The 71,779-nt window shown below is 37.2% G+C and overlaps 4 protein-coding genes and 1 pseudogene across 8 annotated transcripts in view; 3 read left to right on the plus strand and 2 right to left on the minus strand.

Moving 5' to 3' along the window:
* The first annotated feature begins 9,462 nt into the window (after positions 1–9,462).
* LOC114295068 (alpha/beta-Hydrolases superfamily protein) lies at positions 9,463–38,838 on the plus strand. 2 transcript variants are annotated; one of them, XM_082874743.1, is made up of 14 exons: positions 9,463–9,988; positions 10,133–10,222; positions 12,218–12,279; positions 12,490–12,590; positions 13,237–13,326; positions 19,249–19,371; positions 31,449–31,526; positions 35,373–35,458; positions 35,644–35,692; positions 36,050–36,106; positions 36,192–36,322; positions 36,425–36,508; positions 37,466–37,535; positions 38,024–38,838. In XM_082874743.1, the coding sequence occupies exons 1-14, from the start codon at positions 9,735–9,737 to the stop codon at positions 38,486–38,488; spliced, it is 1,740 nt and encodes a 579-aa protein (XP_082730869.1). In that variant the 5' UTR covers positions 9,463–9,734; the 3' UTR covers positions 38,489–38,838. The 2 variants fall into 2 exon arrangements, with proteins under 2 accessions (XP_082730869.1, XP_082730870.1); XM_082874744.1 differs by having other exon boundaries at positions 9,465–9,988; positions 38,072–38,838.
* A 1,985-nt stretch (positions 38,839–40,823) lies between these two features.
* Positions 40,824–44,515, plus strand: LOC114295067 (uncharacterized). Its single transcript, XM_028239250.2, has 4 exons — positions 40,824–41,079; positions 42,496–42,601; positions 43,903–44,051; positions 44,150–44,515. The coding sequence occupies exons 1-4, from the start codon at positions 40,939–40,941 to the stop codon at positions 44,243–44,245; spliced, it is 492 nt and encodes a 163-aa protein (XP_028095051.2). The 5' UTR covers positions 40,824–40,938; the 3' UTR covers positions 44,246–44,515.
* Positions 44,516–45,463: 948 nt separating this feature from the next.
* On the plus strand, positions 45,464–50,078 carry LOC114295066 (forkhead-associated (FHA) domain-containing protein). The gene is made up of 6 exons (XM_028239249.2): positions 45,464–46,036; positions 46,154–46,365; positions 46,478–48,604; positions 48,702–48,834; positions 48,926–49,317; positions 49,599–50,078. The coding sequence occupies exons 1-6, from the start codon at positions 45,727–45,729 to the stop codon at positions 49,839–49,841; spliced, it is 3,417 nt and encodes a 1,138-aa protein (XP_028095050.2). The 5' UTR covers positions 45,464–45,726; the 3' UTR covers positions 49,842–50,078.
* A 1,060-nt stretch (positions 50,079–51,138) lies between these two features.
* On the minus strand, positions 51,139–54,353 carry LOC114295065 (protein SENSITIVE TO PROTON RHIZOTOXICITY 1 pseudogene; annotated as a pseudogene). Of its 2 annotated transcripts, none has more exons than XR_014333044.1 (2): positions 54,214–54,353; positions 51,139–52,878 (listed from the first exon to the last, which is right to left on the minus strand). The product of XR_014333044.1 is annotated as a protein SENSITIVE TO PROTON RHIZOTOXICITY 1 pseudogene, transcript variant X1 (transcript). The 2 variants fall into 2 exon arrangements; XR_014333045.1 differs by having other exon boundaries at positions 53,892–54,298.
* Positions 54,354–60,385: 6,032 nt separating this feature from the next.
* The window catches only part of LOC114295043 (Tetratricopeptide repeat (TPR)-like superfamily protein), a 14,701-nt gene continuing 3,307 nt past the window's right edge, over positions 60,386–71,779 (minus strand). The window contains exons 3-5 of one of the 2 annotated variants that reach the window (XM_028239225.2): positions 68,428–68,720; positions 67,199–67,345; positions 60,386–60,984 (exon numbers count right to left, since the gene is read on the minus strand). In XM_028239225.2, the coding sequence (XP_028095026.2) occupies positions 60,703–60,984; positions 67,199–67,345; positions 68,428–68,720 (722 nt within the window). In that variant the 3' untranslated portion in view covers positions 60,386–60,702. The remainder of the gene's footprint in view (positions 60,985–67,198; positions 67,346–68,427; positions 68,721–71,779) is intronic. The other variant, XM_028239226.2, reaches the window with a different exon arrangement.

Consider the following 71,779-nt stretch of genomic DNA (forward strand, 5'->3'; position numbering starts at 1 on the left):
ATTAGCACATTTACAAATGTGCCGAAGTTAACTCATTCGCGTCCTAATGTGGTGGACAACAGTAACCCACTCAACATAAGCATGAAGTCATGTAAATACATACGAATTTTATTTCCGAATAATGACCGTCATGCGGTGTTGCCAGAGTTCCAATTAAAAACATCAATGATCAAGTGCCTTTCTAATAGGACTCCTAGAAACCCGTAGGCTCGATCAACATCCGAGAAATTAGATTTCATACCCATATAATCACATAAACATGTTATCACATAACATTGTAAACATATAAACATCTCTGTCAAATGAGATAAACTCATTGTGGTACTAACCACTTCCCACGTACCCAAAGTATTCAAACCTGGTACGCTTTGATACCAAGTTGTAACGCCTCAAAATAAATAAGATAAACCCGTCTCGTGAGAGGAAATAAAGTTGAAACATGATACTTTCATTTATCAGAGATGATATACAAAAGTGGCACATGCATTATACATTCATAAATGATTCATCCTGAATCTACTGTATGTGTTACAAGTAATAATAAGAAGTGAAAGCTAAACAGATATCCAAATGCCCTAAAGGCTTACATCTTCCCAAGACCGTACTTGGTTACAACAAAATGAGTTAAAAGCTCAATATAATTAAAGCCCTGGGCTTGTACACAAGTTAAATACAAAATAAATAAAATGAGCCTTCAGACCCATATTCATCCCAAGCTACATCCTTGGCGGAGGCATATCACCAGCACTTGAAAATGGTTTTTCCCAGTAAGATGAGCTAAAGCTCAGTAGAAACAATCTAACACAATGTATGAATCTTGACAAAGATGTAAATATGATGTTCATATACAATGCTTATGATAAATCCATTCATAATTTATAAGATCATAATGTGTTAAGTTTTATATCCCATTCCAATGTTCATATCTATTTCATTCAACCAACCAATATTGAGAATACAACTCATTGGTCTCAAATCAATACAATTATCATACAAACACATTCATTTTCCATTTTATGAAAATTTTGTCCACGGAATCAGCACTCATGTATACAAGCGATTTTCAGGAATTTCACCCTAGGCACACAAGCTAACTTAATTCATTGAAGTCCATCCCATTTCTTCTCCCAAACATAGAGTACATCCTCTTTCTCCTTCCAAATATCATACATATACAATATATTAAAACACAGTCATGTTCAATGAAAACCAATAAAAGATTAGTTTCAATTCACTTAATCCTCATGCAATTTCTACAACAATCATAGCTATCTTACACCAATAGCCCAAAATAGATATTTCTAAATAGATATTTCTAAATAGATATGTCTAAACAGATATACAATCACCAAAACAGATAAATTATCCAAATTTCGATAAGTGAAAGATAATACATATCCAACTCCACCATCTATATAAACATTCATCTAATTTCATATTTCTAATACCAATTTTGTCATTTATACAAAATAATTACTTTAAACATTTTAGGGCAAAACTCCATTCTCTCCCAAATCTAACCCATAAGTCAAAATCAACAAATTTAACACAATACATTCTCATATCCATACCCATAACCATTTTCAATACCTTTATTTAAAAATCCCTCTTTTAATTTTAAACCAAAACGCTAAGTTTGTCTAAACTCTCCAAATCTCACCATTTGTTTACACAACAACCAATAACTAAGTTAAAAATCATAGGAGAGTGTAGAAAATCCCTACCTCAAGTTTAAAAGACCAAGGAAGAAATGGAGAAACTCCAAAGACGCCGAAACCAAGGTTGATTCGGATCAAAACGTAGCTCTTGAAGTGCTTTACCGTTTTAACAAAGGCACAAGGGTGGAGAAATCACTAGATCTAGATGAAAAAGTAGAGAGAATGTAGGTTTTAGAGAGAAAAGGTCTCAACATTAGGATTTGGCGAGAATTAGATCTGAAAAAGTAATGTAAAAAGTCATTATCACGAACTGATATACGCACAGTCTGCTCGAGTGCAAGAGTTGACGCTCGAGCGTCAGACACAAAAAGTGGTTCCGCTTGAGCGTAAGAAACGACGCTCGAGCGTAGAATGTACACTTCCAGTAGTTTCATAGACAACAGACCAACGCTCGAGCTCAAGAAGGGTCACTCGAGCTAAGCCCGCTCGAGTGTAGAAAACGCCGTTCGAGCATAGAATACACTCTCCCAGTAGTGTTGCAGGCGTACAAAAACACTGAGAGTTTACAAAGCCCACTCGAGTGCAAGAAGTACCGCTCGAGTGGAGGAGCACAAACCTGGGCAACAAAAGTTTGGAAACTAAGCAACCAACTTATTCCCAACATAACCACAACAACCCATTGGCCAAACTCAAGTAAGAATAAGGAGAGAGAGACATGAATAACATTCAGAAATCATAAAACCCGAATCCAGAAAATCAAATGGGTCCGGTCAAAACCGGAATCGCTATAAGTTAACGTCAACCAACTCAGTGATAACTTTCCATTAAAAATATTAATGACATTATTAATTGTGCTAAATTGACACAAAATTATAAATTCAAATTCAAAATTAAGCCAATTGAAAGTATAAAGACCAAAATAATATAATGGGCTATATGGACCATTATGGGGCCACCTAAATATTTAAAAACAATGGATTATAAAGTTTTTGGCTATTATTTACAGTTGCCTTGAGTTGTAAGTTATAATGGTTGTTTCTAGTAATAATGAATTTAGAGACGTTTGTTTATAACAAATAATGGTATTAGTTATGAATTATTTGAATGACTCATAATTAAATGAAGTGAATGGCTTCACTCCAGTCCAATCACGGATTGGAGGGTACTGTTGGGTCCGTGTGGGGCCACCACGAGTCCCACTTCAATAATCTAAACCGTTCAATGTGTAGAACTTGTCAAGTACTATATGCCTATAAAAAATCATGTTGATCGAACATCGATAGCTATGTGATAAATTTAGTTTTGTATCAAAAAAAAAAATGGACGGTGAAAGATAAACAGCTTACAAAAATCTGATTTGATCACATAGCTATTGATATCCGATCAACGTGATTTTTTATAGACATATATTACTCAACGAGTTCTACACATTGAACAGTTCGGATTATCGAAACAGAACCCTTGGTGGGCCGCCACAGGCCTAACAGTACCCTCCAATCCATGGAGAGAAGCCATTTCCTTAAATGAAATGTGTATGGGAGAGAAATATTCGTCGTCCTCTGTACACTTTGCTACCAAGCTCGCTTCGCTGCAAATGGTGTCTCGCTTACTGCAAACAGAACAACAATAAGCTACCTAGCAAGTGGTTTGCTAGAAGACCCTTCCGACAGTTAAATTAGTTTACTTGAGGAAGAAAGAGTACAGAGCACTAGAGAGAGAGAATTGCTAAAGTTTGCCTACCTTTTTCTGGTGGTCGACGTGCACTTTTATCTAGGCTGGCCATACAACCCAAGATTGTGCACACACTACTTCTATTGTCCTTTCTAGACGGGTGGTTGTACTGCCATCTCTTTTCCTTATGCATGTATGCGTCAATACTACCAAACAACATTAGCCAAACTGCCAAATGGTATTGATGCGTCCCTGGAATAGATTTCCCTCATTTTCCTATTGGACCACATGGAACGCCACAACCGAGCAATCACTTGTGTCATACTTCAAAGTGATAGTTTAAAACAACCTTACTCCAAGCTAATTCAGGCTGGTTTCTTGGTTGGCCTCTAGGCTCAGTCAATTCCACAAGGGCACTCAACTCCTAGACCAGTCGATGCTCCACATAACACTACTACCAGCTCAACTCTAGACCATTCCTTACCCTCAATTTGTTCGGTCCTCGTTTACAGCCCAAACTCCGCTTAGCTCGGCCCATTGTAAGGATGCATGTCCAGCCCTACTCCAGTATCACAACAGCTCGGCTCATACCTGCGGCCCAAGCCTGACATTATGGCCTGTGTTGTGATACTGCATGTCCATGGCGCCGAGGCTCGCATAGGTCTAACTCAGCCCAACACTATGGCCTGTGTTGGCCTAGCCCGGCCAAACATTATGGCCTGTGTTGATTTAGCTCGGCCCACTGTCGACATACTCCCCTCTCAAAATGAAATGATAAATGGAGACGCTTATACTGTTTCTCATTTATTAATTAACATATAATATGAAAAACAATATCTATATAATTATTTTTCTTATTTTTTCTTTGGATAAATAACAAATCTATCTTAAGTTTTGTTTAAAACACATATTACTTTATGTGATTCTAAAAATTATAAATATTTCATTGTCATAATTTGTTATATATTTAGCAAAGTTGACTAGAAAAAAAATTCCTTACTATTCTTCTATACAATAATGAAATTACTAGAATTATTAATTGAATATTAATGACATCATGAAAAATTATTAATTAAGTTAATGGTTGATTAATAAAAATAATTATTTGTTATGTGATTATAAATTTTAAGGGATGTGATGTAATTTCTAAAACTACAAAAGGTAATTAACATTTTAAATAAATCTCAAGTGATATATTTATAATTCACCATTTTCGTTTTGTATGTGTATCTTGATATTGATTGAGAGTTTATGTAAAATAAATTGATTAAAATATAAAATTTTAAGGACTAAATAAAAAAAAATAGATAATTTAACGATGAATTGACAAAGGATGAATTCGAGAAAAATACAACTAATGCTACACTTTTGATATAATTACATTGGTCTCCATTTTAGTAAAGTTAAAATACTAAAACTAATGCAGATAATAAATAGATATTGAAATAAAAAATATATATTTTAGTTTTTTTTTAAAAAAAAGACGGCAATATTATTTTTGGGTAAATTACAAATACATCTCTTGAGATTTGATTAAAATACGAATCGCCCTATAATTTTGGAAATTACATTCCACTCCTTGGGGTTTTTAATTTCATAATAAATAGCCCATTTTATTAATAAATCATTAAGTCAATTAACAGTTTTTAATGATGTTAGAAATATATTTCAATGTAATTTCATTATTGTAGAGGAGAGCAATTATGAATTTTATTTTTTTAGTTAATTTTATTAAGTAAAAAATGCTAACCAAAAGGTATTTGTAATTTTTCAAACCACAGAAGGCAATATGTACTTTAAGCAAACCTCAGGGGGTATATTTGTAATTTACCCTTTAAGCAACGTCACATACTGCTCACTCACTACCTCTCATACTCTTATCTATCTCTCTCTCTCTCTCTCTCTCTCTCTCTCTCTCTCTCTCTCTCTCTCTCTCTCTCCCTCTTCTCTTTCTCAAACACTCTCAGATCCTCTATATCCGATCATTATCCATCTTAGGACATCCATCTCAGATCGGTAGTTGTAGCTCTTTCTCTCTATATATATACATATATATATATATATGTATATATTATATTTTATTTTTGTGGAAATCATGTTCTGTTTGTTGATTTTTCCAACCCCAGATTTGTTACGTTTGATGAATAAATCTGTTTGATGTCTTTGATGATCTATTTGATGATTTTTCCATCTTGTGCTTTTATGTCTTTGATGATGATTAACATTTTTGATCTGTTTGATTGCTCTGTTTTTTAAGCCATATTATTATTTGATGACTCTTGTATTTTGTTTTTGTGAGAATCATGTTCTGTTCCAACCCCAGATTTGTCATATTTGATGAATGTTCTGTTCTATTTTGTTTTTAAGCTATATTATTATTTTGTCACATTTGATGAATGTTCTGTTTTATTTTGTCACATTAATACAATCCAACACTCCGCTTTGTGTAATGTATATCCAGTTTTAGGAGAACTCTGCTATGGTTATGTTTTTTAGAAATTAAAATGTTCTATATTTTTTTGTTATTTAAATATGTGAATCTGTGGTCCTAAACCGATCCAATATGTGTTTAAATGGATTAGTTCGGATTGGTTCCACAATTTAAACAGATTAGATTGGTTCCAATTTTTTAAGAACCGTAGATAACGGATTGGTCCTGAATTTATCCCAATCCGAACCATGCTCACCCCTATTATTGCTTACTTTCGCCTCTAGCGCCACTTCCCCTCTAGCTCCTGTTACGTTGTCCCCTCCACAGCTCCCGTCACACTGCCTTCTTTTCTTACTCTTCTTCTCTATCTCTTCTTTCTCTCTCTTTCTATTATTCTCCTTCTTTCTCCTAGCTTCCGTCTTGTGTCTCACTCATTCTTTAACTCAAGTCACTCATCTCGCTGCTACCACTGCACCTTGCTAAACCCTTTACCTTCTCTACTAGGGTTGGGCATAGGGTCATCTGATTCGTCCAAACCGCCCTACCCGATCCGAACCGCGCATGTATGGGCGGTTTCGCAAACACATTAGGGTAGGGTGCGGTTTGGATTTTATCTAATTTTCGGGTTGCAGGCGGGTTGCGGGTTTGACCCGCACCCGCCCAACCCGCCCACATAAAACTCCTTTTTTTATTATTATTTTTTAAATCTGACCGTTCAAAAAAACCCCTTTTTTTCTCCTTCAAATCTGATCGTTCAAAAAAAAAAAAAAAAACCCTTAATCAAACTCACTCACTCTATCTTCTCTGAAAGTTGGATTGGATAATTCGTGATGAAGTTTGATATTTTAGAAATGTTTTTATTTTATTTCATGGATTTGAATTGAATGAAGTTTGGCAACAATTTTTTTTTTTTAATTGCATTTTGGTTTTGGATGAATGTAAGTTAATGATTATTTTTATTTTTATTTTTATTTTTTTGGCATTTTGGATGAATGTAAGTTAATGAAGAATTTTTTATTTTTATTTTTTTTGTATTTGGATTAGGAATGATGAATGTAGGATTTTTTAATTTGGGTTAGGAATGATGAATGTAGGATGAATGCAAGTTAATGATGAATGTAGATTTTGAATGATTTGTTTAGGTTATGAATTGAGTTGAATGCAAGTTAATGATGAAGGTAGATTTTGAATGATTTGTTTAGGTTACGAATTGATTTTGTTGTGTTTTTTATTTTATAAGTTTTTTATAAGTTTTAATTCATTAATTATTAATGTTAAAACATTTTAGAAAATGGGATGAAAAATGTCTAAAAGAAATATTGATAAAAAATGGGGAAAAAAAAGGGTTTAACAAAAAAAATTTGAAAAAAAGTTCAATCTGCAAACCGCCCGCAACCGCGAACCCTATCCGCACAAATCGCAAACCGCATTGCGGGTGGTTACAAGTTGACTTTTCCTCAAACCGCATACATGCGGGCGGGTCCAAACCAAACCGCAAACCTTTCCAAATCGAACCGCAGACACCCCTATTCTCTACCAATGCTGAAAAATCCTAGACTTCTAAATCCATTTGTTTAAGAAGAGAGAGGCTAAGGCAGAGGCGACTCCAAGAGGTGATGGAATCCCATGACCCTATCAAGCTATCGAAAATCTGTGAAAAAAAAATATTTATAATGTAGGTGTTTGAGAAGTGAATTTTTTTATAAGTTTTTTTAGTTATAGGATATTATTGGAGAAATTTTTTTTGTGTTTGAGAAGATAGTTGAGTTTTTTTGTGGTTGAATGTAATATTTGTGAGAGAAAAAGTGAAATGATTATGAGGTTTGATGTGATATTTTATTTGGATTTGTTTTTCTTAATTTTGTAACCAATTTATCTTTTAGTTTAAAAAAATCAAAAAAAACCCAAAAAATTTCCTACCCAAACACCCCGATGTTAATATTTTATTTGACATAGTTTAATCCTATTAAAAAACTAAGAAACCCCACCAAATAAGGACCACAACCATTAGAAACCTACGATTTAGAACTTTAAATCACTCTATAGATAACAGTTTTTAAAAATATTTTCTAATTATTTTATTTTTTGTGTTTAGTGAAGTTTTTAAATTTTTTTAACAAATTATTTTACTTTTTAGTTCACTTAATTTGGATACATTTAAAAAATAAAATATTTATGAAAAATTATTTAAAAAATTCACTAAATATAAAAAAATATAAATTTTCTTATACTTTTTATAAATATTTTACTTTTTAGTACAAGGTACATGTAAATAAATGACTAAAATATGGAGAGAAAAAAATTTAAAGACAACAAAACACAAAAAATTTAAAAACTCCCTAAAACTAAAGAGAGTGAATGTTGTTTAACTTATTTATTTATTTTATAAAATTTGTAGAACTTAAATTTGTGAAGTAATCTTATCTATAAAAATTTCTGAGTCTGCATTGGGTTGAGGAGTGGGCAACAACCGGTGGTGGCGGTTGTGAGAGTTAAGATTTGTTAAAGAAGATGAGGGAAATATGGTATTACATAAAATTTAACCGTGTATATTGAGAAAAAATCAACTCATTCAATTTTTGTGTGGCATTATAGCCTAAATGTCAGAAAATATAAAAAAAAGGGTTAAAAAGTCAAAAAATATTAAAAAGTCAAAAATTCTTTTCCATTCATTCTATTTTTTGTACATTTTTTTAAAAAAAAATAAAAATTCATCTCAAATATATTAAATTTTTTTTTTTTAATTTCATATAAAAAGTGACAAACAAAAGCCTTTTTCTAAGTGACCCCTGAATAAATAGTGAGTAGATGATGTATATTGATATAAATAAATAATGGTAAGGAAATAGAATTTCCAGACGAAAAAAAAACAGGAAGATTAAAAAATGACATTCTGTTTGATTTTCATTTTCAGAATTTATTATTTAGCAAATTTAATTTTTTTCATTTTTCATAATTTTTTAGTTTTCACTAATTTTTTTAATATTTTTATCAATTTTTTTAATATTTGGACAAATCTAACATAAATACACTTAAAAAGTATAATATTTGTGAATTTTTTTTAAAAAAAAATTCACTAAATACTAAAAATACAAAAAAAATGAAAATTTAATATTTTTTTTAATATTTTTATGTATTTATTAATCTTTTAAAATATTTTTTCACAATATTTTACTATATAATTTATGTGCATCTTAAAAAAGTAAAAAATTATTTAAAATTTTAAAAATATTCATTAAAAACAAAAGAAATAAAAAAACAAAAAAAAAAATCAATTTTTAGAAAATTGAAACCAATCAATGTGTTTGGTTTCAATTTTCTGAATTCAGTTTTCAAAAAATTAAGTTTTTTATTTTTCGTATTTTTTTTATTTTTAGTGAATATTTTTGAAAATTTAATAATAATTTTTTATTTTTTTATATACACATTATTTAAATTTATCTAACTAGTAAAATATTTGTGAAGAAAAATTAATAAATATATAAAAATATGAATAACGTACTGAATTTTCGTATATATATATTGGTATTTAGTAAATTTTTTAAATATTTTTTTCATAAATATTATACTTTTTATGTATATTTATGTTAAATTTGTCTAAAAATTAAAAAAATAATTAAAAAATTAAAAAAATTCAATAAAAAAAATACGAAAAAAAAAAAATTCTACAAAGTCAATTCTGAAAATTGAAACCAACTGATAATTTTTTTTTTTTTTTGGTAGCGTTGGTAGCTACGCCTACGCGCACTGTGGAGCGCGCGAGCCTGGTTTCACTGAGAATTGAATTCGCGGTTGACGTGGAGCTGTGTCCGGCTCACACACATACACACACACTCCCATTCTCTTCGCAGCTTTTTTCTCATCTACCTCCTCTTCCCTCATGCACCATTTCTTCACAATTCGCTCACCTAAAAACCAACCCACGACAATTTTCAGTTCAGTTTTGTTCTCTCCGGATTTTGTCTTCCCTTTCCATGGATTCCCTCGAATCATCAACGCCCGCATCGGAAAATCCCTACACTCTGCTCTTCAAGGCCACCACGATGATACCCATTTCGCATTACGCATTGGGTCTTTTGATTGTCGGTGTTGTTTTTTTGTACAATTTCTTGGAGTTCCATTTCTTTGAAGATCTTGTATTCCGAGGAAGTCCGGTGACTCTGACGTACAATTCTTGCTCCGAGATTTATCAAGGCGTTGCCTCCAAGTGTCGAATTCTTCACGGAAGGTATCTAATTGTTAAAATTGTTTTTGTTTTTGGTTTTCTGTGATTTGGGTAGTAATGGGATGGTGCCCAATTTCAATTTTCATGGTTGTGAATTTGATGATTTGGGTTGTCATGAATTGGTGTGTTGGTACTTGAAATGGGAAGGTATTTGACGACGCCGTGGCTCTCGAGTCCTCATATTCAGACTACTTTCTTGAATTTCTTTGGAAGGCCTCCTGCTTTTTGCTACAGAAGGTGAGGAGTTGTTTTTCTGGTCTAAATTTTGTGTTTTTTTTTTAACAAGTTTAATCACATTGTAATAGTTGTTTATTGAATCACTTTTGAAAACAGCTTTGCCCAATTTGAAATTTTTACATAAGGAGTTTTTAGTATTGGTCTGGTTATGCTGAAAGGGGAGAATTGAAGAGGGGAATAATAAAGGAAGAAAGTCAATGGAGGAAATTATATGAAAGTAAACATATCAATGCGTTGCTGGTAATAGTGCGAGAATACACATATCAAGGAGTTGCTGGTAACATATCAAGGAGTTAGAATACACATTTATTTATGTTAAATAGTGCGAGAAATTACAACAGTACTCTTATTTTAGGAATGACATAAACTATAACAAAGGAGAAGATATTATGTTATGACCAAAAGCCTTACATTCATCTCACTTTTGAGGTTTCCATGCAACTTTCACTCAGATCTCATAAGGATTGCCATAGCTTGAATTCAATGGAAAAGACTTTGGCATGTTCAAATTATATTGGGTTACAACACAAACCTTTGCGAAGGTAAATCGATTATCAGATCGAGTATACGCATCAAGGTACAAAGGTGTACTAGTAACACTAGGTATGTACACAGTTCAAACTTTCGAGAGTAACATCATCAAGAATTATCTTCCATAATTTCGTAGCTTTTTGGTTAAGATGATGGAAATATAATCTCTTATCAATGAGGAAACCAACTAATGCATGTTCTCATTTCATAAATCAATTTTTGAAATCTCGATAGGCACTTTAAGTTTTCTATCTCACTCTAAATTTCTTTAGTTTCCCAATAACGTTCTCACCCTCTGATTGTTTCCTATAGAGAAAAAGTTAGAGTGAAACCATCTCACCTCACAAAAACAGACACCGAGTACAAGAAGGATACCCTAGAACTCAAACCCAAAACCATCAAATCCAAAATGTACCTTTTCCATTAGTTTTGGGGACTGCCATGCACGTCGATATGTATGGTTTCAGAAGGAAAAGAAGATGCTCATTCATGGAAGACACATTGAAGCTTTTGTTAGGATTTTCTTTTATCCTTTTCACTGATATGGAGCATCAATAGTCAATCACTAATATGGTCAACTATGAAGTACGGACACTTCAAAATAGGCGTCGTAGCGCTGTTGGACACGGGGACACGCCTGAGACACTTACGAGACACGTCAAATGATGTGTCCCTTTAATTTTATTATTTTTTTGCAGGAACATGCCGGGGACACGGGGATACGTGGGGGGAACACGGCTGGAACATGCCAAATGGCATGTGCCTTTAATTTTATTTTCTTTTTTTGCTAGGACACTCCGGGGACACTTTGGAGACACGCCGGGGACACGCGTGTACAAATATGGATAATCCATTAATTTGTTCAAATATAATGGTTTATATATATATATATATTATTTATCAAAAAAAAAATATATGTATATATATTTATATATTGAATTAATATTAGTTTTTATTAATTTTGATTATTTGTTAACATAATATTAAGCTACATAGCAAATATATATAAAAATAAATTTAAAAAAATAATAATAATTGCCGTATCCTGTGCCGTGTCCGTGTTCTCATTTTTTTTGAAATCACCGTGTCCCATGTCCGTGTCCGCGTCCGTGCTTCATAGATGGTCAGGATTGCAAGGTCATTATCTGGTGTGTGATAACATTGTGAATTACATTTCTCTCATGTTTAATTTGTTTTATTTTATAATCAATATTCATTTATCAACTTTCTTGTTTACATACTGCTTTCTCATTTCAGTTGTAAAAAAATGATATTCTTGTAAATTTAGTGGGCTACTTCTATCTGGCATCAACATGGATGTTCTGTGCCATTGTGTTTAATTTTTATTTTTCGGTTTCCAAATCTTTAGAACAACTTAGTGTTAAAAAGTATAAATATCACCTTTAGTCTTTGAAATATAATCTAGGCTTGTCTTCTAACAAGTACTTGTGTTTGTTCTCTCAGACAGATATTTCATACATCAGATGGCGGAACAATTGCTTTGGATTGGCTAATGAGTTCCGATGGTAATGCAAAAATATAACCTTAGTGTGTTTGTTGCATGAGAAGCTTATGTTCCAATGTGCCTGGCTGTATATGCATATGTAATTGATTAGCTGCCTGCATGAGCATGTTGATTAACAATATTTTTCAATATGATAGTGATGTATGACTAGTGACTAACAAATGTAGTCAACCTTAATGTTCTCTGACTTATGTACCCATTTATTACACAGTTTCAGGAGATGCTATATACAGGAATAGTTCTATTTCTAAAGATGACACAACCCCTATTATGGTAGTGATACCTGGTTTAACAAGTGATTCTACTTCCCCCGTAAGTACTTCTATAACCGTTAACCTATTCCTATACATGTCTTGAAGTCTCCTGATGTTGCTATGGTGTTTTGGGGAATTTAATTTTCAGTATGTTATTTTCTTATGGCTGTGCTTTTGTTAACTTGGTCTTTATTATGGGTTGGTTTCTAGTGTATGAACAATAATGAGAATACGAAGTAGCTGAAGCAAAAGAAAGATGAGAAAAAAAGGCACTAGAATATTAGTGAGAGAGTTAGGGTTCTCTCCCCTGAATCTCTTATTTATACTTGCTCCATCAATATTATGAAAATATGCTCCATACACACAAAACATATAAATAAAAGAGTGAATATCCTCACTCAAGCTGGTATGAAGATATCACACCACACGTGCCTACCCTGGTTAGGATATTATGAAACACTTGATACTGCTTTGGTAAGATGTGAAAAAATTGATCTACAGTCTTAACATAGGATAGTTGAAACTCAAAATTCAAATCGATAATTCAAGAGGGATTTGGAAGTCAATAAATTGGGTAAAAAGGAAGAGAAGTTTACATTGCTCTACTTGTTGATTACATGTTAGATCAATAATATTGCCTCACTTAATTAGAACCAGTCAGAATCCAACTTTGTTGACCTTTTGTCATTTTTGCAATATTGCAGTACATAAAGCATATTGCGTTCAATACAGCGAAACGTGGATGGAACGTTGTCGTTGGCAACCACAGAGGATTGGGTGGCATTTCTGTCACTGTAAGTCTTTTGTTAGTTGAAGGTTTTTTCGTACACTCTCCAGTTTGAGATAATCAAATGTTGCAGTTTCGTTTTCTTTTAACATGCTGGAGAGTCATTCTTCACTCATTCTTCATAAAACTTTGATTGTAATTATTTTCATCTTGCTCCTGCAGAAAAGTAAATTATTGTAAGCTCTTTGCAATGATATTTTTGCTGTACTTTTTAAGTTCATATCTATGGGCTTTTTCTTTTAGCACTGTGGTGAGATGGGAAACTAATTTTACTTGAGGTGAAATTAGAAGAAATGATTAGCCCTGGTGTCCCAGTTTTCGTTTTTTCTAACTTCACCCTATTTTGTTATTATTTCTTCTGTGTGTGTATGTGTGTGTGCATGGATTTCTTGGTTAAGTGATCGTTCCTTTGCCCCACATTCATTGGTTGTATGTAAAGACAAGGTATTGGATGCATCTTAGCAATGACTGCATATACGAATTACTTCATGTGGTTGCCTATTGAAATAGAGGCTTTGGAATATATAAATATGCAGACTCTGCGGAGTCTTTTGTCTCTTTGATTTGTTCAGTAGATTTAAATTGATATGGTTTATACTGTCCCCAACAGCTCATTCTAAAACAGCTTGATGGAAAACAACTAAAAACATTACATACACTTTTTGCTGGAAATTTGTATTAATGTATATAATATGATAGTGGTGTTGGTGAAGGATAGTGGCATGTATAGAATATGATAGTGGTGTTGGTGGTAGATAGTGGCATGTATATAATATGATAGTGGTGTTGGTGAAGGATAGTGGCATGTATAGAATATGATAGTGGTGTTGGTGGTAGATAGTGGCATGTATATAATATGATAGTGGTAGATAGTGGTAATATATAATATGTAAGTGGCATATAATGGGTTATAATGATGTTTGTAATATCTCCTATATAAGGAGTGTCATTTGGTCTTGTAAGATAAGAAGTTTTGAATATAACAGAAATATATTCCTTCTTCCTCATATTTTCGGAGTTCTTCTCCCTCATATTTTCTAAGTTGGTATCAGAGCAACAAAAAACACAGCAGCCCTAAAACCGTCATAGCCATGTCGGAAGTCACGTCCGAAACCACTTCAACCCCTGCCGCTGCCATTCCGGTGAAAACGTCCAACTCTCACTCTGTCCAAATCACCACCATCCGCCTAAATGGTGATAATTTTCTCCGCTGGTCACAATCTGTCCGGATGTATATCCGTGGGCAAGGAAAGATCGGTTACATCACTGGTGAGAAGAAGGCTCCTGCTGTTAATGATCCGCTGTTCGACAGTTGGGACGCTGAAAACTCCATGGTTATGACATGGTTGGTCAATTCCATGGAGGAGGATATAAGCTCTAATTACATGTGCTATACTACTGCACAAGAATTGTGGGATAATGTTAGTCAGATGTATTCTGACCTAGGAAATCAATCTCAAGTTTTCGAATTAACTTTGAAGTTGGGAGAGATTCGTCAAGGAGATGATTCCGTCACCAAATATTTCAATTCGTTGAAAAGGTTGTGGCAGGATCTTGACATCTTCAACACATACGAATGGAAATCGGTTGACGACTGCAACCACCACAAGAAAACTGTGGAAGACAGCCGTATTTACAAGTTTCTTGCCGGCCTCAACATTGAGTTCGATGAAGTGCGAGGAAGAATTATTGGCAGACCTCCTCTCCCATCCATTGGCGAAGTATTTGCCGAAATCAGAAGGGAAGAGAGCCGAAGGAGCGTCATGCTTAAGAAAAAAGGTACTGGTGAATCAATTGAAATTTCTGCTTTAATTAGCGATGCTGCGGCCAACAAGGCTGCAAATTACCAGCGCAGGTTTGATGATAAGCCACGGGTCTGGTGTGATTTTTGCAACAAGCCTCGCCATACACGCGAAACGTGTTGGAAGATCCATGGCAAACCTGTCAACTGGAAAAGCAGCAAACAAGGAGAGAAAAATCGTGGCTTTCCTACCGCTAATGAAGTCGATTCAGGTCCCTTCAACAAAGAGCAGATTGATCAACTCTTAAAGCTGATAAAATCCAACTCCTCATCCGGTACTCCTAGTGTTTTGTTGGCACAAACAGGTAGAAATCCTAAAGCCTTCTCTTGCCTAAACTTCTCTCCGTGGATCATAGATTCCGGTGCCTCCGATCACATGACTAGTTTTTCCCATTTGTTTAGTACCTATTTCCCTTGTTCTGGTCATGACAAAATCAGAATAGCCGATGGTAGTTTTTCACCTATTGCAGGAAAAGGATTTATTAAACTAACTGAGAAAATTAATCTCAATGCTGTTCTTCACGTCCCCAACTTAGCCTGTAACCTTTTGTCTGTCAGTAAACTATCTAAGGATTCTAATTGTCGTGTTACATTTTTTGAATCCCATTGTGAATTTCAGGACCAGAACTCGGGGATGATGATTGGGCGTGCTAGGATGCTTGAAGGTCTTTACTACTTTGATGAAGTACCTGTTAGTAATAAAAAAGCTCAGAGCTTTAATAGTACTAGTTCAATCTCTGTTCAAGAAAAAATAATGCTATGGCACTATAGGCTAGGACATCCTAGTTTTCTTTATCTGAAACATTTATTTTCAGAATTATTTAAAGGGATTGATTGTTCTTCTTTTCATTGTGAAAGTTGCATTTTTGCAAAATTTCATCGCTCTACTTATTTGCCAAAACCTTACCAGGCTTCCAAACCTTTTTATTTGATTCATAGTGATGTTTGGGGCCCTTCTAAAATCACTACTCTTTCTGGTAAAAAATGGTTTGTTACATTTATTGATGACCATACCCGCTTATGTTGGATTTATTTGATGAATAAAAAATCTGACGTGAAAAATTTATTCACAAATTTTTACAATATGATTGAAAACCAATTTCAAACCAAAATTGGTATTTTACATTCTGATAATGGAACAGAATATTTCAATGAGCAGTTGGGTGAGTTTTTGAAAAAAAAGGGGATTTTTCATCAATCTACATGTCGGGATACCCCTCAACAAAATGGCATTGCAGAACGAAAAAATAAACATCTACTTGAAGTAGCACGTGCTATAATGTTTTACATGCATGTTCCTAAATATTTATGGGGTGAAGCAATTTTAACAACCTCTTATTTGATAAACAGGATGCCTACAAAGGTGTTAACATACAAAACACCTTTTGATTGTCTCAAAACTTTTTTTCCTGACACGAGGTTGTTTTCTGATTTACCCGCCAAAATTTTTGGATGTACTGCCTATGTTCATGTTCCCAGTCAATTTCGTTCAAAACTTGACCCCCGTGCTATAAAATGTGTTTTTTTGGGTTATTCCTCAAACAAAAAGGGGTATAAGTGTTTCGATCCTCAAACCAAGAAATTTCATGTGAGTATAGATGTGTCATTTGTGGAAACAAAATCCTATTTCCCCAACACTTCTCTTCAGGGGGAGACAAGTGGAGTAGAAGATCGTTTTTGGGATATTTCTATCCCGCTCCCCAATGTCATTTATCCTACACAAAAACCACATCTGTCTGATAATGATCACTTAGGAGAACCAAGTTCTATGGTGCCTAGTCAAGAAGATTCTTGTTTAGGGGGAGAAGTACTACAAAATGATCTAAATCCTGAGTTTCAGGTTTATACTAGGAAGCGATTTCATCTGAGGAATAATGACCCGAATGTCCATCCTAATGACCCGAATGTCCACCCGAGTTCTGGCATCGAAATTTTAGGTAATCCTATTCTTTCTATTTCCGACCTTGATGTTCCTATAGCAATTAGGAAAGGTGTCCGAAATTGCATTAAACATCCTATTGCAAATTACCTCTCTTATCAAAGACTGTCTAAAAACCATAGAGCTTTTACATCTAGGATTTCACACTTGTTTGTTCCAAGGAATATACAGGAAGCATTGGATGATCCGAATTGGAAATTAGCAGTCATGGAGGAGATGAATGCTTTAAGGAGAAGTGGTACTTGGGAGATAGTTGATCTACCCAAAGACAAGAAAACAGTTGGGTGTAAATGGGTGTTTACGATAAAATGTAACGCAGATGGAAGCATTGAGAGATACAAGGCGAGACTGGTGGCTAAAGGCTTCACTCAAACTTATGGGATCGACTATCAGGAGACGTTTGCTCCTGTTGCTAAAATAAATTCCATCAGAGTACTGTTATCTCTTGCAGTAAATTCAGATTGGCCTCTACATCAACTTGACATTAAAAATGCATTTCTCAATGGTGATCTTGAAGAGGAGGTGTTCATGAGCCTACCGCCGGGATTTGAGCAGAGACTTGGAAGCGACAGAGTATGCAGATTGAACAAGTCATTATACGGACTCAAACAATCACCAAGAGCGTGGTTTGAACGCTTTGGGAAGGCAGTTATCAGTTGTGGCTTCTCGCAGAGTCAAGCAGATCACACAATATTTTATAAACATTCAAAAAACAGTAAAATTACAATTTTGATTGTTTATGTTGATGACATCATTTTAACTGGTAATGATGAAGCAGAGTTAGCAGCCCTCAAAGAGAAACTCGCAAAAGAATTTCACATTAAGGATCTGGGAGCCCTCAAGTATTTCCTCGGAATGGAATTTGCAAGATCCAAGGAAGGTATATTCGTTAATCAGAGAAAATATGTTCTTGATCTCCTTGGAGAAACAGGTATGCTTGGTTGTAAGATGGTGGAGACTCCGATCGAGCCTAACTTGAAGTTACAAGCTGCTAAGGCTGAAGAAGTCAAAGAGAGGGAACAATATCAGCGACTTGTAGGGAAATTGATTTACTTGTCTCATACGCGGCCTGATATTGCCTTTGCAGTCAGCATGGTAAGTCAGTTCATGCACTCACCAGGGGCAGAGCACTTTGAGGCCGTTTATAAGATCTTAAGATATTTGAAAGGAACTCCAGGGAGAGGCTTACTGTTCAAGAAACATGGGCATCTTCAAGTTGAAGTATACACAGATGCAGACTGGGCAGGAAGTGTTACAGACAGGAGATCAACATCCGGATACTGTTCCTTTGTAGGTGGGAACCTAGTTACATGGCGGAGTAAAAAACAGAATGTGGTAGCTAGAAGTAGTGCAGAAGCAGAGTTCAGAGCTGTTGCCCATGGAATCTGTGAAGTAATGTGGATTAAAAGAATTCTTGAAGAATTAAAGCTTTCTCACCCGACACCTATGAAGGTCTATTGTGACAACAAAGCAGCTATATCTATAGCTCATAATCCAGTTCTACATGATCGCACAAAACATATAGAAGTGGATAAACATTTCATCAAGGAGAAAATCAATGCTGGCATAATCTGTATGACCTACCCTTCCAACAGGTGAACAATTAGCTGATGTGCTAACGAAGGGACTACACAAGAAGCAATTTGATAAGCTGACTAGCAAGCTGGCTATGGAAGATATCTTCAAACCAGCTTGAGGGGGAATGCTGGAAATTTGTGTTAATGTATATAATATGATAGTGGTGTTGGTGAAGGATAGTGGCATGTATAGAATATGATAGTGGTGTTGGTGGTAGATAGTGGCATGTATATAATATGATAGTGGTAGATAGTGGTAATATATAATATGTAAGTGGCATATAATGGGTTATAATGATGTTTGTAATATCTCCTATATAAGGAGTGTCATTTGGTCTTGTAAGATAAGAAGTTTTGAATATAACAGAAATATATTCCTTCTTCCTCATATTTTCGGAGTTCTTCTTCCTCATATTTTCTAAGTCTTTTCTAGAAATGAGTCTCATGAAAAACATAATATGATGGGTATGTCTAATATATCTCCGGCTACGTGGTACTGACTAGTTTTGTTTCTGGCTTGTTTGTTTATTGGTCTGCGAGTTATTTCCTTAAAATTGAATGTTATTAGCTTTGGCTGAAAATTAGTGTACAACTGGCTCACAATCTGTGCAGTCCGATTGCTTTTACAATGCTGGTTGGACTGAGGATACAAGGGAAGTTATTCATTATCTCCATCATGAATATGCTAAGGCTCCCCTATTTGCTGTTGGAACTAGTATCGGTGCTAACATTCTGGTATGTTGTGATTGCTGGATCTGTTTCATACCTCATATATTTGAGTTTGACTTTGAATGTTTCAAGTTATTCTCTTAAAATATTTCATTAGTTTTTCATTTTTATATTCTACAGGAATACCATGGCCAAACATAGTAGAAAGTATCAAGATACAGGATCTTATCAACCTAGACATACGTGTACAAACCAAAAGATTTTACATGCTTATTTTGAAATATGTAGCCAAACAAAAGCTTGGCACTAGAGATATGCCAAGCTACTATATCTGTAATTGCTTGTGGTTGTCACAGAATAGCAACACAAAAATGACTCTGTAACCATCTTTATGGAGAAGAATAAGCCAGATCCTTGTTTATTCCTTGTGAGCTGAAAACAAGACTGAGACAATCAGTATATTACATCTAATGCTCGTTGTCCCAGCTTTTACCCATTTACTGAATTCCAAACTTCTTCATGTAAGGAATTCATGGCTTCAACCAAAGTAAATTTTGCCTCAACTTTTGTCCCATACTTTGAGCAGCCACAAAGCCTTTCCCTATATATGCCGTTAGTGTTAGGACTTGAATAGGTTCTTAATTTGCTAGTTCAAGTCAATCACTGTATTGAACTCGAGGGGAAACTCTTTAGTTGATTGTATGGCTGCCCATGACTTTAGGATCTTTTTCAATCAAGTGTAGGTGTACTATGATAAGTCTAGGTTGATCAACAGGTTACACCTATCATCACATAAGCTTCTATTTAGGTGTTTTAACTGGTTGAGACAAGCTACCGGGCAATCCAGGAATAAAAAGGAATTTGATTCCTTGATCAGAATGAATTCCTAGTGAAGTTCTGAACCGGAGTATTTAAGACAATTTCAGTTAAAGAAAATATGCTTAATGGATTTTTCCTACGTATGATATAGAAATTCTTGCTTTAGTATGTGTGGGGATATATTTTCTGAGTATCAACACGTGGCTAAGGCGACGCCGACGTTTCAGCCGAGGTGTCACGTGTCCTGGTCATGACGCCGAGGTTATCTCAGCGAGGCCGAGGTTACCTTCGAAGATATCGGAATCCGAGATAAACGGATAAAGCACAAGAAGTCCTAGAATGAGAGAAGACTTCAGTTTGGATAAAGATAAGACTCTTAGAGGGTTTATCCTAATCCTACTGGGAGTTCAAGATTAGCAGTAATCCTAAGTCCATTAGAGCTAGGCTTCTATTGGGACAAGGATTGAGTTAGCTATAAAAGAGAGGCACCTCCGTGGGTCTAAGGTACGCAATTTATGTTATGAATAGTGAATTTAGCACTATTGATTAACTTTGAGAGATATACTGACTTGATCGTCGGAGTGCTCCCGGGTGGACAAACCATCGCCGAAATCTTCTCTTTCTGTTGCAGGTTAGCCAAGTGTCATCTATTCTGCCAGTGTTCTCCAGCTGAATACTGAGTTGGGCAGTGTGATCGGAAAATCACTCACACAATTTGGCGCTGTCTGTGGGAAAGAAAGGAAAATAGATGGCCAGTAACGGACAGAAGGAAAAGATTGGGAATGACACTCCTGCTGGGAGTGGGAGACCTATTGACCTTGATATCACAGGAGACGAGTGCAACGCAGAAACTCGTGACCAGAATCACGGAGTGAAAGACGTCGGCCAGACTGGCGACGCACCAAAGAAACCATATCGAAGTGGCTACTACAACGAGGACGACCTCTAGGTATGGAAGGATAGGTGCCTGCGGAGAGACGAAGAGGTAAAAGAGATGACAAACAAATTGGCAGACCTACAGTCGGTCGTCAATTTCATGATTCAAAATAACGTCATGCAGCCACTGTTCCCGCTGCAAGACACGCCGATTCCAGCGGCCAATGCCTAGAAGGGAGGGCAGAAAACAATCCTCATAGCCCCTCAGCACAACGGGAGTGAAAGATACTCTCACCGACCTTCTAGGGAAGTCGGACGAAGAGAGTCAAGAAGAGAAGAATCACGGAGGACACATCGCACAAAGGAGGCAGACCCCAAAGGACATCGGCATGTTCAGGGGCAGGCACTGTGCTTCGACACAACTCATGGAGAAGGGTCGAAAAGGACTCACCACGAACCTGAAAATAGCGCACCAAAAAGATTGAAAGCAGGAGAAAGCCGAGCTCCTGGGCGGACAAAGGAGGACTTAAGAGATTACCTCAAGAGGAAGCAACAGAATGCCTACGTCGAGGTAACCTTCCCAGATAAGCCGAGGACACCATTCTCGGTGGAATTAGACAGGTTTGAGGCACTGAAGAGATTTAGTATGCCTAGGTTTTAAATATACGATGGTAAGTCAAACCCCAACTTCCACGTTGGACTATATTTGAACTCAATGGCATTGTATAGTGGGAACGAGCCGTTGCTCTGCAAAGTGTTCCCTTCATCCTTTGGGGAGATTGCATCAGATTGGTTCCACAAACTACCGAAGGGAAGCGTGAAGACTTGGGAAGGCTTGGCCGAGATGTTTGTGGCCAGGTTCGTGACAAACAAGCTGCAGCCATTAAGGGTGGACGCATTGATGGCTCTGAAGATCAGCAAGGATGAAGGCCTTAGGACCTATGCAAAAAGATACTATGAGGTGTTCAATCGAATACCCAAATGTAATCAAGAGGTGGCGGTCGTATCTTTTAAGAATGGCCTGAAAGATAACTGTCCACTACGAAAGTCTTTGGCAAAGACATTGTCAAAAATTATGGAAGAGCTCATGGCGAGAATCGAGAAGTATGCCAGAGCCGAGGAAGACATGTCGGGGACTAAGGAGATAAAGCAAGAGAAAGGAAACGGCTCGCCGAAGCGAGGTCGAGGTAACAATGGATCGAGCAAACAAGAAACAGAACTGAGGGCCACACAGGCAGTAACAACTGTGTTCCGAATCCCGATTCCCAAAGTCCTAGACCGGTTTCGGAACCAACCCTATTTCAGAACACCAGTGAAGGCACCAGGAGAGTTTATGGGAAGGAAGGTTGGCAGACATTGTGCTTACCACAATAAAAATGGGCACACGACTCAGGGTTGTAGAGCCCTGCAAACACACTTGGAAGAACTGGTGAGGCAAGGCCATCTGAGAGACCTCATCGATGAGGCTAGGACAAGGAAAGAACAAGTAAGATTGCCTCAGGCGCCAGCAGCTCCGCCTCCCTCAGCACCACAACCTCAGGCAGAGGACCTTGGGTTGCGATTCACTCGAAGGTCAATGAGAACGAAATTAGGGGGGAGACCCAGAAGGTGAAGCACCTGCAACATGTCTACCAAGTCGGGAAGAAGAGACATCGAGCAGAGGAGCGTCAAGGACCAGTTGTGTCCTTTTCAGAAACCGACCTTAAGATGGTACAGCATCCACATAATGATGCTTTGGTAGTATCCCTCCAGGTTGGGGAGTGCCAAGTAAAACGCATCCTGATTGACCAAGGCAGCTCTTGCGACATCATGTACGTTCGATGTTACAAGGAGCTCGGCCTTCACCCAGACGATATGGAGCAATCCAATAGCCTAATGGTCGGGTTCAATGAAACGCCGACATGGCCACTAGGAACAACCAGCTTGGAGGTGCAGGCGGGCACCAGGAAGGTAACAACAGAGTTCACCGTAATCGACACACTCTCCCCTTACAACATCATCTTGGGAAGGCCATGGTTGCATGCAATGGGGGCTGTTCCCTTAACACTGCATCAACTATTGCGGTTCCCAACAGAACATGGGATTGAAGAGGTCAGAGGAGATCAGCTGCAGGCAAAAAATTACTCCATGGCAGCAATGAAATCCACCTGCAGCATTCGAGAACCAGAAAAGCAGAGATCGAAAACGAGGACGTGGAGGTCCTAGAAGATGTCGGCAAGGAGCCAGCCGAGAAGAGTGAAGAAGCACTGAAGAAAATCTTTCTTCTCGGCTCGGGCTTAGCCGAAGAAGAGGAAAAAGAATCGGAAGCTTTTTTGAGAGCAAACATTGAGGTGTTCGCGTGGATGCCTTACGAAATGTCAGGCATTGACCCTGAGGTCACTTGGAATAAGTTGGACATTGACAGGTCGGCCAAACCTGTAATTCAACAAGCAAGAAGACCGACGATGGTACACGTCGAAGCAATGGAAGAAGAAGTAAACAGACTTCTCGAGGCCAGGGCCATTCGAGAGGTAAATTACCCGACATGGCTATCAAACACAGTAGTGATGAAGAAGAAGAACGGTAAATGGAGGGTCTGTGTAGACTTTACCAGTTTAAACAAAGCCTATCCCAAAGACAGCTTTCCTCTACCTAAGATTGACCAACTGGTAGACGCCACTTCAGGGCATGGAAGGATGAGCTTCCTGGATGCCTACAGGGGGTACCATCAAATAGCCATGTACTCCCTAGATGAAGAGAAAACTGCGTTTATCACCCCAAAAGGACTGTAGTGCTACAGAGTGATACATTTTGGGTTGAAAAACGCAGGAGCGACTTATCAAAGGTTGGTAACCAAGATGTTCAAACATCTAATTGACAAAACGGTGGAAGTCTACATCGACGACATGGTCGTGAAGACCAAGGAACTCGAAGGACATCTGGCCGACCTCAAAGAAGTATTTGAAATCCTTAAGACTTATCGGCTCCGACTCAATGCCTCGAAGTGTGCATTTGGAGTTGGATCTGGTAAGTTTTTGGGATACCTAGTGACTAGAAGGGGCATAGAGGCCAGCCCAGATCAGATCAAGGCCATACTGGATTTGAAGAGCCCGACGTCGGCAAAACAGGTGCAAATGCTAATTGGAAGGGTCGCAGCCCTGAATAGATTCATCAGCAGAAGCTCAGACAAGTGCAGACCTTTCTTCAACTTAGTGAAGAAAGCCACGGACTTCCTATGGACCGAGGAGTGCGAAACCGCTTTGGCCGACCTGAAGAAGTACTTGACCATAGCTCCAGTTCTTTCAAATCCAGAACCTGGGGAGGAGTTGTTCCTGTACTTAGCGGCTTCAAAACACGCAGTGAGCGCAGTGGTAATCCGAGAAGAAAAAGGGGAGCAAAGGGCTGTTTATTATGTAAGCAAAACCGTGGCCGATGCAGAAACAAAGTATCTACCCTTAGAGAAATTGACACTGGCTTTGGTAATGGTTTCAAAGAAGCTGAACCATTACTTCCAGGCCCATAAAATTGTGGTGCTAACTGAACACCCCTTGAAATCCTTATTGCAACAAGGAGACCTGACAGGAAGAATAGCCAGGTGGGCAGTCGCCCTGGGCCAGTATGACCTGGAGTACAGACCCAGAACAGCAATCAAAGGCCAAGTTCTGGCCAACTTCCTGGCCGAGTTCACGCCGGAATCCATCGTACAAGCAAGTAGAAGCCCAGGTAAAGGCGAAAGAACAAAAGAAAGAAGAAAAACTCAGACCCTGCAGCATTTACATCGGCGACTCCTTTCGACTATTCGTTGATGGGAGTTCCAACCGACAGGGAGCGGGGGCAGGAGTAGTTTTGATATCTCCAGATGGGCAGATAATAGAACAATCGATTCGTTTGGGGTTCAAGGCCTCAAACAATGAAGCAAAATACGAAGCACTCATTGCAGGGCTGAAGCTAGCAGTAGCAGTGCAAGCAGATGGGGTAATAGTTTTTTGTGATTCACAACTGATAGTTAATCAGACAACAGGCGCGTTTGCAGCCCGAGATGAACAAATGTCGGCCTACGCAAAGGAGGTCATCAGGTTGTCAGCCTTGTTTCAGAACTGCCGACTACTTTAGGTAAGCCGAGATGATAACAGCCACGCCGATGCGTTGGCCAACCTAGCTAGTGCGGTACAACCTGGAAAAGCAAGGACCATAATGGTTGATTACCTGTCAGGCCCGAGCATCGAACCACTCACCACAGAGTGCGAAGCGATGTGTGTAGACATGGGACCAAGCTGGATGGATCCAATTGTTACATTCTTAAAAGAAGGAAAGCTGCCAGACGACCACAAGGAGGCACACAAGATCAGATTGAAGTCGGTAAGATTCAGTCTGACAGCAGAGGGACACATCTACAAAAGATCCTTCACTGGACCCCTTTTAAGGTGCGTACACCTTTTACAAGTTGAAGATTTTTTATATGAAATTCATGAAGGAATTTGTGGAAGCCACGCTGGGGGCAAGTCACTCGCCCATAGGGCTATTACCCAGGGGTATTGGTGGCCCTACATGCAGAAGGACGTAGAAGCATACGTGAAGAAATATGAAAAGTGCCAGAGATTCGCACCACTGATACACCAACCAGCAGCAGACCTGAACCCTGTATCCAGTCCTTGGCCATTTGCCCAATGGGGCATGGATCTCGTTGGGCAACTACCCCAAGCAACTGGGCAAAGGAAGTACTTGCTGGTAGCAACTGATTACTTTACTAAGTGGATAGAAGCTGAACCCCTTGCCAAAATCCGAGATGTGGATGTAAAGAAATTCATTTGGAAAAATATTATCACCAGATTTGGGATTCGAAGAGCAATAGTTGCAGACAATGGAACACAATTTGACAGTAAGCTAGTTAAGAGCTTCTGTGCAAAGTTCAAGATCAAGAACTACTTTTCAACACCAAGCTTTTCCCAAAGCAATGGACAAGCAGAAGCATCCAACAAAGTAATTCTGGACGGAATAAAAAAGAGGCTGCAGGCAGCAAAAGGAAAGTGGGTGGACGAGCTGCCCAATGTGCTCTGGGTATATCGAACTACGCTGAGAAGATCAACAGGGGAATCCTCCTTTGCCATGGCTTATGGCACAGACGCAGTCATTCCGCTGGAGGTCGGCATCCCAGGAATCGGAACCCAGGGAGTAGAGAACGGGACTAATGATGTACTCTTAGCCCGAGATCTGGATCTTCTAGAAGAACGAAGGGAGAAAGCTGCGATTCAGCTCGCAGCGTACCAGCAGCAGCTTGCCAGAGCTTATAACAAGAAGGTTAACCCAAGGGAGTTCCAAGTCGGCGACCTAATCTTGAGAAAAGTCGTCGGCAACAAAAAGGATCCCAGAGAGGGGAAGCTTGGCCCAAATTAGGAAGGACCCTCCAGAATAATCTCGGTACTGGGTAATGGGGCTTATCGGCTTGAAGATAATGAGGGCAAAGAGTTGCCAAGGCCTTGGAACACTTGCAATTTGAAATTTTTCTATCATTAGAATTCCTTTGTTCTTTTGTCATTTGCCGAAGTAAATAAATAAAGATTCAGCTTGGTTTTCTTTTCAAGATACTTGACATTGTCTTTAGAATACATGTATAATGAGAACCCAAGTAGAACTTAGGTTCACATGAGGGGGTAGAGAGAGGCGAAATCATTGTTTAACACTTGTTGAAATTTGTGGACAATTTACAAGTTGAAATTAAAATGAAATCATTGTTTAACACTTGTTGAAATTTGTGAACAATTTACAAGTTGAAGTTAAACCGAAATCATTGTTTAACACTTGTTGAAATTTGTGAACAATTTACAAGTTGAAGTTAAATCGAAATCATTGTTTAACACTTGTTGAAATTTGTGGACAATTTACAAGTTGAAGTTAAACCGAAATCATTCCTTAAACACTTGTTGAAATCTGTGGACAATTTACAAGTTAAAGTTAAACCAAGGTTAAACACTTGTTGAAATTTTATGATAAAATTTACAAGATGAAACCAAGGTTATGCTAAGAAAAGTACTTAGGTACTTGCCGAGGTAAAATATCAGTTTGTATAACTGAGGTGTGTCACCCCGAGAAGATTGTACGAGGATTGAAGTATATATTAAAGATATGCAAAAATATTCCAAGTATGGAGGCATACAAAGCAAGCATGCAAGCCTTCAAAAGCAAAAGAGTTGTTGTATTAAAAACACATCAGCAATGTAAAGAAGTTTATAGTACTTCAAAAAAGAAAAACAAAGTACAGGAAAAGAAGGGAAAAACATAAGGCTAGGACTCCTCAGCAGTAGCAGTTGGTTGAGTTTGAAGTTCAGACGATTGTTGGGAAGACATCTCAGCAGCCTTATCCGCCGCGAGCTCGGCGTCAATTTCTGCAAGAGTTTCATCCAGGCTCTTGACGGCAAAGGGAACGACGGCCGATGTCTTCTCAGCCGCAGCATCTTTTGGGACCTCTTCACCCTCCTTATCTTGAGTCAAGTCCAGGACTTGCTCATTCGGAGAAATGGACTTGGTCCCAGTAGGTTCTTTTGATTTCCTCACCAAAACTTCCTCCTCGGCCTCATCCTCAGAATCAGATTCGTTGTCAGATTGACTGAGAGATGGAGTTGGAGGGAATGGCAGGGAAATGGCATCGACGTTCCTCAAGGAGGAGTCCTCAGGGACATCAAGTTTCTTCAGCAAAGTCATCCAACCAAGGGAGAAACCCTTGTTGCATGCTTGCTTAACTTGCTTTTCATAGGCCTCCGTGACATTGGCCATGCCCTGGGCATACGCCTTTTCGCCGGTGTCCTTGATTTCGGCCTCTTTGGTGGGCAAGGCGTCTTGAAGCTCTTTTTGGGCCTAGGCCAATTTATTCTCGGCCTCCCTCAGCTGGGCTTGAAGGACTTTGTTTATCGCCTCAGCAGCACCAACCTTCTCCTCAACTTCGTCTTTTGCTCTAATAGCGACCTCGGCCTGGTCCTCCAGGGTCTTCATCTTGGATTGTAAGTTTTTATTGGTTTTTTGAAGGCTGGAGACCTCCCTCTTCTTTTCAGCTAGCTTTTCACGGTTCTCAAAAGATTGAACTGAGAAAGAATGGGCGTGTTGGATGGCTTGAAAGTAAACAGAACAAAAGTTGTTAGAAAAAATTACAAGTATGGAAAGAACAAAACGAAAAAAGAAGTTGCCAGATAAAGATACTTACTTGAACGGAACGTTGAAGCATCAGAGCGTAATTTTCATACTCGCTCAACTCGGCGTTTCGGTCAAGATCGTCGGGAAGAAACAGAGCAGTACTGAGGGCTACGCCAACGTTAATGTCCTCAACGCTATCGTTGGCCATGACAGGCTTATCTTCCAGAGTGATTGCGGGGGCCCAGGGGGCATCAGGCTTTTTAGACCCCGAGGTCGTTGCAGAAGATGACCTCAGCCTTTTGGATTTGGTAGATTCGGATGGAAGTGTTTCAGCGGACCTCTTCGCAGGGACAAAGGCAGTTTTCTCACTTGGAGCCCGTTTGGAAATTGGCAAGGTATCCTCAGAATAGATCTGAGGCACCCTTGCCTTTGGCTGAGCCTTTTTTATTCGTTTTGGCTTTGAAGGAGGCTGGGTTCGTGTTGGTTGAGCGTCAATGTCAGAGGGAATGCTGGCTAAGAGATCTTTAGCAACCGATTTTTGGCGGTCCATCTCCGCAGCAAGAACAAGTCGTCGACGACGTTTTCGTTGAGATGGTGGAATCAGGTATGGTGCTGAGGTTGAAGGTTGCTCAGCTGGATCAGAGGTTGATCCTTGGTCTGTCCGAGATGTGGACGCGGCTTGTGGAGTTGTGGCAGATGGTGGAGAAAGGCTTTTTTTCTTCTTTTTTGGGACGTCAGGGAGAGCTGACTTATAAGTGGGGATAAAGTTGAGAAGCAGAGGGGCCTTCCGCTTGTGAACTGGTAAATTCAATAGTTTCTTTAAATCTTTGCTGGGAAAAAAAGATTGACGGAAGCCCTTTGGTTGCTGAGGAAGAACTGCAAAACAGAAAAAAGCATAGACATTAGAACAAAATGTTGAAAACTTTATACAAGAAAGCAAGAAAAATGTGTAAAGAGTGGCCCTTACCAACTCCTTCTCCGAAAACTGTACGACTTAAGGGATAAGATGGAGGTCATCGTTTGGCTGAAACTCCCAGTTTCCCGAGACGATGAAGTAATCATCCCCCGCTCCCTTGTTGGAATCAGGGAGGTCGGCAATGATTTTGTATTCAGTGGACCTCGGCTTAAGGTAATAAATATGACCTTTTTTTCGATTTCAAGCGACACATGGTATAACAGTACTGGAAATCGGCAAGAGTTATCCTAGCACTCTCTTGTTTGGCTAAAGCTATGGTACCGTTAATAACTCGGTAAGAGTTGATGGCAAGTTGCATTGGGTTCAACTTATAGAAATGAAGGATTTAACGGAAAAAATGGTCAAGTGGAAACCTAAGTCCACACTCAATAAACGCAACCACTAGGAAAGGCATGGGGTTTTCATCGGGCATGATAGAGTCATCCTCCCCAGCCAACCTCAAATGAACGTCGGCCGAGATTTCGAACTCCTGCCTAAAGTACCCTAATTTTTCCAGGGTGTTTACCCTATGTTCCCACGTACCCATGACGTCGGCTTAAAATGGAGATATTGGATTTCAGGAAGTATTTTTGGAGGGTTTAAAGGACCTCGGCTAAAAATCTACAAATATGCTATGATAAGGGTTTGTATGGATTTAGAAGGAATTCGTTTCAGTTTTTCCTAAGAATTGTGGGTTCTACAAACAAGTCCCAAACCTAAAGCTATGGAGATGAAGATTGAAGGAACGAATCTGGAAAACAGAAAAACAGGGATCCGTTTCAGAAACAAGAATGGTGATGAAGACATCAAGAAATCAAAACAAAAAGATTGCACAAATGTATCAGGCCAAGAACAGTGGCAGAAAGCAACAGGCATGTGAACAATGCGAGTGCTCAAGACGTGGACAAAGAGCAAAATTATGAAATAAACATGTTCAGATACATGATTCGCAAATCAAATATTCGAGTAAAACAGCAATGGCGACTAAATGATAAAACAGAATTTCATGGAACACAACAAGAACTAAAAAACAAGAGTAGTGACTTACCAAAAAAAAGAAACTGATGCTTGAGATCGCCGAAGTCAGAAGAACAGCGGCAGCGGAACAAATTGGCAAGAACTTCGACGGAAGAAATGGATGGAGCAAGTTGCAGAGCTTTAGAGCTTGGAAAAATGGAGGATTAGAGGAAGCTAGAGAGAGAAAGAGTTCTGAATAAAGGCAATTTAAAGTGAAAAAAAATGAAAGGGGGAAACAAGTTTTGTCAAAAACTTGAAACGGCGGCAAAAGAGGGCAATTAATGCGCCTGAAATAGCAAATGCGTTAGACGGCGCATGTAGGCGCGAAACGACTTATAAGCGCGTCCAGAGTACGATCCAGTAAGGAGAAAACACGTGGCTAAACGGTTGAGTTGTTATACATAACACCTGATACGCGTGAAGAAGCTCTTGGAATTCTTGATCTCTGAAAAAGACATATCGACCTATGATGATGATCTCGACTAGGCCGATGTACTGGCAGGAATGAATGATATAGGTTCCATCACCTCAGAATGCTAAGGTAATAGAACCTAGGGGGCAGTTGTGGGGATATATTTTCTGAGTACCAACACGTGGCTAAGGTGACGCCGACGTTTCAGCCGAGGTGCCACGTGTCCTGGTCATGACGCCGAGGTTATCTCAGCGAGGCCGAGGTTACCTCCGAAGATATCGGAATCCGAGATAAGCGGATAAGGCACAAGAAGTCCTAGAATGAGAGAAGACTTCAGTTTGGGTAAAGATAAGACTTTTAGAGGGTTTATCCTAATCTTACTGGGAGTCCAAGATTAGCAGTAATCTTAAATCCATTAGAGCTAGGCTTCTATTGGGACAAGGATTGAGTTAGCTATAAAAGAGAGGCACCCCCGTGGGTCTAAGGTACGCAATTTATGCTTTGAATAGTGAATTTAGCACTATTGATTAACTTTGAGAGATATACTGACTTGATCGTTGGAGTGCCCCCAGGTGGACGAACCACCGCCGGAATCTTCTCTTTCTGTTGCAGGTTAGCCATGTGTCATCTATTCTGCCAGTGCTCTCCAGCTGAATACTGAGTTGGGCAGTGTGATCGAAAATCACTCACACAGTATGGAAGGGGAAATTTACTATTGATGGTGTAAAGCAATTTTACTAGCCATGCTTCGTTTTGATGAATAACAATTGCTTTGCAGCTTTTGTGTATAATAATATGTTTCTTACAATGCTTTTGAACATATTTTGCAGCATGTCATTATAGATTCTGTTATCTAGATACTATTGTTTTCTATATTGTAATTAGTGTACCAATTCTTAATTATATTTGAATGTAAATGTCAACAAATTGATATGTGCTTTGTTTAATTATTTCTTCCAGGTAAAATACCTTGGGGAGGATGGGGAGAATGTTCCCATCGCTGGGGCTGTTGCTATCTGCTCCCCCTGGGACCTTCTGGTTAGTGTCTTGAACGAACATGAATATTATATTGGATGTTTGAACATTTAAACTGGCAATGGTTTGGGCTTGTACTGTAGTGTATTAATAGCACATCTATAAGAAAGAAACCATGAAAAGTTGTCTCTTATGTTACATGGACTTAATCATCCATTTTGGGTTTGGGTAAAGTTTGAATTGTGGTTGTGGTCACTGTTGATGTGGAGTGGGATGCAGGTGCAACTGGCATTTCCAAAAAGGATGTGAGTATTGGAGCTATATATATATGTATATATGAATATTTATATTTTTGTTTCACAACTCCCTCGAATAATAGGGGTAGACATGATTTAACACATGAATGAATGTCCATAGTCATTTGTTCATTATCTTCTTTTTCCACAATTAAAACTGTAGAAATTTAATGTATAAAGAGAAATGATTGTATTATTGATTCATGTAATGTTATATTTATTACAATGATTCATGATTCCTATATATAGAAGAGGGTGAGTGTGTAGTAGGTAAGGAGTAGGTGAAGTGGAGGTGGTAGTGGTGTAGTGGGTTAGGTTTAGTGGAGTAGGTGAGGTGGTAGTGGTGTAGTGGGTTAGGTTTAGTGGAGTAGGTTTAAGTGGGTGAAGTAGGTGATAGGTTTTAACAGCCCCCCGCAAACTCAAGGGGGATAGGAACTAGCCAACTTGAGTTTGGAGAAAGTAACAAAACAAGAAAATAGACGAATACATAAAAGAAAAGAGGATAGGAGACACTGTATGGTGGTGTCATAACGTTGTAGAGGACACTGGATGGTTGTGTCAGACCGATGTAGAAGACAGTTTATGGGGTCATGTTGGACCGTTGTAGCAGACAATGTTGTGATAGTTGTTGTGACAGTTTACGGAGTCTTGCTGGACCCTTGTAGAAACTAACCGAAATCAATGTCGGGACAGTTTACAGAGTCTTGTCGGACCCATGAAGGAGCTAACCGGAATCAATGTCGGGACAGTTTACAGAGTCTTGTCGGACCCTTGAAGGAGCTAACCGGAATCAATGTCGGGACAGTTTACAGAGTCTTGTCGGACCCCTAAAAAGTCGCACCCTCAAAAGGTGTGCCCAATCTATCAAAAGGCGTGCCCAATCCATAAAAAGGCGTGCCAGATATGATGGCGAGGCACGTGAGTGCCTTGACTGGCGCGCCCGTTTGTCGTCTGGCGTCAAGTGGCGCGCGATACGCGTGGCTGCCTCGGCTATTTAACCAAGACGGAGGCTGAGGCTGAGGCAGAAGCTAAGACAGAAAAACTGAGAGAAACCTCTGAAAAATCTTCGTTTTGCTGAGAGAGAAACTCTGTAATACGCTGTAACACTCTGTTGCCCAGAAAATGGCTTCGTCTTCCCGTGGGCTGCTCACTCTCTTTCCCGACCTCAACGAGTCAACAAGAGAGAGAACTAGTGCGGTGGCCAGTGAACCTCAACCAAACACCTCTGTGTTTGCTCCGTTGAACTTTCCGATGCGGTCGGTGGAACAAAAAATGGCGGTGCAAACTGATATTGAGGCTAATCAGTATACTCTGAAGTCATGTGTGGAAACCATGACTGCGGTCACAAACTTGTCGCACCGGCTGCAGAGCAGAACAAATGAGGTGCAACAGTTAAACTCCCAGCTGGCTCTACTCCAACGCATGTATAAGGATGCGCGAGCAGAGATAAGTGTGCTAAAGGCAGAAAACAAGGAGCTGAAGCGGAAGGCCACCGTGATGTTCCGATTTGGAGGTCCACCATATGCTGTAGTGGAGGAGCAGGGAGGAGGCAACGTGCTTGGTGGTCTAGGAAACACGGAGGCAACACCGTCAAGGGCCGTCCAAGACGGAGGCAAGAAGAAGAGACCGGCTGCAGAGTAGAGAAGAAAAATCCCACTGTGGGTGTGATTGTTTTGTTGTTGTTGTTGTTTTTTTTTTTTTTTTTTTTTTTTTTGGTTTTTTGTGTGTGTAAAATTGTGATCGGGGTTGATCCCGGAGATGAATAAAATATGGGTGTTTTGCAAATTGATAAATTGTTTGGTTTTTTTTTTTTTTTTTTAAGGGAAGGAAGATAAAATAAAATAAAGAAAATGGTATAGTGGGATCAGACGGCGTGGTGTGAAAGTGGAGAGAGTTGGAGTAATATAATATAATAAAAAGAGATACATATATATATATATATAAAATAAAGAAAGTTGGGAACAACATGATAAGGGTGTATTTTAAAAGGATAAATAAAAAAAAGTGGAAGACAACATGATACGGGTGTGTATGGATGTGATAATGGATGTGATAATGAGAGTAAAACAATCTTAGTGGGTGTGATTAAATAAAGAAAAGAAGAATGGGTTTTGTCCTTGAGTAGAGAGAAAGAGAGATCTGTGTTGTGGTGTGTGTGGTATCAATTATAGAGAGAGAGCCATTACCAGTATCGGCTGACCCAAAACAAAACCCTTGTCCTTGTCTCTCTCTCTCTCTCTCCTCTGTGTCTGTCGTTCTGTCTTGGGGCTTTGTTGGTTTGGATTGTGAAATGCTTGGAAGGGATGCAGAAGCTGCCAAACACACCCATCGCGATGCAAACTATAAGGATAACCAGTACTTCAGCTGAGAAGTCCCATGTCAATCCCCTGAGGATAACCAGTACTTCAGCTGAGAAGTCCCATGTCAATCCCCTGATGTAAACCAGCGCTAAGAAGACAGATAAGCAAAGGAGATTGTTCATGGTTGCAGCCCCATATAACTCAGAGAAAGTCAACGAGGCAGATCTCTGCCTTTTTCTGCTAGAAAAGATAATTGCTGTTACTGACTCACTGGAGGTCGTAGCCAAAGGCAGCGCAATAAATGAGATGAAGAAAGATGGAATGCTTGTCGCATCGGAGAAATTATCAACAGCGTCTACCAATGGATCAGCAAATGCAGCTGCAATGACGGTTCCCAGAAGCAGCAACAACACTGCTTTGATGAAGAGTTAAAGGAGGAAAGTTCCAACTCTGACATGCAGAGAACCCATAAGAAAAGACTCACTTTCTGCGTTGAAGGAAATATCAGTGTAGGGAAGACGAGAAAGGAGATCCAGGGGAGGGCATGGAGAAGATGTCAATGCTATTGAAGAAAATTAAGGAAATTTGGGTTTGTCCGGCGGGCGGCCAAGGCGAGATTGCCGCCCGCCGGTGGAACGAAAATACTAGGTTTTTAACCTGGCTCTGATACCATGTAGAAATTTAATGTATAAAGAGAAATGATTGTATTATTGATTCATGTAATGTTATATTTATTACAATGATTCATGATTCTTATATATAGAAGAGGGTGAGTGTGTAGTAGGTAAGGAGTAGGTGAAGTGGAGGTGGTAGTGGTGTAGTGGGTTAGGTTTAGTGGAGTAGGTTTAAGTGGGTGAAGTAGGTGATAGGTTTTAACAAAAACTTTTCCTGAAACCTAGTCAAGAAGGCTGCCACTCTCACTAATATCACTCGACTTTTAACAAGAATGATTTCTCTGATATATCATGTACTGATCGATGCATGATGTGTATATATTTTGTATGTTATACATTTTCGTCTGCTTTCTTGATTTCTATTTCATAATTGCTTTAAATTTCCCATGGTACTCTTGACTAAATTTTTTGCATTATGCTTGGTAAAATTTTGTGTGTTATTTCAAGAGTGGGACAACAAAACTGGAATTTCGTTACTAGTTTACTCAAAATATTTACGGGTAGCTTAGTTTACTTAACATTGAAGAGATATTCCTTCCCTAAGAACAACTTTAAAATAATTATAATCGTGCATTTGGTATTAGTTCTTATCACTTGTTACCTAAATAGAATTTATATCGTCTTTCCTCTCCCTCCCAGATCGGTGACAGGTTCATATCTCGCAGGCTTATACAGAAGTTATATGACAGAGCTCTTACCATTGGTCTTCAAGGTTACGCACAATTGTATGTCTTCATTACGTTCTTAGTTGAGGCTTTGAACTTGAATTCTGGTTATGTTCACTTGACTCTTTGAAACTAAAACAGACTATATTTTTGCTTTTCACTTGTATGTGTTACGAATTACCAACTGATTTTTTATTTATGTTATTTCTTGGATTATCGTAACAGTATCTAAATGTCTATTGCAGACATCAACCTCAATATACTCGCCTAGCTGATTGGGACGGCATTAAAAAGGTTTTGTTCCTCTCTAGAAATAAATCATATTGAAGTTTTTTCTATGCTTTTCTTTTTAAAAAAAATATCCTTAGCATTCCCCTCACTTCAATGAAGCCCCTCCTTCTGTCTTGTTTCGTTGCCTCATGCTATGTTCACTATCATTTCACATTTTAAGATACATTTCTTCTGCCATTATGTTGGCTTTTCATGGTTTGATATTATTTTAGTAGTTCACATAATGTTGTGAAAGAAAAAAGATTAAAAAGAAAAATAAAATCTCTCACATCTGCCTTTGCATTAAAACTATAAATACTCTTTCATTATGCTTCCTTTCAACTAATGTCGTTCTTTTGGTTATTTCTTGTGCTTGCATAGTCACGTTCTATTCGAGATTTTGACAACTATGCCACATGCCTTGTTGGAAAGTTTGAGGTCATTGTATCTGATCCCTCTCTCTCTATCTATCTCAATACCTTTTCTCTTTTAGTTATTGACAATAGCATTTTGTTTCATCAAGACTGTGGATACATACTACAGACGTTGCAGCAGCTCTAGTTTTGTGGGACATGTGTCAGTGCCGCTACTCTGTATCAGTGCTTTGGATGACCCAGTTTGTACCAAGGAGGCCATTCCTTGGGATGAGTGCAGGTGGTGATGCTTCTCTTATGTCACTGAACAGATACTTCCTTTTTAACAATCCTATTTTCGCTGCCAATGTTTACCTAAGCTAATATTTTTCTTCCTTTATAGAGCAAATAAAAATATTGTCCTGGCTACAACAAAGCACGGTGGACATCTGGCATTTTTCGAAGGATTAACAGCTACTAGTCTCTGGTACTTTACATTTCCATGTTTTAGGACATTACGAGCCATATGTCGACTGGATGAAATTGTATTTATGTCTTTAAAAGCCCATTAAATTAATCTAATGATATTTATATATTTCCTAATATTTGCAAGCTAAGAAGCGACCCTGGTACGAATACGAGACATAGCGATTTTGAAAAAATTAGGATACAGACTTGGCAGGGATGCGACAAAAAAATATTTTTTATATATATTTCTTTTCTATGTATATGATATAAATATAGGGTAAAGAGATACAAGAGGTATCAGTGTATATGCGGGTGTATTTTTTTTAATCTTTTTTGCCTTTCCTCCCTCTTTGTTTTCATATATTTTACTTTGACCCCAAATCATTTTTCTAAAATTATAAAAAGAGACTCACAAATCCTGTGTTTGGACACACGTGTTTGTGAAGTGTCCCCAAAGTATCGTGCAAAAAAATAATAATTAAAAAAATTGACACCGGCTCGTGGACATACTTGTCCCTAGAGAGACGGTGTCCTATTTGTGTCTGACACAGACACGACACGCATTTTGGTGTGTCAGTGCTCCTTAGTCTTGCATGGAACATCCATGACAATTTGCGAAACTGCAAATATTTCCGTCTCACATACGTTCTTGCGTTGGCAACATGAGTCCTACTCTGCATTTTTAATTAATGTGTAACCTAGTTTGCATCACTGAAGTATTTTTTATAACCCAACTGGGATTACTGGGGTTGAAACTGGGTCTGTATTCTTTATTGAAACCAGGCAGAAACTCGGTGGCCCCTTGGATTATGATTGGGTTGCAACATTGGCCAAAATCAATTTTTTGTTTCTTTAATTCTTGACACATTCAAGTGTTTCTCCCATCTATACCTATGTCATCCCTTGCAGCTAGTTACAATGTGGTAGACCTTATAGAGAGACTGATACAAGCTTTCATTTGTTCTTCTCCTTGCAGGTGGGTAGGGGCAACTTTTGAATTCCTCAGCATCCTCCATTGTAGTTCGTATATGCATATACAAAATAAGGTGCAATTCGTATTCACTACTCAGTTTACTATGTAACCAGCTTTAGTATATGACAATTTTGGCAGTTTTATTCACTCCAATATTTATTGTTTTGTCTAACTAATGGGAAAACACTAGTTGGAAAGGATCGTTTTCATTTTCAAAATTTGTTTTCTAAAAAACACTAAAAACTAATTTACTAAAAATATGTTTTTGACTTTTCAAAAACTATATTTTGCACAAAAGAAGAAAATAATACAAAAATGATGAGCACTTTATAATTTTTTATTATTTTTTCAGCTAATTAGTTTTTAGTGTTTTTTTAAAAATAAATTCTGAAAACGAAACCAAACTAGGGCAGTTGGTAGTAGTCCTTAATGCTCTGCCAATTTGCCAAACCTTATGATCTTTAGAAGCAGCAAGGACATTTTTTATTTTTGTTAATATTCAATTTCATATAATTTATGGGTCAATTGAACTTGTTTTTATGTTTGTGTTTATTTTTGCAGACACAAAATCCCGAACCGCATTCTTCATTTGAATCTTCAATCGATCAGGGGCCATATCTTAACGTTACAGACGGAATGGTGGCCGCAATGGGCAATGATCTAGTGACAAATGATGTGGTAGAAGACTTACAAGAAGTGCAGAGGAGTCCTGATCAAGAGACTGATGAAGCGGTTTTAGATTCAAAACAAGGCGAACTCATTACTGAAGCAAAGCCCAGTCACACGGCCAACACGGGCCAGACATCCAAACAAGCTGCCGGAGGAATCAAGGATGGCCTCTCTTTCGATATAACTAATCCGATTAGAAGATGCTTAAACCACCTTTCTCGACAAAATAGAACATCTATGTGGTTGCTCGGTTATATTGCCATCGTATCAACTTGGCCATTGGTCGGAGCAGCTATTCGAGCAGTGTTCAATAAGAAGCTCAGAAGTGCATTACCTGCAAAGTTACAGAGAGCATAGATCTTCATGCTAGTAAATCACATCCATAATATGTACATGTAACTTGTGTGATTTTCTAAAGATATTAAGGTTTGGGGATAATTGTCTAAATCAGTTACCCTTAGAGTCTAGTCTGATGGGCAAAGTGGTTATTTTAAAATTTAAATAATTTAAACTGTATAACTAAACACTCATTTTTGTTACTCATTATTTTGATATGAGTGAAGAAGATGGGTGTCTGGTTATATGCTTTAGGTCGTTTGAATTGTAAAATCATATTTTTGTCTGTCATGTTAGGGATAATGATTTAGGAAATAAAAGAAAAAGGAAAGAGGTGGGAAAAGTGAATAAATCAGAAGTTTATCTTTTTATTTTCTCACTTTATTTTTTTCATTTTCTTTTTCTTTCACAAATCACTTAACAAATTTAAATCTAAATACATACTTCTCTTCAACAGTTGCGCAAAGAAGGATTAATTCCTCTCCAAAAGCTATTGCCACGTCTTTATACGAAGGAGAAAGAATAGTAAAGTTAGTGAAATAAAATATCGAAGTAACTAAAGAAAAGCTTTATACAAAGGAGAAAGAATAGTCAAATTAGCGAATTAAAGCATCAGAGTAGCTAAAGAAAAGAAAATCAATCGAAATCCATTAGTAACTGCGAGCAAACACTAATTGCTGTTTTGTTTTCATGTCTAGAATTCCCTTTTCAGAATTTATTTATTTTTTTTTTTTTTTTTATTTTTTATTGCTTATTCAACAGGTAGAGGCAGAAAAAGATTGTTTAAAACTCCAAATCTTGGTATGAATGCCGATTGTGCTTGGACAAGACATGCAAAAGAATGCTCTTTTTGCTGTTTTCCTTGTAAATATGATAACATATAGCCACCGTATATGGAAAGTACTAAACTCAAATCAGGATTCGAGAAAGAAACCTGAATATTATTGAGAACCTATTACAACCTGATTCTGCTGTAAGTTCTGTGATTGAGTTCTTTCATAGTTACTGTATATCCTCCTTCTCTTTCTCCTCCGTCGGAAGCCGGTTCTCTTCCTTCTTTCTCTTCTTCTCTGGTAGTGGATATGCACAGACCTAGATCGAAGTTTGCATTTTGCAGTGATTGTACGGAACACAGACCCTGAGGCAGAGGAAACAGAATTCAAGTTATTAGCTTATAAATAAATAAATCAAGAAATGTATGATTGGTTTGGTTTGGTTGTTTTGGAAGCAAAATCGTGAATGGAGTCAATGAAAAACAAGACTGAGTGAGAACAGAATGCAAAGAAATTACAAAGCAGAAATGAGGGAGTGAATATTTCTGGGAATCCATTGTTCATTTTTGGAAGTTTCAAAAGGGGGATTTGCAACTCTTCGAATGTTCACCCTGCTTAAACTCCACAATCCTCTCTCTCTCTCTCTCTCTCTCTCTCTCTCTCTTTACTGTCTCTTCCTCCTCACTCTCCCGCTCTGGTTCACCATCTGACGCAAAAACCCTGGAAAAAAACTATAGAGAGATCTGCAAATATCTCTTCCAAACTTCCTCTCTCACTCTATATATCTATATATATATATATATGTATTGGTCTGTTTATGTATTTGCTGCTGATATTCAATTTGTGCAGACGGTGTTTGTTATGCCAAGGACTTCAACATTGTGAAGCATCCCCGATGTTCCAAATTTGCAAGTAATCAAGCTGATGCGAAAAATCACCGTTCTCTCGCTGGAACCACCAGATCTGTGTTTGTTCTTGTTATTGTTCTGGGTGAGAGGATTAGTATTTCAGCAGACAATACTTTTTTTTGTTGTTGTTGATGATTGCAAAAGATAAAAAAAATTGACACAAACAGATTGTTTTCAACAGATAGTAAATGATCTTGGAGATTATTATTTTTTTTTTTTCGTTCAACATTAATTTTTGAAAACAAAGTTAGGTTTTGAACAGATAAAATTTAAATAGATTTGAATAGATAAGAAAATAAAATATCCGTTAATTTTTGTTTCAATAGATAGAAAAAAATTGAACAAATAGGGAAATTTTTTAACAAATAGGAAAAAAATTTTGAACAGATATGAAATTTTTTAAATAGATGGGAAATTTTTTTGAACAGATAGTCAATGAAACAGATAAATTAAAGGATAAAATTAGAAATAAAATGTTATTCAAAGAAAATAAAAGGACCTGGCCAAGACTGGGCTCATGCCAAAAATGAGGCAGGCTGGGCTGGATGAATTTGCTAGGAGCCCAACTGAAGCTAGGGCCTGGCCAAGACTGGGCTCATGCCAAAAATGAGATGGGCCGGGCATTTACATGATTAGGATCTAGATAAAACGGCATCGTTTCATTGACAATTGGAATTCAAAGCCCATTCTCTTCTACGATCTACCATTGCGCAGAACAGAGTGAGAGAGAGACTGTATCACCATCTCAGATTCATCACTCTCTCTCATCGTTAGATCAAAAAATTCCCAAATGGAAGAGCTCAAATCAGCTATGGGCGAGCACATGGACCAAATGGCAGATCTAGTCGAGAAATTCACCGCCGAGCTTCGCTCTGGACTTCGGCCGGCTTTCGACAACTTCATCGGCTTCTTCCATGCCATTGATTGGACGGTGCACACCTCTCTCTCTCTCTCTCTCTATATATATATATATATAGAGACAAACATGCGTTGAAAGATATGCATAACCTTGTTGTGGATTTGTTTGTCCAGTCAACTAAATTGAATATAAAAATTCGTTTTGGCTTTTTTTTTTTTTTTTTTTTTTTTGGGGGGGGGAGGGGTGTGTGGAATTGCTCCATTTGATGGGGTTTCAATTGGGATTTTTATTCCACTAGTATTTGTCTAAATTAGACCAAATATGTTGTTTTTCTAGTATAAATCAGGTCTTAAGTTCATGAACCAATTGGTATGTCAATTAGAATTTCTAAGTGGGTAATTGATGGTAATTTGTTACCATTTTGTGGGTAGAATTATTACTGAAAAGAGCTTATCATTGATTGGAAGTTCAAGAAGAAAATATGAGAGGAGAAGTGAATAGAGATAACATAGGAAGTCCACCTAGGGTTCCAAACCAACTGGGAAATGCAATACCTTTGAAGCCTGAGGAGAGGCGTTTGTCGTGAGATAAATAATCCTGGCCCTATTTGGCTGAAAATGATGTTTATTTGACTATTAGTCCAACTTTTATTTTTCTAACCAAACCATGGATTAGTAAAATCTATTGAACATAAAGTCCAATCCCATGCCTCAGTCCCATGAAACAAACGCCCCTCCATCATTTGATTGTTAGATTACAAAGGAAATTAGAATCTTAATTTGATTGATGTGGAGAAGTGTGCAAAGGGGAATTGGTGTAATGAATTGTTAGGTAAATGGGAAAGGTGAGTGATTAGCCGCAAAAACTGTAAATGTGTGTGACATGGTCGTTAACTTGATTGTAAAATGCCTTCCCTGAATTCAATTCCATTTACAAACTCAGATAATAATGAAACTTTGTTCTTTGTAAATATCTGAAAGTTTCTACATCTCCGAATTCTTTTATTCCGTTTTTTGTAGGTATTTACTAGAATCTTTTGTTTCTCAATAAACACTTGATATTTAATGTGTCACATGGGTATAAAGAACCGGACATTGGAATCCTGGAAGAAGTTGGACAGGTGGAATCAGTGTTTTTGTTTTGATTACGAATGTGTATTGCATCTTGAAGCTCAAACATTTGAATTCTTAGTATTCTTTAACGTGACAGTCTTTCTATTACTTTATAAAATCTGAATGGTAATGCTTATAAATCTATTTTTCTCTAAATTTTTTTCATGATCCAAAATTTGAACACAATACTGCAAATTAGCAAATTATGTATGTAAATGCAATAGAATATAGAAGTCATAAACATTTTTCTTCTGACTAAATTAAGTTCTACTTAGTTCATTAGTAATGGAGTTTGTGTCTCATCAGCACCTATTTTCATTTTACAAATGAGATCGATTTCGGGTTCTTAACTTTATTTGTTCTTTCTATCCTGCAGGAACCTTGGTTAATATCCTTGATGTCGTTCGATGTTGTGTTGCTACTAGTAGTAATCATCTCAAGGGAGAATATTAATTTTCAGATGTGTTTGTTTCTTCTTGCACGTAAGTTTTTATCTTCATTTGGGTAAATGTGTCTTCTCATATTTGAGGCATTGTGCTATGATGCATGGTGATTTTCCTTCTCGTCTAAGTGAAAATATTGTGAAAGTATTTTCATGGTCATTGGCTCATAATAAGATTAATGTCAATGATTTGTTTTAAAGGAGACCCCCCAATTACTCTTTGCTTCCACAGTTGTGTAGCTTGTCATGTAGGACGGATGAGGAAAGTATTGGCAATCATTTTTTGCAATGTCCGGTGGCTTTATTGTTCTAGGGGAAATTGTTTTGTATGGTGGATGTGGTGTAGGTGTGACTCCTCCCTACAACAAACAGATGCTTTTGATTGAGTATACGGGATTTGGTGCCAATAGCAATGCACATGCTCTTTGGGATTGTGTAACTTTTGCTACATTTGGAAGATTTGGTTGGAAAGGAATGCATAGATAACATTAGGTGACCTGTACAACCCTAACAAGAACCATAATAAAGCCCAAAAGTTGACAATATAACGTAAGTTGACCCAGCTGATCACAAAAAAAAAAATTAGTTGACCCGGGCAACCCATGTCTAGAAAATTTTAAATTTACCAAAATACCTTGCTCTTTAAAATTACATATATACATGTGTGTGTGTGTGTATGTAAAGATTATCATATTAACACTTAATTTGATTTTTTTTTTTAAATGATATTAATACTTAAAATCTAGATAATCATAAAATAGGAGTCTACTAAATGTCTAAGAATAGGCCCAACAGTGAAATTATTCTAATATGCAAAGTCTTTCTTCTCTTAAATTTAACAGCATCGTTCTTATTTGTGTGTATTCTTTATCTTTCCTCTCCCCATATGCTCATGGAAGGGGTGGTGTTGGGTTGGCTAACTCTTCCATCAGCATTACTTTTTTATCATTTTGGCTGCTTTAGAACCTAAAGGTCATGCTTATCTCTTCTTGAATTATGCACATAAGATACTCTGTTGGATGTTGAAATGTTGATGAAAAAAGATTTTATGCCTTTTTTGATAGTTTGTGTCCAACTTTCCTCTTTAACAGTTACAGACTAGAAAAATGGCTATGTTTATTTTTCTTCTAATCTGCAGTATCCCAAAACTACACTGTTCACATAGCCAACAAAACATGCCACCCGTTCAAAAACCTAACTTCGCCTTCATCAACTGTTATTGAACTCTTTATGTGATGAATGTTGAATGAATGGAAAGTCAACTATCAAAAGTTCATCATTTATATCTATATGGATGCTCTAGGGAGATTCAACTTGATTTATATCGGTGATGTGGGGCAGTGGCTGGTGTATATTTTGCTGAGACACTTAATAGTTCTCTGAGAGACAACTGGAAAAGCTTTGCGGGTCAGAATTATTTTGATCCTCAAGGACTCTTTCTCTCAGTGCTCTGGTCCGGGCCTCTTCTCGTCATTGCAATAATAATACTGGTTAGTTGACAACCACTTGATCCTCTCTTCCCTGCTCCATACCTTAATATGTTGAACTTCTTACCGAAATGTCTTGATTGTCTTGATTTCATTTACAGGTAAACACCCTCTTCTCCTTATGTTATCTAATTGTGAGGTGGAAAAGAGCAGAGCTCCGACACCGTGCAAGACTTTCACATAACAAGCAGGATTGATTTACTCCTCTGCTTCATTAGCCAAGTAACCTCCTTTGAGTTTGGATAAGAGGCATATCAGTCGTGGAGTTTAGCTTTTGAAGCAGGACCCCTCCTGGTTTCTTTATGAATATTTTTTTTCCCGCCTTTCCTTTTCTTTTTTTTTCTTCCCTTTTCTTGGGGTGTCATCTTGTTTTTAATTTGAGTGACATTTACCTTTTTTTCCTTGTTTTACCCACTGAAATTTTGAGCACCACAGGCTATCAAACAATTGAGCTACTGTTTCTATTATCATCATGCCTACTCTTCTCTCTTTATTGTTATTATTTTTTAAATTTGATCTGGAAAAGCATGTCTTGATTGCTTTAAGCACTTTTTTTTTTTTTTTTTCTTACGTAGCATTTGGTTGGAGGGATTTGGAAAGGAATTTGAAAAGAAAAAGGAAAATGTAAATGAAATACGAATAAAAAATGTCTGCATTTTAATTAGTTTTACACACTTTTTTCGTTTTGTTTTTTTAAATTTTTTTTGCAAATTTCTTAACTAAACACAACGTTAGAGAAATGACGGTAAATTGGTGATTGTGGTGATGGGAGAGAGAAAGCGAGCTTTTGTGGATTGGTGATTGTGGTGATTGGTGAATTAGCAGTTGTAGCGATGTGAGAAAGGATGGAGGGAGGTGGCGGTGGATTGGTGATTGTGCTGTAGAGAGAGATAACGAATTTTTGTATAGAAATAATGTAATATTCAAAATTTTGTTTTTCATAACAAAACATGAAACTTGCTTTGAATATGGAATGGTTTACGATTCAATATTTAACTGATGTGAGATTCATTAGTCTACGTCATTTTGTTCAACAAACATGTACGATTTTTATGGGTAATTGATTTTTGAAGATTATTTATTTTATAAAAAGTTATAAAAAAATTTTATACCAAAATTAAAAAGGGTTCAACATTTCATAATATCACTAAATGAACGAATAGACAAAAAACAGAGAAAGAGACAGGGATGATGGTATTGGGATTAATGACTATAATATTACAAAAGTTTGTTTTTGGAAAAAAATATTCAAAAATGTTAGAGGTTTCAAAAATTCTACCAAAAGTTTTACTAAATATCTCACATGGGTGTGGGACCCACATGGATCTACATTGTGGGTCCCACACCCATGTGACATTTGGTAAAACCCATGTGACATTTGGTAAAACTTTTGATAGAATATTTGGGGTCTCTAGTATTACTCAAAAATATTTGAAACCCAATTTTAGTAAAAGTTCAATTGTTATTTATTATTTATTTTTCAGTTACACAAATAAATCGGCCGTTATAAGAAATTCTTAACGGCCCCCTTTTCAAATTTTCAATATTCAATTCAAAAATCCCCCCAACCCCTCCCATTTCATTTCAAGAACCAAACCCCACAAATTTCCTTCAATCAACCCCACCATCCATCTCTCTCTCTCTCTCTCTCTCTCTCTCTGCAACTTTTGCCCCCACCATGGCTGCTTCTGATAAGAGAGAAGAAGCACAAGAACAAGAGAAGACAATCCCTGTATTCACTGTCCTCAAGAACAACGCCATCCTCAAGAACATCTTCCTCCTCGACAACCCACCTTCAGTTCCTGATCCCGAACCCTTCAATCCCCTTAAAAATGGCGACCAAGTTCAAGAATTCGAAGAAACCTTGCTAGTTGGACGACACCCAGATTGCAATATCACGTTAGAGCACCCCAGCATCAGCCGATTCCACCTCCGAATCCACTCCAAACCCTCTTCCCACAAGCTCTCCGTCATCGATTTGTCATCCGGTACTTGTTCCTCTCTCTCTCTCTCTCTCTCTCCCTAATCCCTAATCCCTATATATATCAATTTCTATGTGTTTATGATTAGAGTTCTGATGTGTTCTTGGTTCTTGATTGTTTTAGTACATGGGACTTGGGTTTTGGGGAAGAAGATTGAACCGGGGATTCGAGTAGAGCTGAATGAGGGTGATACAGTGCGGCTTGCTAGCTCAAGTAGGGTCTACAGGCTTCATTGGGTACCGGTGAGCTGCGCCTATGATATGGAGAACCCCTTTGTACCGCCATCAGATGTGTCGGTTCAGGTGGAAGAAAGCAAACGAGAAGGAACACATCAGGTGAGTTTTTTACTGCTTCAATTGGCATGAAATTGTAGGTTGCGCACAAGTTGTTTGTTGAAATGTTCTTGATTTTCTTTTTTATTTTCCTCTCTTTGTTTTGATTGTATAGGATCAGAATGGTTTGTTTGTTGAAAATAACGAAATTCAATTACTGGATAATTTGGAGGAGGGTATGGATTTGGTATTTTGTAATGAGAATTTGATATCTCTGAACAATGTGATACCATCGGCACCTCCATTGCCAGAATACATGAACTCGCCTTTGTTTTCTGATGAAGAAGTAGAAAACAGTAATACTTCCATGAAAGATCATGAACATAGGAAAAGTTTTAGCCGTTGGTCTGAAAATCAACAATTTGATAAAGATATTCAGATCCCACAGCCTTCTGCAGCTATAGAAGTGCAATCCGAGATTAAAAAACTAGAGACCTCCCCTGGAGAGTTGGAGCGAAATTTGAACTTTCTGGAATGCTTGGAGGCTTCATTTTCTCATGAAGAAATTGAAAAGAAGTGCTCGTTGAGAGAAGATTATGATCAGAGTGAAATGTCATGCTTTTTTGATCAACCTCTATTGGAGGAATCTGTAAACTCACCTTTGCCCAGCAGGATTGTTATCTCTAGGATAGATGATCAACAATTGGACAAAGAAAACCAGTACCCAGAACCTCTCTTAGGCACTGAAGAACTGACTGAAATAGAAAATCCAGGTAGCTTTCCAATGAGATCCGGGCTAAAATTTAGCCTTCCAATAAGCTTGAATTCTTCAATATCTGGTGAAGAAGAAGGCCATCAGGTTGCTGAAGTATTTCATGTAGTTGAGAATGAGGACCCATTAAGAAAACATCATGATTTAGGTGAAATGCCTTTCCTTCAGTGTGGACATCTTGCGACAGAATCTGTGAAATCATGTTTGCCTGGTGGGAGTGCTCTCTCGGAAATCGAAGGCCAACAATTTTACAAAGCAAACCAGAGCCCACAAATTCCCTTTGCCACTGGAGGGTCTCAAAAGGAAGATCTAGGAAGCCCTCTGATAAAATCAGAGCAGAAGTCCAACTTGCTTGGTGGGAGTGTTCTCTCAGACATCGAAAGCCAACAATTCCATGAAGCAAACCAGAGCCCGCAAACTCCCTTTGCCACTGGAGGGTCTCAAAAGGAAAATCCAGGAAGCCCTCTGATAAAATCAGAGCAAAAGTCCGACTTGCCTGGTGGGAGTGTTCTCTCAGACATTGAAAGCCAAAAATTCCACGAAGCAAACCAGAGCCCGCGAACTCCCTTTGCCACCGGAGGGTCTGAAAAGGAAAATCCAGGAATCCCTCTGATAGAATCAGAGCAAAAGTCCAACTTGCTTGGTGGGAGTGTTCTCTTAGACATTGAAAGCCAGCAATTCCACAATGCAAACCAGAGCCCACGAACTCCCTTTGTCACTGGTGGGTCTCGAAAGGAAAATCCAGGAAGCCCTCTGATAAAATCAGAGCAAAAGTCTGAGTTGGCTAGCATTTGGTCAAGAAGAGGTAAACCGTCTAGTGTTCTTCAGATTCAAACTGGCAGGAGTATGGGAAAGAGGACAGGGTCTGACATCAATGCTGAAGTTGAATTACTGCATCAGGGAGATATCGAAAATGATGTTATCTCAAAGGCTCTTTTCACTGATTTAGATGATGACAAAGAAGAAGACTTTACTCCAGACAAAGAGAATTTTACTCCAAATACTCGTATTATGAAGTCCATGAAGAAGATGGGTAAGGTAGAACAAATCATGGATTCCATGTCATACAGATCATCCTCTTTGAAAAATAAGGTAATCTCAAAGGCCGCTTCGACTGGTTTAGAAGAAAACGAAGAACCCTTTACTCCGGACAAAGAGAATTTTACCCCAAATACTCTTCGACTAAGGTCCATGAAGAAGAAGATGGGTAAGGTAGAAGAAAAAAAGCATTTCAAGTTACATAGATCACCCTGTTCGGAAAATGCCATTAACCCTTCAGGCAAAGAGATACAGACACCAAAAGTGCTCCAAGAACAGAAACCGCTAAGGTCTGCCTTTAGAAATCAAGAACGTTTAGAACCACAGGCTATGGTAATGAAGAGTAGAGCTGAAAGAGTGCCGTTTCAGCCTCTACTTGTGAACTCTAGCAGCAAGAGCAAGTCAGAAGCTGCGGTTCTTAGTACCACTTCAAAGAGCAGCAATTATGTGAACTATGTACAAACCATAGGGAAGGTCACCAACCCTTTTTACGTAAGTTTGACTGAAAATTTTCTTCTTTTTTATTTTTGGTTCTTTTGACTGTTCTAACTAGGTTTATTTTGCATATGGTCCTGTTTTCTGCTTGCAGAACAACTCTATTGCAGAGGAAAAGAGGTGGACCATAGTGGTGGACACTACTTGTCTTCTGAACAAGGAATCAAGGACAGCACTACAGCTTTTACAAGGTCTCAAGGGGACACAATTAATCATTCCAAGAATCGGTAATAAACATTTACTGAACTTTTTTTCCCCCCTATTTAAGTCAAGTTTATCAAATAAATTTTAAAGATGGATGATACTACTGAATATCAGTCATAAGGGAACTGGATTGCATGAATCGGCGAGGTAGTCTGTTTAGACGATTAACCGAGGTTTCTTCAGCATTACAATGGATTGAAGAGTGTATGGTGAATACAAATTGGTGGATTCATGTTCAGAGCTTGGAGGAGGAGGGAAGGCCTATTGCACCGACCCCACCTGCTTCGCCTCAGTCTCGATTCAGTGAGGGGAATGGCGGGTTGTTCCCTGATGGGCCCGCAAGCTCAGTTCCCTTTTCTGCTTGGTGGAGTTTACTTGAAATTGTTTCCCCAACAGCAGAAGACCATATCCTTGAATGCGCTCTCCTTTCCAGAAGAATTAATAATGATGGACAGCTCGTCCTTCTTACGAATGATGTCACTTTGAAGATCAAAGCCATGGCAGAAGTAAGACTTCACTCTCTCTCTCTCTCTCAGTTCCTGAGTTTATGATGAAATTAGCCACGAACAGCAAGCAAGCTGATTTTATTATTGTCTCTCATTTATCATGCATTCTTTGAATGTTGCAATTGGAATTTGAAAGAAACAAAAAAGGAGGGTGCTGCAGTACCCAGATCAAATTTATTTTTTTACTTTGATGTTTTGTCAATGTGTGTACCCTGATATGCAACGGCATCATTGTGATCTGTTGTGTTTGGAATGAATTTATGTTGTTTTTTTTTTCTCAGGGTTTGGTCTGTGAGACAGCACAAGAATTCCGTGACAGCCTAGTGAACCCATTCTCTGAGAGATTCTTGTGGGCTGACAGCTCTCCGAGAGGAAGGACTTGGTCTTGTGCAGACGATGTTGTTCTAAGGGAGAAATATTCCCGCTCCTCAAGGAAACCATCAAAACTAGGAGAAGGCGGCGCCAAAGGTTTAAAACTCATATTGCTCCACAATTCTCGTTATGCACTGAGTTCAGTGATCTAAATTTTTTTTTGCAACAACTGTTCAACCCTCTTCTTTTGAAATTCACAAATTTGATTTGACGTTGCCTCGTTGCATCCGTGCTGTGAATTCTTTTTCACTGTTGCAAATGTTGCTGTTCATTTCATCGTATTATGTGAGGAGGGTTAAAAATTGGTGTTTTGTAGCAATGTTTGTTTTGAAGGATAACAATCTTTTGTATCCATCCAAATGCAATTATAATTTTGCTTTATTTGGCAAGTTCCTATGTGATTGTTTGTTTGTTTTCAGTCTCCCATTCTCCACAAAGTTTAAAGACATATTTTCCCATTTGGTTAAAAGTGGCTATGAACTTTATATGAACAAAAGTCAACCTTCTTCCTTTATTTATTTAATTTTGGGGTGTGTTATTCTCACGCCATTTTTTTTAATTGCAGTTTTAATTTTGTCATTTAGTGTGTATCGGAAATGGTAACGTGTAAAACTTCAATAAAAAGATTTAAAAAAAAAAAAGTTAATTTTGAACCTTTATAATTTGATTAAAGTTTTACTTTGCTCACTATGATTTCCAATTAAATAGTTTAGCTCTTCCTAGAAGTCAAAATTAATTATTTGAAGACGCTTTTCAATCTTCTAAATTTAGATAAAATGACCAAATTGAACCGTTTATATTTTAATTGTTTTTTGGGGACCTTTTAAGAGTAAGTGCATTTAAAAAGTAAAAAAAGAAAAAAATGATTAAAACAGGAAAAAAAAATTCACTAAATACAAATAAAAATCCGTCTAATCATATTTTTTTAACAGTAAAACCAAACATGATTTGAATAGAAATTCGCATCTTTACTAATATGCCATTCACGTCTCTCTCTCTCTCATAAAATAATGAGAGGTTGGAAGCATTAATATAGTTTAAAAAATAAGTTGAAAAGGCCTTTATTTTTTTTAAAATAAATTAATAAAAAAATGTATTTATGAATAAATTAATAAATGTATTTATTTATTAATAAATTAATAAATCAATCGCCAGCGCAAAGTAAATAGGAATAGGACAACAATAACTCTTCACAACTTATTGATTTTGTTCACTTTGGAGGACAATTTGGGCCATTCACATTTAATTCTCATCGCCCTTAAAAAAACAACAAAAAACAAAAACTTTGCTAATTTGTGTAATATTTTCTTAACAACTATATTCCTAGAATTGTATCAATTGATCACCCAAAAAGGGGAAGAAAAAAAAACGAATATTTTTCTTGAGTAGCAATTTATCACCCAAAACTTTCACTTCTCCCCCCAAGAAATGATGTATAAGCTTTGAAGCTTGTAAAATTTGGACAATCCCACAATATCATAGCATCATTATAATTTACATACACAAAGAAGCATAAAAAAATAGAGAGTGAAACAAATATTTAAGAACAAGAAACTACAGGTACAAGGAGAGTCACTTCACCTTATAAATCAAGTTACTACAAGCCCAAAATAAAATTACTCCTCTAAAATCATTCAACATCATTCGAATTCGAACCAGACTCACCTCCTGCAGTCTTCTGAGGGTAATTACACGATCCAGAAATCAGAAATGAGAACGAAGTTTCTGAATCCTCAAATGGAGGTCGTGGGAACTCATGGAACCCACTAAGATTATACGAATCAAAGCTCAATGGCGAGAAAAAACTAGCAGGATCATCCGCGTTCCCCTTAACATCCACAATATTTTCGACTCCATTTACTGTAGACACCATGTTCGAGCCAAAGTTGAGCCCTGCAAATCCAACCTTGTTTGTTGGCTCAACCGAGGCTGACCCTTTCACCTCATCAATTGGAATGGCTGGTGTGTGGCCCTGGAAAAGACTAATGTGTCCGAAAAGCTTGTCTTTTCTTGAGAATGTTGTTCCACATGAACACAACCATTTATCCCTCCCACAATGCTTCTCATGTGTTTTGAGATCAGCAATAACCGAGAATTTCTTGGTGTTGCATCGTGTGCAAGTGTAGCTTTTGTCGCAATGAGTCCTCTTGTAATGGTTTTTCACACATAAAATGGTTTTCAGAGGCTGAAATTTTTTGTGCTCTTTGTTTCGCTTGCAACCAGCATAGGGGCAAGAGTACCGCTTGATAAGCATTGGCTCGGAGCTAGATTCCTTGATGGGTTTTGCTAGTGCTGCCGCTGTTTTGTACTCATCCCCATGACCTCTCATGTGCATACGCAAATTAGCATCTCTCTTGAATCCCTTCCCACATATCAAACAAAAGTGCGTGTGAGGCGCGAGGATTTCTTCTTTCTCTAGTTGCAAGATTTCATAGGAACCGGGGGGAAGGTTCTCCCCTTCATCAGGATCTTCTTCGTCTTTCAACTCTTGTTCTTCAGTGCAAATTTGTTCAGTTTTGCAAGTACCGGATATATCAACCTGGTTGGGTCGTGTGGCATTTAAATTTGGGCCCGAAGGAAATATGACTCCGCCAAGCTGCCCAAACTCGCTGATCGAAGGATTTGAAGAGAGGGTCTGCCTCACGGAAGGGAGAAGACTACCTGCAGTTGAAATCAATTGAACGATAATCGAGGTGAGATTAGCACTGATGAGCTGTTGTTGCTGAGCTACGAGTTCATCAGACTGATTCACAACTTGGCCTCTCCGGCCAACAATCAAATGCACCAAATCCTGGAGTTGGTGAATCTTTTGTTCAAGGAACGAGAGGTTGTTTAGCATTGCCCTTGGATCCCAATCTTGCATTCTACTTGCATCATCGCGCCTCTCATTCATCAGATCATCCTGTGGATCTGGGATGATCTTGGCCTGATTACTGGGATCGGAAGAAACTGAAGATGGATTTTCAGAAGGTTGGCTGTTGAATTCTGAGAATTGGGGTTCGATTCTCATACCATAATCTTGAAATGACGGATCTTCCCACTTCTGCTGATATTGCTGCAGATTGAAATTGGCGAGTGATTGGTGATCAGGAGGTACCTTTTTCGGTAATTCATTGCCAGGGGCAGAAGACTTTGTCCTAAGATCCATTTTCAATCCTCCTCAAATATACCTAAATCAATGCTATAGGGCTGAAATATAGGGACAACATAAAAGACATTCATCAGAACTGCAAGGAGAAAAAATAAATTTAAAAAAAGAAAACCAAAACCAAAATGGAATACAACTGAAAAAACCCATGTAGAATTGAATTGATAAAAAGCTTTAAATTCATCACCAAAAAATCATATTAGTATAAATCACCAGCAACTGCTATTGAATCGGTCAATCGAAAGAAGGGAGAGGGAGGGAAGAGACATGTACAAGCTATCATAGGAGGAACAAAGAGGGAAACCCAAATCTTATTATCATCAATATATAAAACTACAGATCTCACTTTATGCTCACAAGAAAACATTTTTGCTAGCGAACACAAAAATGGGTCATAGAATGTATATGGACCGATAAGATTTTTTAAAAGCAGACCTCACTAGTAAATTCTATAAAATCTTTTTTATTCATATGTATTTGTGTCCGGTTCTGTAACCAAATTATTTGTTCGTAGCAGACTATTTGCTACATACCCTATGTTCTTGTAACCCATAAGAGAAGTACATCCAACATTTGAAGATTTTAACCTAAACCTATAATTCAATAATTACTAAAAAATTAAACACCCTCCAACTCAAAGAATTAGTAACCCACTTTACATTGAAAGTCATCTAAATTGAACAATATATGTACTAAGAATCCTATCCAAAAGAAAAAAAACCCTAAAAAAACCTAGGTTAGAGGCCAAAAACCCTTAATAATTTTTATTTAAAAAAAAAAAAAGCCTTAATCTAAAGAACCCTAATAATCTCATCTTCCTACAATCTTAATGAAGATAATACAGGATCGTAAACATAGTCTAAAGATTGTCAAAACCAGAATATATCTCAATTCACTTAACTTTTTATGAAAACAAATCATCTTTTTATCCCCAATTAAAATCTATTGATCCACCTAAATCCCATTTCAAGATTGTTAGAAGTAAAAGCTATTTCAGCAAAAAGAACATCAAAAGAATCTCAATCTAAAAAAACCCCTAATAATCTCAACTCACAGCAATCTTAATGAAGATGATACAGGTTCCCAAACATCATTTCCAGATTGGCAAAACCAGAAAATATATCAATTCCCTCAAACTTCTCATGAAAAAAATAATAAATAAATCATCTTTCCCCCCCCCCCCCCCCCCCCAATTAAAATCTAACTGATCCACCTAAATCCCATTTCAAGATAGTTAAAAATAGAAGCTATTTCATCAAAAGATCCTAAAGATACTCAAAACACCCGCAATCAGAAACTAAGAAGTAAAGGGTTAATAATTGAAACTGAAGAACCAACTCAAAAAAGAAAAAAGAGATGGAGAGAGAGAAACTCGCCAGATTCAAGATTGCACTGAGAGAGAGAGAGAGAGAGAGAGAGAGGAAGGGAGGAATGAAAAGAGAAATGCAGCCGAAGTGAATCAATATGATGATGAGCATCTCTAGTACCAAAGAGATTAGTAGTTTATTGGGTCCTGTTTCATTAGATGTAAAACCCATCAATCAGCACCGTTGATTTTTTGGCAAATCTGATTTGATTTATTTGATATCATGCAAGCTAGCTTATTTTGTCTGTAGGTGAAAATAGCAATAATACTAGTGGGACAAAAGGTTGAATGACTCTGATTGGATTTGAGCATGGACCCACCAATTATCTTGGATGATTCTCTCCTCCCTTTCTTTGTCTTTCTCTTCAGAGAAAATGTTATACACTTTAAATTTTTTATTAAATAAATAATTAAATATTTTACCTGAGTTAAGAATTCACAATTTATATAAAATATTTGATTATTTATTTAATAAAAATTTTGTATTCTTAATATTACCCTTCTTTCTCAGTTCTGAGAAATTAGGAATCTTCAACAAATTGCAGCACTTTGACTAATTTAAGTTTTTTTATTTTTTATTTTTTATATTCAACAATTAAAATCAGAATTGAAACTCATGGTTAGACAGTTTTTGCAAATCATTTTTTTTTAAATATAAAATATGAACAATGATTAATTTGAAATTGAATTCTTGTCTAATTATTTAATTTGTAATAAAAAAATATAAATGGGTAAGTAAAAATAGTTTAAATAAATTTAAAATAAATATATTATTAACAAGTATGGAGAAAAGTATTTTTATTTTTTATTTTTTAATTATCAATTTTCATTTTAGGAGTTGCACTAGATAAAAAAATTGATCATACATATAAATAAATAAATCAAAAAGTCTAATCACACAGAGAACAAAATATAAAATAGACAAATGTAAGATAGAGTTTTCACAATTATAAATACAAATAATTTTGGGTAAATTATATTGACAACTTCGGAGATTTCTATTTAATACAGATTCTCTCTCACATTTGAAAAATTGCATTCTCCTTCATGAGGTTTGTAATCTCATCACAAATTATCTCTTGGATTACTGATGTCATGTCTTAAAATTTTTAAAATGACTATCTTGTCATTTTTTGTACCATTTTTTTTCTATCATTATGACTACATTCTACAATTTTTCATCATTAAATTTTACCTAAACATATTATTGTTGAGTGATGATATACAAACATAAATTTTATATAGAATTTTCAAATACAATGATATACCTTAATAGTGATCTTTCACTTTAAAATAAAAAACCCATAAACATGATTTATATTTACAATAATATCACTATCAGAACATTGTTATGATATTTTTTGTAAAATTTTTTATATATAAATATAAATATAATTTTTATTTTTATTTTTTATTTTCACCATTATATTTAGATTAGATCAATTTAATTTAGATATATGTAAAAAATATATAATTTGTACAAAAAAATCCATTGAATACAACAAAATAAGATAATGTATTGAATTTTTGTATTTATATATATATATATATATTGTATTTGGTGAATTTTTTTTTAAAAAAAATCACAAAATATTTTACTTCTTAAGTATATTTAGATTAGGTGTATCTAAAAAAAAAAATTGGTTAAAATATTTTTAAAAATAAAAAATAAAAAAATTTAACTTTTTTTGTGTGAGTTAAATCAAAAAAAAAAAAAAAATTTGTTACTTCTCTTGAAATGACATGAATAAAATATCTATATTATTTTATTATTTTATATGTATAAAAGTTAAAGGATAAATATGTTATTTTAATGTGACATGAGATAAATATAATTTTTCAAATATGAAAAGAGAATCTATATTAAATAAAAACGTCATGAAATGTCTGTGTAATTTACCCAATAATTTTTATCTAACATCTGCATATTTTAAGTCTCGTTCCCTCTGAACGCGTAGCACAGTTATATATTATTATATAGATTACACATATACATTTTGATTTGACTAGGTTTTTGTCCATAAGCTCATATATATATATATATATATTATAATTAAATTATACATACAAGTTAGGAGAGATATAAAATATTGTATTCGGGGGTTGAACTTGGAGGGTTTACCAGGGGATATCCCACCGGCCAGGTGCATGCAGCTGACCCAAGTTCAAAGGATTTATTTGTTTTCGGCTATATATATATATTTATTGTGTTGCTTCTAGGAAGGAAAGATTTATCACTAATTTTAAATTTATATTATATACTTATTTTTAAAACGATAATGCTAAGTAACTCAAATTTTGTGGTTCAAAAGTGGCTCAAACGGTCAAAACGACGTCGTTTTGAGTACAGAACATAAAAATGGCCAAAACGACGTCGTTTTGAGTACAGAACAACATAAAAATGGCCAAAACGACGTCGTTTTGGCCATTTGAGTCACTTTTGAACCACAAAATTTGAGGTACGAGACATTTTCCTTTTTAAAATAAAACTTAGGATAAATTTTATTGATTTATAACATTTTTGTAATTCATTTGTGTAGGTTATACATGGGGCTAATCCAAATGAATAGTGTTGATCAGGAATGTTCATTTTTTTTCACTTCACATTCTCAATTTTATTTTGCATAAGGTTTAGAAAGTGGAGCAAAACTTCGCTCTCGCCCCAGTGATATTTATAAAATATATTTATACATAATATATATATATATATAAAATTTAATTTTTAAAATATAAAAAAGTAAAATATTAAAACATTACACTTATTTTCATTCATTCATCACTGTCTATTTTTATTAGCACTATCATCTTAATGTTATAAAAGTAATTTATCATCCCATCTCGTTCCATCCCCTCTCCCACTACCTTCCCGATTTGCCTCAACAATGACTTCATCAGGACAATGTATTACAAATCTTCTCTCCTCATATCTTATTGTCATCCCTAGTATTGATCGTTTGGGACAATGTCGTGTATGGTACTTAAGGTCAAGTTTGGCATCTACTAAATAATACAAAAAGTTAAAAAATCACTATCCTATTTAAATCACATCATCGTATTTAAATCACATCACCTCTTTAACACATCACATCAAATCCAACCCAAACCCAACCCATATAAGCCAATAAGTCAAAAAGTGTACTTTTTTAGAACATCTCAAATCAACCCTAAATATTTTTAGCAATATATAATAGTTTTTTGGGGTTAAAATTGGAAAGAATAATATTATATAAAAAATACAAATTAATATGATTGATTTTAGTCTTATATCATTTTAAAGCAAAGAAACTTACTAAGCCTCCGTTTGGGAAGTGGGTTGACTTTTTAACTTTTTGACTATTTTGGCTATTTTAGCCTGGGCTTAAAAGCTTAGTTTGGGAAGGGCTTTTTGGCTTTTTGGCTTTTTTGAGTTTTTTTGTGAGAGAAGAATGTAATGATTATGGGTTGGATGTGATGTTTTGTTTGTTATGGTTAAAATAGCCTATTTTGTTTTTTGTGGCTAAAATAGCCAAAAACACCTGTAAACTCACTTGTCAAACACAGGCTAAGATGGCTTAAATTTTAAAAATATGATTGTCATACGATTCTTGTTATGAATTTTGTAATAATATAGGTTTTTAATTGAGAAAAATATTATATTGATGAATATAAAGCATAGGTATATTATAGCAGAATTTTTTTTAAGGTCCTTAATATTAAGATTTTATAAAATAAAAGATATACAATATTTTCATAATAGTTAAGGTCCTTCAACATTTTTACAGAGAAAATTTGACTCAGAGAAATTTTACCCGACTAAAAAATTTCATTCCGACTCAGAGATATTTCAATTTTCACAGAGAAATTTTAAAATTTCTCTGAGTCGAGTGAAATTTCTCTTAGTCAAATTTTTTCTGTGAAAATACTGAGAGACCTTAGTTAATAAATAAAAAAAAACATCTTAAACCTCTCGTATACAAAATTAGAAAGGGATGTTTTTACTAATTTTTCCTATATTTATAATTGCTAATAATGCTACTTCTACCAAAAATAACACACATTTGGACATATTATTACCCAAAAATATTATTGCATGTTCATGGGTAGGTGTGCTTATTTTTTTATTTATTTTTATTTTTTTATATATTAACAGGCGTATAAAGCATTCGGTAGTTGAGTTGATGTTGTTATGTTATTTTAATAGATCTCGTTTTAGATGGCATAAATTTAGGTGCAAAAAATTTAATGTATTGTTTGAATTTAATTTTAATATGGTGGATTTTCATTTAAATAATTTAAATTATACATTAATTTTTGGATTAGTTATATTGAGATTCCATTAACTATTAACAAATATCGCATTATTTTCTTCATCTATGAATTCATATATATTGTTCCCTTCAATAATAAGAATCATACAATTTTTTAATGTGATTTGGAAAGAGAGAAACTAATACATTTTTTTAATTGAAGAGGTTAAAATATATGAATTCATAAATAAAAGAGTAAATTGATATTATAATAATTAAAAAATCTTTGTGTAATTAACCGTTAATTTATCTAAATAAACTTTTGACACAGAATATGTAATATGCACCAGTAAGTGTTAAAACTTTATTAGCGCATGTCGCAAGTGTAGTTTGTGAAATTTGTACATTTGTATAGCATTTTTGAGTCATTCTAAGGACAGATAAAATGGTTGTTATTAGAGCATATAATGTCAAAATATTTATAATTTTAAAATATTTTTTAGATATCTCAAAACAATTTTATATATTTATATAGACAAATTTTTTACATAATTTTCAACGTTAACAACCATATTATAAACTATCGTTAACATTTTTCAACATTTTTATTTTATTTTAAATAGATTTATTGTACGATCTCATATTTGATGTTGAACTCACCCTTGAGGTTCTCTATCTTTTATCATGTGATTTTCTATCTCTTGTAACAATATAATTATAATTACATCATCATGTTTTAAGATTCATATATTTTGAAATTTTGAAATTTATGCCAAAGAGTGCATTGAAATATATATATATATATATATATATTTTAAAGAAAATTCTTTGACCATGTCTTTTAGGTTGTTGCTTTCATTTTAACACAATTTCAAACTAAATTTATAATGGTTAGTCATAAGTGATAACTCGTGGCAATGGAAAATTGGAAAAGGTACTACTAGACTCGCGGATAGCGGTAATACTTGTGGCCACGTTCTAGCGATCATGCAAGGAACGTCCAAGTCTATCTTTTAACTATCACTATATATTTATTTGCAAATAAGATTCTTTTTTAATAGTAGACTTTTTTTTTATGTCTTTTAATCCGTTTGGGCAAAAATTTGCTTTTGCAGAAAAATATTTTGTGAAGAAAATATTTTTTTATATTTGGTGGTGGTGGGGTGAAATGAAAGTGGAGGTGGAGATGGTGGTTTAATGGTGGGGCCACCGCAGTGACGGTGATAGCGACAATGATGGTGGCAATGACTGTGGTAAAGGTGGTGTAGTGATAGAGGTGAGAGTGGTAATGTAGTGATATTAGTAAGATTTTAGTTTGAAAAATGTCTTTTACCTTTTAAAAGTAAAAAATATTTTCTGCCCATATAGACTTATTTTTTGTTGACCATGAAAAATATTTTCTGTTGATTTTTGTTTTTCATTATACCAAACATCAAAAAATACATAAAACATTTTGCAGAAAAACTTTTTTGCCCGATTTTTGTTTTTCATTGTACCAAATATCAAAAAATACATAAAATATTTTTTAAAAAATATTTTCTATCCAAACAAACAAAGTGTGTACATAAAAATATATTATGTAGGCAAGTGTGTACTAGCTTGGAATTTGGTTGTTGTTGTTGTTGTTTTTTTTAACTTACATTTGTAATCTCTACTATCATATGCTGTATCCCTCTTGTCCATGAACTTAAGGCATAAGTATGTCAAACCACATAAATTTTTTTGTATATTTTCCTTTTGTGATTCATTAGGCCTACTGCCAATGTGATTCACTTAGAACCATCGCAGCTGTGACCAAACAGAGTTCGTCCTGTGTCTGCCCTCATTCCTCCAAGGGATGTTTCTTCAATGGAAAAAGAGTTAACAATTGACAATATAACCCTAAATCACATAACATACGTCTAAATCATTTCATCAAACTTCATATCTCCATTTTCCACCTAAAAATCAAATGAATTTGAGAAGCACAAAATGAGGTCATTTGAATCATCAAATCACATCGGGTTTTATATGTAGACTAATGGTAGTCTCATTTATATACTCTGAAATGAAAATTTGACAACTTCTGTGTTTTGATGTCATATAATACAAGATCAAAAGATTTCAACACATCCCCAATTAAATGAAAACTTTGCCAACCTCTTGAACTGTTTCATTTTCCATCAAAACCCAAACCAAGCTGCCTCTTGAACTGTTTCTGATTGACACAAAAAAACATAATGACTTGGCTGTGCGAGGTCCCTGTACGAGAACTACACCTGCCAAAATCATAATCATCTTGTCTTTGATTTAACAGAAACGCCTTTGTACATCTCCACTTTTTCTTTCAGCGCATCGCGACGAGGCCGTGCAAGCTTGTTATTGGGATCGAAAAGCAGAACTTCTTCGAATGCCTTGAGAGCAGACTTCAATTCTTTCTTCTTCTCATAGGCATCTCCAAGGTTGTTCCAAGCTGTGACGTAGCCTGGTTGAAGCTTCACAGCCGTCTCAAACTGAGCGATTCCCTTATCAAGCTTTCCATCCCGGATATAACTGACACCGAGGGCGTTGTGAACCTGTTCAAATATTTGAGGAAAATGTATATCAGGAAAGTGAAAGAGTTCCCTGTCAAGAAGATGTAAGGAACATGATCACCATGTCTGTTTTCTTAATTTTTATTCTTCTATGATTTCTTCCTTCTTGACACAATCAATATGTTGTGATTAGTTTCAAATGGAGTACAACTAAGATGGCAACTACGATGAAACTAAGTCGAATGTGCTGAGTTATCTCAAAAGCTTAAGCTTTATAAAATGGGTCCAACAATGTATATCAAGCTCTTTAATACCCTCTGTCACATGCAACTCCATATTGCATGTGAAGACGAAAATATTCATACATAAAAAGAAGAAAGAATCCAAACGGGGTCAAATGCAAATAGAGAGACTTGAGCCCAAAATCTGTCCCAACTTGAGTTCTAATACCATATTAAGTCACCAATTGTCTTAAAACCTTAAACTATTGGGAAATGGGCTCAACAAAAATGTATAACAAAATCTCCAACAAAGTGCATATCACACAGACCAAACATAAGAAACAGATGTCATGATGAAATGCTCCAGTAATTACAGAACAATGGACACATTTAAATTTCAATAAAAAATGACACAGAGCAAGGAATTCTATAATAACTCTATGGTAGAAAGTTCTTAAACTTTAATTAAAAATGTGCCACAAGCAACCCAAATCAACTCAAGGTGGTCTTATCCTAATAATTTGGGCTTCTTATCTCAGATGGTGTCTGTTAGAATAGTCATATGTTATTATGTTATTATTTTATTAGTTGAGGGTGCTATGGTCATATTGTAATATGTCTTCACAGAAATATATACTGCTGGAGTTGGGTTGATTTTCACAACTCTAAACCAATTAGTCACACCATCTTCTCTCCTCTCTCTCTTCCTCTCTAACCCTAACCCTAACCCTAATATTCAACTCTTGTGCATTCTAACTTGGTATCAGAGCAGAGTTCTTGCCTTCTCGAGTGTTCATCAGAATCTAGAGATCATTGTGAGGTGACAGCAATGTGCTGATGTCATCATCTATACCACATCAGCATGACATCATCATCCGTACGGACAAGTTGGGCTTTCAAGGATAGATTCTTCCTTTCGAGTTCAATGGTGATTTTTGTGAAATTTTTTGGAGCCATTTGATGTAAGTTCTGTATTTTTGAATGATTTTCGAATATTTTTGGTGAAAAATCAAAACTGCTGCTTCTGCTCTACTTGTGCGAGTTCTACCTAGTGGGCTCATCTCTATAGGGGCCGAAAATCATCCAGGAGGTCTTCCTTGTGGTTTGTTTTGAGATTTGGTACTGTTTTGTTGTATTTTTGATACTTTTTTGCCTCTTTCCCTGTTCAGCATCTCTAGGTTTGGTCCCAAACTTCTCTGTTTGGTATTTTCTGCTGTTATTTGGTTGCTTTGGCTGTGTTACTTTGGCTGTTTTCTGCTGTTTTCTGTTTGGTTTTGGTCACAAACTTCTATTTCTGCTGTTTTCTGTTGTTATTTGGCTGATTTCTGTTTGACTACTGTGTGTTTTCCATAGCTGACATCAAACCTCCTGTGGTTAAAGGTGATGAGTTGCCTAAGTCTATCACTACCAAGAAACTTAATGGCTTAAATTATTTGGCTTGTGCTCATGCCGTGAAAAATCTTTTTGCGGGGTAAGAAAAAATCTCGTTTTCTTACTGACCTTCCGCCTGCTGTTGATGATAACACCTATGATGACTAGTGTAGTGAGGATTCTTGTGTTATGGGATGGCTTTGGCATAGCTTGGAACCTCATGTTGCTACTACTGTGGAATTTTGTGACACCTCGAAGGAAATTTGGGACTCCCTTGTTAAGTTATTTTCGAATCAAAATAGTGTCTCCTGGGCCTATGAATTATATGAGTAGATTTTTGCTATTGGACAGTTTGGTCGTTCTCTTTCGGATTATTACAGTGGCCTTAAGAATTTGTGGGATCAGTTATTACAACACCGGCCTTTTACTACTGATTTAGCACAACAAAAGCGGAATTGGGAGGAGTTTATGATCGCCTCTTTACTTGTGGGCTTAGATTCTGATTTACGAGGTTTCAAAGATCAGATCCTTGCCAGTGAGACATTACCTTCTGTTGCTAATGCCTATTCTCGGCTACTACGTTCTTCTTTGGGACAGGGTTCTCCTTCATCTGGTTTTGCCTCTCAGGCTTTGGCCTCTTCTGCACTGATCTCTAGTAGTGGCAACTGTGGGTCTTCCCATGGAAGTTTTCCAGGCCACTCTAGTCATCGTGGCTCGCACACTGGTTTTCATGGTTCCCGCGGTGATTGTTCTTCTCATGGTTCTCATCGTGGTGGTGGGCATGGAAATGGTTCTGCATCCCATGGTGATCAGAAGTGTACTCACTGTGGTTCCTTGGGTCATTTTGAGCCTTGGTGTTGGTAGAAGTATGGTAAACCTGATCATGTGAATCAAGTTATGGATTCTCCATCCTCTCAGTCGACATCTTTTCCCTCTAGCACAGTTGCTTCCCTAGCTGATTCTCATGACGCACTCACTACTCAATTTAGCAAGCTTACTAAGCTCATCCAGTCTCTTCGTACTGCTATCGCTTCATCCTCCACAGCTAGAATGGCTGGTTCAGGTAATCTGGCCTGTGTGGCTCAATCTCCCCAATCTTGGCTCATAGACTCTGGTGCTAGTTCCAATATCTCCGGTAGTTCATCTCTTTTCCATACTCTTCATCCTGTTACACATAATATTATTCTAGCTGATGGATCCTCCCGACCTGTTAGTGGCAAGGGTATTCTTCAGCCCACTCCATCTCTCTCTTTACCCGCTAGTCTTTATATTCCTACTTTTCCATTTAATTTACTTTTTGTTAGTCAATTGACTAAAGCTCTTCACTGTTCCATAACCTTTTCTCCCACTTCGTGTGTTTTGCAGGACCTCCAGACCAAGAGGATGATTGGTTCGGGATATGAAAAGGATGGCTTATATTTTCTAGACACTGATAGCCCGTCTCGTTCTACTTCTGCTGTTTTGAGTGCTACCATGTCTCCTCTACAGTGGCATTTTCGCTTTGGTCATCCATTTTTAAACACGCTTAAGTTAGCCATTCCTATCTTAAGTCATGTGTCTAAACTTGAGTGTGATGCTTGTCAACTTGGCAAGCACCACTGTAGTTCCTTTCATAGTCGTGGTGTTAGTCGTGTGTCCACGTCTTTTGATATAGTCCATACAGACATATGGGGTCCATCCCGAACTCCCATTGTTAATGGCTTTCTTTATTTTGTTATTTTTGTGGATGATTACTCTCGGATGACTTGGTTATTTTTAATAAAGCAATGGTCTGAATTACCCCAAATAATTTCTAAGTTTTATAATGAAATCTTTACTCAATTTGGGAAACATATTAAAATATTCTGGTCTGATAATGCCTTAGAATATATGCAATCTACTGTGGATCTTTTTTGTGCTAATCATGGTATTATTCATCAGACTAGTTGTGTTCACACATCCCCCCAAAATGGTGTTGCTAAGTGGAAACAATGCCATTTGTTAGATGTTGCTCACACATTGCTGTTTAACATGAACGTTCCCAAATAGTTTTGGGGTGATACTGTGGTCACTGCTTGCTCTCTTATTAACCGCATGCCCTCGGTTGTGTTACAAAACCAATTTCCCTTCTCTTAGTTATTCCCTAATTGTTCCCCGTTTCCTCTTTCTCCTCGTATTTTTGGTTGTGTGGCTTTTGTCCATGCCCTTGATCTGGGCCTAGATAAGTTATCTCCTCGTGCTCGTAAGTGCGTGTTTTTAGGTTATTCTCATACTAAAAAAGGCTATCGGTGTTCTCACCCGAAGTCCCGTCGGTTCTTTGTCAGTGTTGATGATGCTTTTTTTGAGTCCACCCTTTGTTTTTCTTTGTCTGGGCAGCAGTTGTCAGTCGATCTCATATCTTGTCGTAAGGGGGAGCCAGCTTCTCCCACACCTACTTTTCCCGTGCCTTGTGTCTCCTCCTTCTAAGTTTCACCCTCCACCAATGTAGATCCCTCTTCTTCACCTTCATCTCATCTCCAAGTTTATCAACAGTCCCAAAATCGTTGCCTAGTTTCTTATGGCCCGAACAGTTCATCTTCTTTGTCAGAGGCTCCTGGCCCTCCTATCGTTCTAGACTCTGATGATCTTCCCATTGCTTTGCGCTGAGGTAAACGTGCTTGCACCCAACATCCTATTGCCCATTTTGTTTCTTATGTTCGTCTTTCCACTAGTCTTTACTCCTTTGCTTGTAGTTTGTCTTGTGTTTCCATTCCCTCTTCTTATGAGTAGGCTATGTCCATGTCGGGTTGGAAGCATGCTATGGATGAGGAAATGAGTGCTCTTCATCAGAATCAAACTTGGGACCTCATTCCATTGCCTTCTCGAAAACCTAGTGTTGGTTGTCGTTGGATTTATACTGTCAAGTATCTTCCTGATGGTACTGTTGAGCGGCTTAAGGCCCGCTTGGTGGCTAAAGGCTATACACAAACTTATGGTGTTGATTACGTGGAGACCTTCTCCCTTATGGCTCGCCTCAACTCTGTTCGGATTCTTCTCTCTGTTGCCATTCGTCAGTCTTGGCCTTTATATCAGCTTGATATAAAGAATGCCTTTCTTCATGGTGATCTATATGGATCAGCTGCCTGGCTATGTCGTTCCCAGCAGTGAACATATGGTTTGTTGATTGCGGAAGACCTTGTATGGTCTCAAGCAATCTCCACATGCTTGGTTTGATCGCTTCAATGCAGTTGTGCTTGCATATGGGTTCCACCGTTCCACTTCTAATCATTCTGTTTTTGTTCACCACTCATCTATTGAGAGTATTGTTCTCCTTGCCTATGTGGATGACATCATCATTTATGGCAGTGACTCCACCAGTATTGCTGATTTAAAACGGTCTTTAGGTTAGCACTTTCACACTAAGGACTTGGGTCATCTTCGCTGTTTTCTTGGGATTGAGGTTGCTCGGTCTTCTCGGGGGTTGTTTCTTTCGCAACGCAAGTATGTGCTTGATCTTCTCTCTAAGACTGGCCTCCTGGGTACTCGTCTGAGTAATACTCCCATGGACTCCTGTGTAAAACTAGATGGTGATACTGGGGACTTATTTCCTGATATTGGCCATTATCATCGTTTAGTTGGGGAATTGATTTATCTCCTTGTCACTCATCCTGATATTACATATTCTGTCAGTGTGGTTAGTCAGTTTATGCATACTCCTCGTCACCCTCATTTTGAAGTTGTTTGTCATATCTTGCATTATCTGAAGCGTGCCCCAGGTTATACCCTATCGTCCATCTTCTTCCTTGTCTGTCACTGGTTTTAGTGATGCTGATTGGGCTGGCAGTCGGACTAATCGCCATTCTACCTCAGGCTATTGCACCTTCGTTGACGGTTATCTTGTTACTTGGCGTAGCAAGAAGCAGACAGTTGTTGCTCATTCGAGTGCCGAGACTGAGTACCGTGCCATGGCCCATACTGCTTCTAAGATGTTGTGGGTTCACTCTCTTCTACAGGATTTTGGTATTCTTGTTCCCACTCCTATGAGTATGTGTTGTGATAATCAGGTTGCTATCTTTATTGCCAATAATCCGGTATTTCATGAACGTACGAAGCATATTGAAGTTGATTGTCATTTTATTCGCGACCTCTTGCTGAGAAAGCAACTTATGACTCCTTATATTCATTCTGAAGATCAATTGGGTGATATCCTCACCAAACCCTTGGCTCGGCCTTCCTTTTATCGCTTATCTACCAAGCTGGGCATGTTTGATCTCTATGCTCCAATTTGAAGGAAAGTGTTAGAATAGTCATATGTTATTATGTTATTATTTTATTAGTTGAGGGTACTATGGTCATATTGTAATATGTCTCCATAGAAATATATACTGCTGGAGTAAGGTTGATTTTCACAACTCTAAACCAATTAGTCACACCATCTTCTCTTCTCTCTCTCTTCCTCTCTAACCCTAACCCTAATATTCAACTCTTGTGCATTCTAACTCTGTTCATACAGCAATAATTTCATTCACGCAAAATGCTGCCGTTTCTTTTCTAGCCCAAACCAATTTTGGTCTGTTTGGTGTCACTTCTTGTCACTAGTGAATCCCCCCCCACCCCCCAAAACTATCGCCATAAGTACACCATATTTCTTCTTTTTTCTTTTGAGTTTTTTGATAAGAGATTTAAGGTTGATGATATAGTCATACTTGGGCAAGATCTTGATCATCTCCATCCCATTTATCAATTGCCTGAAGCAAGTATTTAGTAGCTGCTGGGTAAAATTTTCTCCTCAACATCACCGCTCCAAGTTCAAAAAGCTCAGTTGCACTAGCATCGCCACTTCTCACTTGCTCCTGGAATTTATTAAAAGAAAACAATGGGCAGAAAAAACAGAGAGAGAAAGCATTAGCATGTTGCAGAATAGCTACTATCCAATTTTCACAGAACTAGAGAAAACGAATTCCAAACCACCCACACAACACATGTGAGAGAAACCTAATGAACATGAAAGAACAAAGTGTTCAGAAACTACACAACCCTCAATATTTGAGTTGGGAAAGTGTTCTAAAAACATAATAATAGAAATTTGAAATGGCGCATATTAGCTATCGCAACATATTATTTGCCAGCTTCTCAGACATTATGGATGTGTCTGGTTTGGTTTTGGAAGATAAATTTTCAAAAAAAAAATCTTGGGGAAAGAGTTTAGAAATTTTTTTAGTTTGTTTGGTTGTATATTTTAAAAATAGATTTGGAGTATGTGAGTTTTGAATGATTTGATATTTTGTTATAATTGAGTGTAGACGTGTATAAGAGAAAAAGTGATTGATTGATTGATGTGTAGGAGAGAGAGTGATTTTGAAAAAAAAATTCAAAAAATTTCCAACCAAACAAAATTTTGGAGATTTTTTTAAAAAATTGTGTTTTGAGAATTAAACCAAACAAGGCCTATAAATTCAATAACACAACTTCAAGTATTCCAATTTGCAGTATATGATTCCCTATTCCAAATCTGACTTGGACACCATCTATCTATCTATCTATCTATCTATACTACTATTAAGTGAAGGCCTCAATTGGTGTAGTGAAGCTTTACTCTCCACATGCCACGTGGCACTGTTTTTTTATTTTTTTAAAAAAAGTTAAACAAAGAGGTGGGCAAGGCTTGAACCCATGACCATGGGTTTAAGTACGAGGACTCATACCACTTAAGCTAAGCACACATTATAATATTAATTTCATTATTATTTTCTTTTATTCTTACTTATTTGAATTGCACACGCATCGTGTATGCCACCCGCTAGTATCTATTTATTGCAAGCCATTTTGAAGACAAAATTCAGAATCCATAGCCAGCACATACTCAATAAACTATAAAATATTAACTCCAAAACAGCACACTTCGATAACTTGTGTAAATAAAAATGGTACGTACTTGCAATTCCTTTGCAGAAAGATCAAGTTCTCTTCGAACAAGGACTTGGCGAATCACAAAGAAGGTTCCAACCCCAAGAAAACCTAATAGTAAAAGCAGGTAAGAGAGCTGGATTCCCAGTTCAAATAACTCTCCAACCTCATAAACCGGATCCATTTTGACATCTTCACTAGCTTGTGCCACTTGTATCGATGTCAACCAGGACATTGCTCCATATGAGAAAGCAGGTAAACAGATAAATGGCCTTTTTGGAGTTGTAATATCGCCATTAATCAAAACGTTACACGAGAAATCTGAAAAAAGATGACTATGATATGACTCAATTAATTTAAAAAAAAAAAAAAAAAAAAAAACCCAAAGCAGATATGGAGAAGTTAAAAAAGAAAACGAAGCATGTTAGGTTGTAAATATCTCAAGGAGATAGATACTTAATCTCTGATACTTAATTACATGGCATGACCAATTTGCTCCATCAGCTTCAAAGATGACCAAAACATAAAACAAATATAATGATATACAAAGCCTCCATGAAGTGTAACCAAAACTATGCATTTAAATAGTGACTAAATAGCTTATTGACATGGAAAATTATCATATTTATTCAGCTCACTGAGAGAACTCAGCACTGGCTATTGACTTCTTATGCCAAACTGATCAATATAAAACTAAAACTTCAAGAGAGCTACTATGGACATATTGAACTCAGCATGTGTTAATGTACACCTAAACTCCACCTCCACTTCACCTACTCCACTACACACTCCACTTCACCTACTACACCACTCCACCTCCACTTCACCTACTCCACTACACACTCCACTTCACCTACTCCACATCTCCATCTCCTATATAATGTACACACAATACATCACAACTTACAACAATCAATAATACAATCATTTCTCTTTATACATTAAATTTCTACATGGTATCAGAGCAGGTTTAGAACCTACTATTTTCGCTTCCCCGGCGGGCAGCAACATCATCTTAGCCGCCCGCCGGACCTCAACCTATTCCGCTTGAATTTTCTACACATACCTTGATCACTCTGCATGTCCTTCCTCCTCCTGCTGCTGAATACTGGTTTGCAACTTTGCTCGGTCAGTTCAATTTACACAAGTTCCTATCCTCTGTCAAAGAGAATGGATTGATGCAACCCTCCGAATCTTCATAGCTACAAAACCTTGGAAGACACCTTTTGCAACAATGGTGGACGAGGACAATGAATCATCATCGGCTACAGTCCTCGATCTCACAAGCTTCCAGCTACACGATCTCGACTCAGTCGAGCTTCCACCGAGTCTGACCGAGTTGGACCTCACCGCCAATCAACTCTCCACCTTGGACCTCCGGATTGCCCACCTTTCCAACCTCAGGAAGCTCTCTCTCCGCCAGAACCTCTTACACAGCCGCCACACCCATTTCTCAGCCTACTCTCTCTCTAGATCGAGAGGCCATCCTTCTTCTTCAACAAGCCAGCACTGCCGCCATTTGCACAGACCTCCATCGCGGCTTCAAGCAACACCGCCGAAGACCCAACCATCAACTTGTTGCAGCTTCGACAGTCGTAGGCGTCGCGGCCCAAGCTGCCACTCACCTTCGGTGCTTCTCTTCAGTGTAACGAGCAGCTCCTCACAGACCCAAACACATCGGAGCTCCATTCCTACTGATCGTAGCTCTCTCAAATCTATGGAGCTTGAGAATGCCATCACAGATCGACGAGTGCTTGTTCTCAATCTTAGATTTGTAGTCTTTGATCTCCGACCTCGGATCTGAGTTTAACCACTATGACTCCGCCGTCACGCGAATCAACAACGGCTAGTCGTCGGAGTCGCTGAAGTTGTCTCTTCTGCCTTAAATCGCCTCAGATCGTCAACAGCATTCTCAAGCTGGTGTGTTTTACTCTCTAGTTGAGAGAGTCTTGCACTGAGCCCATCCACCACATGTAACAGCATCAATGTAGTTCATAGAACTGGAATTTCTGACAAGGGAAGGGCGAGAGTGAGAAGCAGCCAGGGGAGGAACAGGACGAAAACCATAGCTGGGATGGGGATCAAATTCTTCATCGCTTTCTTCGTCGGGGTTAAAGAAGTTGAAGGAGGCTTTGTCTTTGGATCCAGAAAGTTCCATGATTTGCTTGTCCCTGCACTCCGATGACTTCATTGATCCAAATTCAATGTATCTGAACAACAATCCAACCTTCTCCACTCATTTATTTTATTATTATTTTATACAAACCCTACTTTACCCACTTTACCTTTATTTATTTTATTTTATCAACAAAACAAAACAAAATTCCACTTTTTAGAAATCTCTCTCATTTTATCACTTTCCAACCCACCAAGGCACATGCTTTCGCCATTAATTTTTTTTTTTATTATTATTATTATTCTTATTACCCACCAAAAAAAAAAAAAAAGCACCATTACAAACAATTTACCAATTTGCACAACCAACCATATTTTATTCATCTCGGGGATCAACCCCGATCACAATTTTACATAAAAAAAAAAAAAAAAAAAAACAACAACAACAACAACCAAACAAACAAACAACCAAAATCACATCCACCGGCGGGATTTTTCTTCTCTACTCTGCCGCCGATCTCTTCTTCTTGCCTCCGTCCTGGGCGGCCCTTGACAGTGTTGCCTCCGTGTTTCCCACTCCACTGGGCACGATCACTCCACCCTGCTCCTCCACTCCAGCATATGGCGGACCTCCAAATCGGAACATAACGGTGGCCTTCCGCTTCAGCTCCTTATTTTCAGCCTTTAGCACACTTATCTCTGCTCGCGCATCCTTATACATGCGTTGGAGCAGAGCCAGCTAGGCGTTTAACTGCTGCACCTCATTTGTCCTACTCTGCAGCCGGTGCGACAGGTTTGTGACCGCCGTCATGGTCTCCACACATGACTTCAAAGTATACTGATTGGCCTCAATATCAGTTTGCACCGCCATTTTTTGCTCCACCGACCGTATCGGAAAGTTCAACGGAGCAAAACCAGAGGCGCTTGGTTGAGGTTCACTGGCCACCGCACCAGTTATCTCTCTTGTTGACTCGTTGAGGTCGGGAAAGAGAGTGAGCAGACCACGGGACGAAGAGGCCATATTCTGGGTAGCTGAACGGGAAGACGAGGCCATGTTATGGGTTGCTGAGTGTTTCAGAGAAGGGTTGGTTACAGAATGGCAACAGAGTGTTCCAGAATCTCTTTCTCAGAAACGGAAGAGTTTTTTCAAAGGATTTTCGGCGGTTTCAGACTGGTTTGCACAGCCTCCGCCTCAACCTTGGTTAAATAGCCGAGGCAGACACGCGCATCATGCACCTCTCGGCGTTCGCCGACAACATGGGCGC

This window comes from Camellia sinensis, chromosome 6, assembly GCF_055761805.1.
Source record: "Camellia sinensis isolate YWXY chromosome 6, ASM5576180v1, whole genome shotgun sequence".
Taxonomy (NCBI): domain Eukaryota; kingdom Viridiplantae; phylum Streptophyta; class Magnoliopsida; order Ericales; family Theaceae; genus Camellia; species Camellia sinensis.

Excerpts from the sequence above, each read along its gene's own strand:
- LOC114295068 (XM_082874743.1), top strand. The coding sequence starts at position 9,735 with ATGGATTCCCTCGAATCATCAACGCCCGCATCGGAAAATCCCTACACT. Across the intron at positions 12,591-13,236 it reads CAAGTGATTCTACTTCCCCC|TACATAAAGCATATTGCGTT; the intron begins GTAAGTACTTCT and ends GCAATATTGCAG. Across the intron at positions 37,536-38,023 it reads ATATGCATATACAAAATAAG|ACACAAAATCCCGAACCGCA; the intron begins GTGCAATTCGTA and ends TTATTTTTGCAG.
- LOC114295067 (XM_028239250.2), top strand. The coding sequence starts at position 40,939 with ATGGAAGAGCTCAAATCAGCTATGGGCGAGCACATGGACCAAATGGCA. Across the intron at positions 41,080-42,495 it reads TCCATGCCATTGATTGGACG|GAACCTTGGTTAATATCCTT; the intron begins GTGCACACCTCT and ends TCTATCCTGCAG. Across the intron at positions 42,602-43,902 it reads GTGTTTGTTTCTTCTTGCAC|TGGCTGGTGTATATTTTGCT; the intron begins GTAAGTTTTTAT and ends GATGTGGGGCAG.
- LOC114295066 (XM_028239249.2), top strand. The coding sequence starts at position 45,727 with ATGGCTGCTTCTGATAAGAGAGAAGAAGCACAAGAACAAGAGAAGACA. Across the intron at positions 46,366-46,477 it reads AACGAGAAGGAACACATCAG|GATCAGAATGGTTTGTTTGT; the intron begins GTGAGTTTTTTA and ends TTGATTGTATAG. Across the intron at positions 48,835-48,925 it reads ATTAATCATTCCAAGAATCG|TCATAAGGGAACTGGATTGC; the intron begins GTAATAAACATT and ends ACTGAATATCAG.